Consider the following 52,014-nt stretch of genomic DNA (forward strand, 5'->3'; position numbering starts at 1 on the left):
TTGCCGCACGAATACATCAATATAGAAAAGGCTTCAGCAGCACCCAGATTCTAAGCACAAAATTGATTCAAGCCCCAGTACTTTCTTATTCCCCAGACAGCTTTAATGCAGCAAATGCTAGGCCTAGCTGTCTTTTGCTAGGTAATGTATGAAATAAAGAAGCGTACACAGCACGTTAATTAGAGACATTGTTACTTATTACAGTTGGATCTTCATTGTATATTTATGGCTTTCTAAAAAAGGAACTTTCACAAGAAAATAAAGTAACATACATCAGAGACAGCTATAATTACGGCTTCCCTCAGTAGCGATTAGACTAGTATTTCTAATCAGACGCTTTCCCTATTTCCGGGTCCACGATAGTTGAGCAGGGACGCAGAGAACGGAACTCTCGGGCAGCGCAGTAGACACCTCTTTAAACGCAAGGGTCCTTCTAAGGGAGGAAGTGCTCGCACTGCGCATGCTCCTTCCTTTCCAGCGTTCGAGCCTCTTGCCGCCGCCACGGTAAGGCCTTGCTCTGGCCGCCCCATCTTCCCCGCATCGCCCCCATCCTGCGCCTGGCCGGCCCGGCTCCTCACTTTGCTACGCCTGGGCGCCTTGCTCTTCCTCCCTGCCAGGCTCGTTTTGGCCGGAGGGGAGTCGGAGATGGAAAACGGGGCATGGATGCGGGGCGGGGATTGGGTGCCCGGCTGGAAGGCGGCAGTTTGTTAAGCCAGGCCGCGGCTCCTCTAGAGTTGAAGTAGGAGTGCGTGTGGGCTTGGGAGACTTAACACTAGCTTAGCCCTCGCGCCCGTCTCCCTCGAGGAGCACGTGCATGGTATATAATAAGCCGATGGTAAAATGGAAGTTGTGTGTCCGTGGACGTGTTCTGCAAAGAAGCAAAGCAGGGAGTGGTGAGAGGTCGTTTTAGGGCTTTAAATGAAGACAGAGTTAGGCTAATGATAAAAATGGGGACTTTGCTAGGGAAACTTTTATGTGAAACTATCTTAATAGCCTGATACTATAGGTATAGTTATTTGGAAGAAAGTCTCATTGAGTTGAATGGGGTAAATAAGTATACAGTATCCAAGATTACAGCTTTCAAGTCAAAAGTTCTCAATATCATCAAACTTTACTCTTGCTGTAATGGTTAGTGGAGGCTGCATAGAGCACCTGGTTTATATGGAACTTGCTTTTCTGAGTATTCTGCATGGATGTTGCCAGAGAAAGTGTAGGTCAGTGCAAAGGGTCCCATGTTCAATTCATATCAATATTTTAAAGAATCGGGTGGTAGATAATGAATAGAGAGAATACTTTCTGATTAATAGGGTTACTTCCTGATACACTTAAGAGATGATGCTACAGGGCTAAATGGACAAAGTCTGATTTGGTATAAGGCAGTTTGCTATGACAGGTCTTGTCTAGCGTTGCTTAAATTGAGGTATACAACATTTTAATGTAAGCTTAGTATGCACCATTTCTTTCATACTCTTCAGCTTCCAACAGAGCAGTAAAATAATTGCTGGGTTACTTTGTACCATTTTCTTGAGAATGTGTGTGTGTGTGTGTTAACTTTGAAGTAAAAAAGGGTGGCTCTTTAAAATTGAATCTATATTTTCCTACAGATGTTGATGCCTAAAAAAAACCGCATTGCCATCTACGAACTCCTTTTTAAGGAGGGAGTGATGGTAGCTAAGAAAGATGTTCATATGCCTAAACACCCAGAACTGGCAGACAAAAATGTGCCCAACCTCCACGTCATGAAAGCAATGCAGGTAAGGCACTGGCTTTCAACTGGTATGTTGCACCCTGACGTTAAGTGAGTTGCACCAGTGGTAGCATAACCAACATTTTCTGAATGTTGTTAATCTTTTAAAAAATAACTCTAACCAATCCAGGTCAAGGCTTCTGTGCTTCTAATAGTTGCATAGAAGAAGTGAGTGCAGGAAGTGCAACTTTCACGTCCCTGAAAGATCTTTGCAGTAAATAATTTTAAATTGGGTCCTAAGTTGCCAATTGGAATTAAGAGTTGAGTTCTGGATCTGAAAAGGTTGAAAGCTAGGCTAGTTAGGTAGGGAAGCCTAAAATGCCTAACAGTTTTATTAACATAGTGGTAGGAAGAAAGGGAATACCAAATACTTGCAATATTTTACAGAACGCTTACATAAACATCTGCAATCTCATTATACAACATAATCCATCTTTTAAAACTGGCGATGATTTGTTCCCCTCTCCCCATCCCTAATGATGAGCTGCCTTTGCCACTAATGTTTGCATGTAGAGTTCAAGATGTAGAAAGTTGTTAGTGTTAATTAATGTTATTAAGAATTGCTGTGAACAAATAAGTATTAACGATAATTATAACTAGACTTAAATCTTCTTAGTCGCTGAAATCTCGTGGTTACGTGAAGGAGCAGTTTGCATGGAGGCATTTCTACTGGTATTTGACCAATGAGGGCATCCAGTACTTGAGGGACTATCTCCATCTGCCGCCTGAAATTGTGCCTGCCACCTTGCGTCGCAGTCGTCCTGAAACTGGACGACCCCGGCCAAAAGGTAAGCTTTTAATTTACATTACTTGCTTGGATTTGCTGTTGACGTGGTGTCCAGAATTGCTTTCCTTGGATGAAGCATTTTGGCAAAAGCACTTGGATTTGTGAACGTGATTCTCACAAAGTCCTCTAGATCTGAAGACTAGGACACAAACATTTAAGTATTTCTGCTGGGATGTGCCTTCAACTATGTGAATGCACCGTTACAGAAGGACAAGTGTCTGATAGGTTGCAGGTACTATGAGTTCAACTTGTACAAATTACTAGGCCATTGACTTTAGGAATCAGAATTGTTGAGGTGGAAGGGACCCCAAGGGCCATCTAATCCAATCCCCTGCAACGCAGGAACGGAACAGTTTATTGCATTCATTTGTATTTTGCTAACTAAGGCTCCTTACCACTATTCATTTCTACATCCAAGACAGCTATATTTTATTGGAGCTAAATTAAGGGAGCACAGTGTTAAGAAGCCTGACTTTGCCAAATATATTTCAGGGCTGGAAATGGAGGTGTTTCATTATCCTTGTAGGTGTGAATCTATTGGAGACATTGTATCTTAGAAAACTCTACATTTTAATGAAATGTTTCTAGCTTAATTTACCTTTAGGTTGTCCAGGTGAATCAGTCCTAAAAAGTCTCTTTGGTCATATAAGCACGGTCATAAGAATGATACTGGTCAGACTGCTAACTTTTGTTTTGCCTTGAAGAGAAAATAATTTAAACTTGCCACATCAAGGCCATGTACAGTTTTGAACTGTGACACATTCAGCAGAGTTCTGTTTGAATTTATTTCCTATGGTTTTTACACATGCTTTGCACTCTCATGTTGACATATTGAATAAGCTTACAGGCAGTTGTATGCAGTCATACCTTGGAAGTCGAACAGATTCTGTTCCGGAAGTCTGTTTGACTTCCAAAATGTTCAGAAACCAAAGCGCAGCTTATGATTGGCTGCAGGAAGCTCCTGCAGCCAATCAGAAACCGTGGAAGCCCTGTTTAACGTTTGGGTTCCAAAGAATGTTTGCAAACCGAACACTCACTTCTGGGTTTGCAGTGCTTGCGAGCCAAAACGTCTTAAGTACCAAGGCGTTCAGGATCCAAGGTATGACTTTACTTGATTAGGTGATTCTTACATATTTGATAGTGCATTCAGTTATTAGCGGAGTGTTGCTGCTATAGATTCGTCTGTCACAATAGCATAGGTCTCTTGGATCTGTTTTCAGGTTCATCCAGCTGTAAGCCCAACCATGTACAGAATTTTGACCATGACCGATACCCAATAGATGAAAATCTAGTCTGGTTTTAAATGTACAAGGGAGGCAGCTGCTTGGGATACAACAGCCATGTACTGCCTGCTTTATGACAAGTGGTTTTGTGTGTATCAACTTACCTTGCCAATAGAGAATTCACTGTAAGTTTAGCATTCAACACTACCAGGAATTCAGGCCCATGGGTTGAAGGCAGTGACGGTTGCTCATGCCTCAAATAATGCTTAGATCATAGTGAAGGTGATTGTTCTGTTTTTATCCACCTTCTTTCTAGTACATATCATTTCATTCTCAGTTGTAGCCTTAAAGTAGTGCATTGAGTTGCCAAATTGTGTTGCTCAAGTTTACCTGGTGAGTTGTATGTTTTGGTAGTTTGAAGCATAGACCTCCATTGAATTGAAAGACGATTTTTTTTTTCAAAATGGTTAAGAGTGGTCCAAATGGTTTAGCCTTCAGCTGAACTGTTAGAAAAATAGCACTTTTCAAGGGAGAAATGTATTTGGTATTTTTGAAGTCCTTTACCTTGTAATAAAAATGTTTTATCAACACACTGGTACACAATGTGGTTAATAAATACTACTGACTTAATTTTAAATAATATATACGTTTTTGAAGAACAGCTTAAAACTCTATGACTGTTAAGCTGAAAGCTTCTTGATTGATGTGCCCTGTTTTTGCCTTTTCAGGTTTGGAGGGTGAGCGTCCTGCTCGCCTTACACGGGGAGAGGCTGACAGGGACACCTACAGACGCAGTGCTGCTCCTCGTAAGTGTTTAAAACAAGAGGTTAACCGGCCTCTGCCATTGTTTTCTTGTACATTTACCTAGCTTTTCATTTATTTAAAATGAGATAGTATTGAAGTTTGGAGGAAATTAGCACGTATTGGCTAGCCTTGGGAACCAGCCAAAACGTGGTTGCTGGTACCTAGGAACCTTCCCCTATTAGGAGTTGGACAGTCTCTGAATATGAGCGCATGAGCAGGGTAGGGCAGCACAGCCCTAATCCTGGGCTTTTGCGATAATCCTTCCAGTTGTGCTTTGGACTTGCGCTAAGATAAAAAGTGAAGTGTGACATAATGGTACAATTCCCCTCTGCTTATATTCTAAACTGGTGGGAAGGTTGGCTGGGCTTGTCAAGCTTCCCAGAGTAGGAAAGGGATGCTGCCAGGGCAAAAGCATTTGTAGGGCAGGAATATTGTATTTATGCAATCAACTTGCATAAGTAACGTATGCCTAAATAATATCTTGACTGTTAGCATTCTGAGACTTTAAAAACACTTTCAAAGATTATAGATACGTCTCTACGTGGTACTCCTTGCCTTGAATAATGTGGAGTGTTTTTTCTTCTCAGCTGGTGCTGACAAGAAGGCAGAGGCTGGAGCTGGGTCAGCTACTGAATTTCAGTTTGTAAGTATATATAGAATATTTAATTTTATGCAAATGCTTAAAAGAACATGTAAGTGCCTCTGACCAAAAACAGACACTTTCATATCTTCCTTGTTGAGTTGGCAACAGTATTGCAGGCATAATTACATGTATTTCAGGCTTCTGTTTATATTGCTGGGGTAATAATATGGATGGCACATGCTAATCAAGCTATCTTCCAATATGAATCCAATATGAATTCTAAAACAGCATAGGGTGATGATGATTAGGCAGCACAGACTCCATGCAAACTGTAGTCATGGGCAGCTAGTCCCACATAATAACCCAGAAGCAGGCACATGTCCCCATTCCATTGAAAAATGCATCTGGCTAGTTTGGGGTCACCAATGCAGATAGAAATGGGGAGCCAAATATTCATGGGCAGTAAGTGCAGGTGTCTTCCCATGTGAGAATCTCTCTTGCTAGAGTTGCTGGATTAGACAATGGGGACAGCTGCTATTTTTGCAAATAACATATTTAATGAATAATAAAAGATAGCAAAATGTTGCCAGTGTAAATCTGGGATTAATATTGAGCTACCTAACTTTCTCCCAAGGTTTTTCATTTGTTGGTTTTTTACATTGTCACGTTGCACCTTGTAAACTCTTTATTTCCTGACCTAACACAATTTTATTTATGGCAAATTGATCCCTATGCAGTATGCATGCCCTGCCAGATAAATGCTGGTGTTTTTCAACTACTTGATAGCTTAAATGCATTGCTATGCAGTGTATTCACTTGTCCAATTTGGTGTAGAAATTTTGATAACACTTGACCTAGGCTCTCATTGACTAGAATAATTGAACTTGTGTCTGAGCTACAGCTTGCCTGCTTTTCACCTGTATGCTCTCCAGGCCTTCTTTATAGATAAGTGCCTTTGAATGGCCTTCTTGTTCATATAAATGATGTTTTGTTGCACTTTGGCCCCCATTTTGCCTATCTTAGAATTCAGGTAACTTCTGTTATTGTTAGCAGTGAGAAGAGGCAGTGATGAATCATGCCAATGAATGAAATGTGTTGTAGTTGTGGGTGCACTGATAATGTTTTCTTTTTCTTTTTTTGATTTACAGAGAGGTGGCTTTGGGCGTGGACGTGGTCAACCACCTCAGTAGAAATCTATTGCTGTTTGGTTGCATCTTGTGTATAATAAATAGGTGAAAAATGCACTTTGTAGCTTTGAATCATTTAATTATGAAGCTTAATGGGTGAAATATTGCTTGTTTTAAAATGTGGAGGATAAACCCCAAAACATAATAGGAATGATGTGTAAGATGACATGTGGTATCTTGACCATTTACTTTAAAAGATAGATATCAAATCCTTGTGGCTCTTTCTAAGACTCCTAACTTGAAGAAAATGGGAAAGGATTTCTTGATGTCAGAGGGATGAAGCATTAATTGTTGGTATACTTATCTTCCTTATCTTATGGCCATTCTTCCCTGATTATGTTCCCCATCTAACTGGAGTCTCCATGTTATCCTCTTTGCCTCTAGATGCAATCATCATTATCTTGCCTCCTGAAATTTGATTAAGTTGTGCAGAATGAATTGAAATTTTATATGCAATTTGTTCTGGCCTTAAATTTCAGGCTTGCATAGTTCACAACTTAGTGGATTGATGTGCCACTAGCAGTCAATGTAATCATAGTTGGGCATCATTGTCCCACAAAAAGTAAAAGCAGTCATTAACACTATTTCTTGCTTGACCTTGGTCCTGTTAGGGGGGAAAATTAGAAAAAGTCAAACAATTTAATGGGACATACTTCTAGATATGTTTTGTGCATAGGATTGCTGTATTGGCTTTATAGTTTTTTTAAAAGCTTTGATTAACAGGACAGGCTGCTATATTTAGCAAGCTTGTGATTCAATCAACCGAGCATAAAAAGCTTTGCTACAGTATTGGGATGTATTTGTAATTGGGGATTGTTGGAAGTATAGTCTCTCCTGTCCCTGAGGCTTGGTTCCATCCATTAAACTCCACAAAAGCTCACAATCTCAACTTTACTGATGGAGAACTGAAACTGAGATAGTGGACCAAGCATTTGCCAGTAACAACCATTTGGAGAGAACTGGAAGAAAAAGTGAGCAGCGAATATATGAAACCTTTTCTATTTATGAATTAGAAGTGTAAGGTACTATAGAATGCAGTTCTTAAATAAGGTTGCCAAAGATCTAGGCAGCATATACAGTGGTGCCTCGCAAGACGAAATTAATCCGTTCCACGAGTCTCTTCGTCTTGCGGTTTTTTTGTCTTGCGAAGCACGGCTATTAGCGGCTTAGGGGCTTTAAGAAAAAGGAAAAGAACTCGCAAGACGTTTCGTCTTGCGAAGCAAGCCCATAGGGAAATTCGTCTTGCGGAACGACTAAAAAATGGAAAACTCTTTCGTCTTGCGCGTTTTTCGTCTTGCAAGGTACCACTGTAGTTTCACCAGTAGATGCTGAACAATGTGAAAGTAGGGTATGATTTTTTATATATAAAATAAGTATAGCTGAGTTATGGCGTTTAGCATGCCAACCATGTTTGCCTCTTACTATTTAATACCCATTTTACATAGAAGAGTGTTTGCTGTTGTAAAGCTGGAGGAAATTGGTCTAGTGTCCAATACAGTGGTACTTGTACTTGTGAACACGATCAGTTCTGGGGTGCCGTTCGTACCCGAGAAGTCCGCAATTAGAGCGGCGCTTCTGCACAAGCACATAGCGCGATAGTGCTTCTGTGTATGCATGCACAATGAAGGGTTTGCCGCGTTCGCAAGCCGAAAAGACAATATGAACGTAACACAACATGAAGTATGACTATACTGGGCAGTCCTTTACATGCTTCTTGCGTATATCTCGAGAACCATGATGCCATTGGTGCTAATGACCTGCTTCTTGCACAGTGTGGTGATGATATCCTGCTTATAGGTGCTACTTTGTTCTGGGCTCTTTAGAAGTCTGGAGACATTATTGGAAATCCCCAGCTTTCCTTTTTGGTGTGACTTCTTCTGATGTAAGGTGTTAATGCGGAATGAGATCTCTGAAGACCATGCTCTCAGCCCGTCTGTTATTTTAACATTTATATTTCACATTTCCTCCAAGAAATTCAATGTGGTGTACATGGTTCTCCTCCCTATTTTATTCTCATAGCAAACCCGTGAAGGATAGGTTAGGTTGAGAGGCAGTGTCAGGATCATATGCTTGTGAAGATAGGCTTAAGTATGTGAGTAATGACCAGGGTTTTAGGACAGTAACAAATTGACAGTTGTGCATTGAGTACAGAATTTGAAGAAATTTGCATTGTGATTTTAAAGGACTCGATAGAGGTTCCAGTGGTGAGGCAGGATTCTTCTGCTCTGCATAATTCCTGGTCCCTTCTCAAGACTTGCAAAAGCAGAATAAATCACACAATGCATACAGTATATACCAGGGTGGGAAATGTAAAGTCATGGGGCCATATGCAGCCCTCCAGGCCTCTATTCGGAATCTTCCCAGGTCACCCCCCACTCTCGCAGACCACATGTTAAGCTGCCTGATTAGAATGTGTCCTTAAACATGCCTCTTGCTTGTCTGGGTGAAGAATGAAAATATGCATATGTGTAGAAATCTGACTTGTGTTGCTGGAATATCTGCTTCTTTGACTCTCACACTTTTTCTGTTCACCCTGTCCACACTTGCATGTAGCCCCTAGAAGTTGCCCATGAAGGAATGTGGCTCTTGAAAAAGGTTTTCCATCTCTGATTCACACATACACCTACCTCCCAGAATTCAGCTCTTGACTCTCCCCAACTTGCACAGAGCATAATGGCTCTGCATGTTAACTTTTCTGTGGTTGGTAATGTTGTGCTCCAACTCAATAGATTTTATTCTTTTCCAGCATCATTACTGAAATGCAATTAAACACAATATTAACGAGGCTATAACAAGAAGTACAAATATATCAGCAGGCAAACATGGTTTAATGTTTTCTCTCTGCATTTTGTATTAGGGCTAGTCAAAATACACAGTGAGATGCAACTGTTTTCAGATTTGTGTTGCTAGTTTTAAAAATGTGCTCCCTGCTTAGATTGGGAAAGTTGGCATGCTTTCTAGTACTAGGTAATGAGATGGATGTCCAGAGGGCATTTCTTTTGCTGCTTTGTGAGTGACAGTCTGGTGGTTTTAAGATTTTTTTCTAAATCTCAAAACGGTTTGAGCTTTTTGTGCTCATGGAATTGTCTACTGAATCAATATTGGGCTAAATATATATTGTGTGGATTGCATACTGTGGCGTAATGCTCCATTAGGAAGTGTTTCCACCCATCTCAGGATGTCACTGAGTTGCACTAGATAAACCCACACCTAGCATGATCTGAGGCAAATGAAAACATCCCCCACTTCCCGCAACACAACATTGATCTCCAGTTATTTTCAGAACAAGATGAGGGCCCATCCTATGCACTGGGTCTGCTTTCCATTAGGAAATGCTTCTCCCCCAGCTGGTACCTGGGCTTGTGGCCCAAAAGCCAGCTGGAGATAGAATTCAGAGGCATCCTTATCCATTAATGGAATCATAATCTGGAAATTACTTTGTTGGTGACAGCAACAGTGAGTTTTCCACATTATTTACAAGAACAGTCACAGTACTAAATTGAAACCCTGTTGGTGGGTTCAATTTGTAGACTCAGTATTTTCACATCTCTTTTCCCCCAAAGGGACATGTGTTAGTGTGTTTCAAAAAGTTTTTGGTGCTTATTTCAAATTTAGGGGATATCTTGTACCTCCCAAGTTTTCTGCCCTGTCCTGGGTAACATAGGGCTTCATAGTATTTGACAGTCTTTCCTTTACTCTTGAATCCTCAAGGAGGTGGCCTTTAAGAAATTTTACGAGGACTTCAGTAGCTTTCATTTCCCCAGCAGTTCACACAAGAGATTTAATTTTTGGACATCTCATTTGCATTCCTTTACCAAGTAGAATACAGTGGTACCTCGAGTTAAGTACTTAATTCGTTCCGGAGGTCTGTTCTTCACCTGAAGCACCACTTTAGCTAATGAGGCCTCCTGCTGCCGCCGCGCCGTCAAAGCACAATTTCTGTTCTTATCCTGAAGCAAAGTTCTTAACCTGAAGCACTATTTCTGGGTTAGCAGAGTCTGTAACCTGAAGTGTATGTAACCTGAAGCGTATGTAACCTGAAGCATATGTAACCCGAGGTACCACTGTACACCACAGGATCCATTGGGCTACAATACAATCTCTACACTCCAGCTGCATTTATTTTTCTTTCCTGGACAAGGCCTTAAACTTGAACTCCTCCCACCCAAGTACTCTTAAAGCTACGCTGAATGAAATTCAGTGAAAATGAATTTCAATGAAATGAAGGAACAGACTGACAAAGCCAGATGAGCTGCCTGCAACAGAACAGTCCCGAAGAGAAGGTGACAGAACACCATTAATCACCTATAGCTTTCAGCTAAAAAGATTCTGACATCGGGAGCTCATTCTGTATAAATTACAGGTTTTGGGTAGTAGCATTCTCATACACTCCCTTAATATAAGGTCAGGGTGGGGAACCTTTTTCAGCTTGAAGCCGGCATTCTCTTCTACATAAACCCTTTTCTATCCTCAATCCAGGCAAGCAAGACATCAAAGTTAAAGGAGAAATTCAAGCAAGCCAAAAACTTGAGTGTGTGAAGCAGGGCTGTAGCTTGGGGAAGAGATACCGACAGAGACCTGGGCTGCATTTGCTGACCCCCACACCCAGTCTGAGGTTCCCTACTGATGTAGGAGCTGGGCATTTTTTGTTACTTAACTTACTTTTTAATTGTATACTGTTTTAAGCTATTCGTATGCTGCTCAGATATTTCATATGGGGGAAAGGCTGATAACAGTCTTGCAAAATAAATCCGTTAGTCATACCATCAGGGACTTGCCTTCCAGTGTGACATGCCACATCATCTACCAATAATGACCTTTTGCTTTCCTCACAAGTTACAAAACAGGTTAAGCTCTCTGAAAAAGAATGGACACAGTAGTAATGTTCAGCTACCAGGGGGACATATTTAGGGTGGCTAGGGCACACTCATGTCATGGGTGCTGTTTTAATTCAGTAATTCCTTCAATGGGAAGTTCTAGTATGAAATTATTGAATTAGGATTTCAGTAAATCTATTCAGTTTTATTCTGTTTTTAATGTTTTGTTGAAAGCTGCCCAGAGTGGCTGGGGAAACCCAGCCAGATGGGTTGGGTAGAAATAGTAAATTATTAACTATTATTATTCTTGCCCTATTGTAGATTACTGTTACTACCAGCTACTGTTGTTGTGACTGGATCACACTAGTCTTGTAGTATACATCTGGGTTTTGTGTAGAAATGCCACTTGATTGGGAGAAAGGCTCATAAATTGTGGAATTTTCTTCCAAGTAAATCCATGTATTAGTCTTTAAAGGTACACAAGCACACAATAGAAGTATTGTGGTATAACATACATAGGTGACCTGAAATAGTCTCGCTGTCATTCAAAGGCAGCACTGCCTTTACATTGTGGTAAGCTAAATATAATTCTTAGTGCAAAAGGCTATTCTTACTTTACATTTCCCCTTTTGGTTGCAGCGTATACATGTATCATCACTCTAGATATAGTCTAGGATTTTAGTCATCAGTTATAAGTGCAATTGTTTTGGCTGATGTTGTAGTTTATTCTTTAGAATTCTTTGAGTTTCCCTAACAAGGTTAGCTGCTGTTCAGATAACATAGGTATTATTAATGCTACTCATTTTGAACTTGTGCTTTATGAAGTCAACAAGAGGAACTGACACTTATAGGGCATAGGTAGTCAGCCCCTCTGGCATGCATGGACACGCAGTGCTATGCTTTTGACTGAAAAGTAAAAACAGGTTTAATGGCGAAATGGAGGGTATGCACAGGCTTCCCATTTAATATAACAGCATGATGCAATGTCAGCATATCATGAAGGCAGGAGGAAGAAACACAGCTTTTACCTCCTATGCTATGGGAATCCCTTCAGGTTTGGACATTGCATCCACAGTGGACTGGCAGAAGATCTCTTATTTCTGATTTATATGGATGCCTGCAACAAAGAAAGGCTGCAATCTCACATACACTGAACCTAGGAGTAAATCCCATTTTCTTTAAATAGGGCTTCAGGGTTGACACACATAGGATTTCACTATAAGCCATCAGTATGTTAATGACACTCAGTTCTATATCTCCATAACATCTGAATCAAGAGAACTTGTGTAGGTCCTGGACTAGTGCCTGAGTGCAGGGTGGGCTTGAATCCTGTCAGGATGAAGGTGCTATTCAGAAAGTGGCCAGCTGCTTGCCCTGGATGGAGTTGTATTTCCCCTGAAGTAACAGGTATGCAGCTTTGTCAATTGAGGCCCAGCTGGCCTTAGTGGCTAGGAATGCCTTCGGCTCGTATGACAATTGCACCAGTTGTGGGATAGCTTAACCACAGTAGTAGTAGACAGGAACTAGATTTACTGCACAATGCTGCAGCCCAATTACTGACAGGACTAAGTCCCCCTTACACACTTGCTTGGAGAGCTACCTTGAACGCAACAGCTTGGGACCAGTTTACGAAGGATTGCCTTACCACATAAGTGTCCATTTTGATCTGTGGAAGTGATACATTTTGATAAATGTATCTACCTGCTTTTAAAGTTCTGAGTTTGTTGGTATTAGGTATTTTTTGTATTGCTTCAAGTAAACAGCTTAAGAGGTTTTTGTTGATTAAGCGATATATAAACCGTGTTAAATAATAAATAATGAAATGTTTGCATGCTACAGTACATAAAATCTGTACTTTTAACATGAGGCCATTGTGTCCACTTAAGTTTGGGGGGGGGGGGCTTTTTAACCTATAAAGCCTTATGTGACTCAAGGACCACCTCTCACCAAAACCAGGCTGGACCTCAGAACCAACATGGACCTTGCAGTCATCATCTGGGCCCTTCCTCATGTGCTCCCTCCTCAGGAACTCCACAGGGTGGCAACATGAGAATAGGACTGTTCAGTGGTGGTAATCCACTTGTGGAATGCTCTCTCTGGGAGGCTTGCCTGGTGCCATTAATACATAGCTTTAAGTGCTAGGCAAAAGCATTTCTTTTCACCAGGCCTTTGGCTCTTATCCTGGCCCAACTGCACTGGCTACCAATTAGTTTCCGGGCCAAATTCAAAGTGCTGGTTTTGACCTATAAAGCCTTAAATGCTTCAGGACTGCAAAATCTCAAGGCCCACCTCTCTGCATATTAACTGACCTAGACCCTGCAATAATAATATGAGGCCCTTCTTCATGTGCCGCCTCTGTGAGAAGTCTGGAGGGTGGCAACACGAGAACGGGCCTTTTCTGTGGTGGCTCCCCATTTGTGCAATGCTCTCCCCAGGGTGGCTTGCCTGATGCCTTTGTTATACATCTTTAGGCGCCAGGTGAAAACATTCCTCTTCTTCCAGGCCTTTGGCTAATTAAACAATCTATGGCCTTTTAAATTGTGTGTAGGGTGGGATTTTTTTTGTTATAGTATGTTTGTATTTTAAACTGCCCTGTGGTTTTCACATAAAGGGTGGTATAGGTATTTAATTATCACCTGTAGCCTCCTTGAGTGGATGGGATGTTTTAATCCTGCCTTTTAAAAATAGGATTCTCTTTTAGATTTGTCTTTGGTTTTCTTTTATACCAGTTTTAATGTGTTTGTTTATATATTGAGTTACCTTGGTAAAAATTAACCAAAAAATTTAATAAATACTACTGATGATATAACTCATTATTATTAACTGAGGGTTTAAAATATCTTGCAGATATAATAGTAAAAACATTGTTAATGTTTTTAATTTTTATTTTATTACTGTTTTGTTTGCTGCCTTGGGCTCTTTTGGGAAGACAGATGGGATAAAAATGTACTAATGCAAGAAAACAATAATGACATCTGCACACCTTAAGAAAATAAACATAAACTGGTAATAATACCAAATCCCGTCTCAATTTTTTTTTTATATGTGAGGACCATCAACCTCTGATTTTAAAACAAATTCTACTTAAATGCCTAGGCCATGCTTGTAACCATCTGCAGGTTCTTTCTTCGTTATATGGCCTACACAGAAAGATTTAATAGTTTGTGTTGGAGATTTTCCAACTAGAGTGTTCTGTACAGTATTAAAGAAACTTTGCAAAGGAACCCCTTGCGAAGTTATCCTGTTTGCTACAGTGTGAACTTTTGGCTGTACACTCAGCTACTCCACACTAAATAGTGGTTTTCAGTATTGGAACAGAGAACTGAATTGTACTTCTATGTCCGCTCATGGCTTAGGGTAGCTTTTGCCTGAATGTTTAAGCAAATGAGAGGGTGGTTTGCCTGTGGCCTTGATGGATGCCAAAGAGGGAGGCACCTCAATTTGTTATGCTCTGTTGGGCTGCAAGAGTTTAAAACAAGCTGGCTTGGTGTAATTCAAAGTAAGTGCCATTTCTTCTAACTGTAGGAATGAATGGGAACCTGCAATGCAGCCTTAAGCATTTCATGACAACCTCTGATATCCCAATGCGTTCAGTGGGGCTTCCTTGCGTATAGGATTGTAGCTTTAAGATGTCAAAAGCAATACAGGGACTGAAATCACCCTTTAAAAAACACCACCATTCCCTACGGACAATGTAGAAACGATAGAGGTCTGGTTTGATTTTATGTCAGTAAGGAAGAACAGAGTTTGTCGCCATCCTTTCCTCCTAAGAACCAACCTGGACCTTGCGATCATCATCTGGGACCCTGCATATGTGCTCCATCCTCAGGACGTCTCTCATTCAATTTGAATGTAATTAAAGCTGCCCTAGATGATGGAAGGTAAAATGCCATGCATTCTCTTCTTAGGGTTAGAAAGGAGTCCGTGTCCTGCTGCTGTTGTAAAATGCAGGAGAGAGTTAACTTTGCTCTAAGGGGAAACGTTTTTGTCAGGCCTTAAAACTATTATTATTTGTAATTGCATCCTAGGTATGTCAGCTCGGAAGCAAGTTCTATTGAGTTCTGTGTGACTTACCGCCTGGTAAGTTGTACAGACGGTGGGGAAGACAGAAGAGAAAGACAACTTAAAAATAACATTTCACGCCGCTGCTCGCCCATAGACATCCCTGTATGACAGTCGCACAGCACACCTTGCAGACAGTACTCGCTATATGCCTGCTCGTTAGAGGAGGGCGGGGACACTATAACTGGGGCAAAATACTGCAGCCTGAGTGCTGGCAAAATTATACAGTATTTATTCGCAAAGGAGGCGGAAAATCCCTATAATTTTACCTACTATGCGCCCTGACTTCCAATTTTACCTACTATGCGCCCTGACTTAACGAAAAGGAGACTTTTATATTTTTTTTCCTCCACCACCACATAAAGAGGAGACACCCCTTTCTTCAGCCTCTCCCCCTTTCATTTCACGCTCCCAAGCCTGGCTTCAAGACTTCGCCGCCGTTACGTTTTTGGCGTGCTGCTTCTCCTCACACAAGATGGGCATTGTTTCAGTCGGGCTACGCGTTTTACGCAGGGCCGCTGTCAGCCCTTGTGCAAAAACGTTGCGCCAGACATCTGGCTCAGTGTAGTTTCGGCGCGCGGAGGCTGCGTAAGGCTGCGATGGCGGCGGAGGGAGAAAGGCGCCCCTCCCCCTTGCTCTCGACACCGTTCCGCTTAGTGTGGCGGCGCAACCCTTGCGCTGGGAGGCGACGCTCTGTAACGGGTGTCCGGAACCGAAGGGCGGGGGCGCGCGCGAGAGAGAGCGAGCGAGCGATTCCCAACCCTCGGCTACGCCGCTTGCGCAGCGGCTCGTCGGAGGCGAGAAGCTTCAGCCAGCGCCTTTCTCCTCCTGCTGCCACTGCGCCGTTGGCGTAGCATGTCCCAAGATGGCGTCGCGGTCGTCGTCGTTGGCGGCGGTGGCCGGAGCGCTGGCGGCAGCTGGGGTACCGACGTGGGAAGAGCTGAGAGGGGGAGCCAGGCGGCGGACGGCGGGTGGTAGCATTAGGAGCGAGTAGCGGCTGCGGAGAGGGTTTCCCCCTCCCTCTCGGCTGGTGTGTGAGGCAGAGACTCTCCGGGATAGCGGGTCCCCGCGCCTCTTTCCCCCACCCCCACCCCGCGGTTGGGAGATCCCGACCTTCTCCCGCGCGTAGCCGACACCCGTCCCTCGCCTGCCTCCCTAGTGGGTGCTCCCACCCCTTTTCCCGAGCGGAGGATGATGAAGCTCAAGTCCAACCAGACTCGCACCTACGACGGGGACGGATACAAGAAACGGGCGGCTTGCCTCTGCTTCCGCAACGAGAGCGAGGAAGAGGTGAGTGAGGGAAGCGGGCGGGCTGCGGCTGGAGGTGGGGGAGCACGAGCCGGGATGGGGGTGGTAGTGGTGGGGGGAACTGGGTGGCTATTCAGGGGGAGGGGCGCCAGAAGAAGAGGCTCCCTAAGTGTTGCAAGTGGGGGGGGCGGTTAGCAATGGCACACCCGACATGTAAGGGAGGCGGGGTATCAAACGGGAAGCTCCGAAGAAGCCGGGGGGAGATGGGGGAGGAGGCTAGATGGGGCTGCTGAAAGAGGGGCAGAGGATGAGGAGATGGGTGGAGCTTGTGTGGGGTGTCTATTCTTAAAGGATTCGTAGGGTGCGAACAACTCCCTTTCCCCAGACGGAGCTTCCCCAGACGGCATGCCGCAGTTTGAAGGAGGACGGAGGGGCTTCCTCCTTAGTGGCTAGTAGCGAGAGTAACATGCGGTTGTTACTAGGCAAGAAGTGACATGACGCCTCTCATTAGCGCCTGTCTCCTGTCTGTGAATCGTTTGGTGCTGGGAGGTGGCAAGACACTTCCGAGAAGCAAAGCTTTCCGTTGTTTAAAAGCTCTGGCTGCACACTTTGCGCCTCGGGCCCAGGGTGGCCAGATGTCCAGTTGCACGTTCGGTATCTGCACCTTTAAATAGTTATACAAGCTACACTTGATGAAATTCTCCTTCATAAAAGGTGAAAGAGGGCTGTTCTCTTTTGTATCTGGCCATCTTTCCCGGAGCTCAGGAATGTGTGCAATGTAGACAGCCTTAATCTCCTAGAGTAAGTTCCTGTGTAAATGAAGGGGGTCCTCATAGGAAGCGCTGAATTGTTACACGTCTGACCTTAAGTCTCCAGAGGCATCAGAATTAAACTCCCAAGACATAGACAGGCAGGTGGTGCAATAATTTATTTCTAGGGGCCAAAGCGAGGACAGTTGACCAGGGTTTCATACTTTTACCTCTACATCTTTTACGTGGGAAATGTGCAATCCCATGTATGTTTTGGTAACTTCCTCAGTGTTCAGGTTGGGCTAACTTCCAAGTAAAGTATGCATGCACATAGGATTGCAGCTTGAAGGGGAGTGGCACAAAGAATCTGAAGTGCTAGCCTCTAGAAATTATGGTTAAAAGATCAAAGGTTGTGTGCGCGCGCAATTGTCGAAACAAAAACTGTTGTGGCTCTTTTCATGTAAAGAATGCTATGCAACAAGTAAATGGTTTAGATTGCAAGTTTTTGGGAATATTGACCCACTTTCTGCTGCTAAAGTTCCATGTGAATTGATTGGGCTGTATATCTAATCTGTACTGTTAAAAAGAATGGCTACTAATCTTCTTGGTCTTTAAAAACCAGAAGCATGAGTAAGCAAAACATACTATGGTACAGGGTAAGTATATGATTTTTAGTAGGAAAGTAACAGGCAAAATCAAATTATCAAGAGCACCTCCTGATTTCTAGAGTCGCTTAAATGATGTGGATGAATGAAGGAATAGTTTTCTCAAGGCACAATTAAGAGGACAAGAGAGCTCAGTATTGTGATGGGATAGAAATGAGGAAAGCATGCAGAATGAAAGATTTAAAACAATGAACGGTGACATGAACTGGTGTGGCGTGGCATGGCATGGGATTTGGCAGTGATCTGCTACCACCATGCTCAGCTAAGCACATCATATGACATGGCAGAAAGAAATTTGATTCTGGATTTATAAAAAGAAACTGGGATAAAAGGAACTGGTTACTTGCCAGAAATTGCCATTAGAGGGGCTTGTGAGAGAAAAAACGGGATTGAGAGACTGGTTATCCAGACAAGTCCCACCCCCTCCCCACATATTGAAGGGGGTAAACTTGCATTTAAACAGTTTATTTCAGTATAAAATTTAACACATATTTTAGGTTAAACATCAATATATTCCTGTTAAACTACATCTTAGATGTACATTTTATTTAAATAATCTAAAATTTATATAGTGTTGAAGTGTTCAAAGTGCTTAACATGCAAGTAATATGTCATTAATCCTTTCAATAATTTTCTAAAGCAGGTTAAATTTGGTTATCATCATACTGCAGATAGGCAGCTGAGGTTAAACGAGAGAGCAGCTTCTCTTTACCTACATACTAACTTAATAACTGAGGTGAGATTAGAATTAAAGATTTATGGAAGTCCTAAGTAAATAGTGCAGTGTAGCAGCTTTCTTAGCTACCACTTAGAACTCCCTAAGTAAATTCTGTTGGATTGGGGTTGTCAATGCAGGTTTTTCAGTAGGCTCCAGTAGACTTCCAGGTAGTCTCTTGCAGTTTGGACTGAGGAATTGGGTTTAAATCAGCTATTATGGGACATTGTTGGCCTCCCCAGTCACCTGATCTTCTGGACTAAAGCTTGCAGTATTTCTGCTGACCATCTGCAGGAAGGCTCTGTAGAGCAACAGCTCATGGTCAGTAATTCCCTCTGCCTGCAAGCTGACTTGGTTGCACAGGGAATGTGGTGCCTGGGCCTAGTTGCTGGAAGCTGTTGGTGGATAACAAGGCACCAATATTATGTCAAGTTAGTTTTACTCAGTTTTCTGTTACTTAAGTTCATTGTGTTGGATCCAGATTGCTAAAATTTATTTTCATTGAAAACAATAGGATTTCATTTAGTCATAACTAATCAGGCCCTTTGATTTCATTGGGACCTACGTTAAACTAGAAGTTAGTTTGAATCCAATGTATTGTCATTCCCATTATATTTGTAACTAGAAAAAATTGCCACCAGGAAGAAAATGAATTATTATTTCTTGCACTTATTAGCTATTTTCTACTTTAGACGTTCCAAAGTGATCTGCATTAAAATCACAAAGCAAAATAACAATAAATTCAGTACAATAATATTAACATATCAAAATCTAGAATAAAAGTCAGATCAAACCACAGAATCAATAAAAACCATTATTTCTTATCTTACTTTATCTTTAATGAATTCAGTGTGACTTACAGAAAATTATTAAAATAATAAAACTTCAAATTACAAACCAACAGAAAGATAAGCAATAATAATAATTTATTAATTAATTATACCCTGCCCATCTGGCTGGGTTTCCCCAGCCATTCTGGGTGGCTTCCAACAGAATATTAAAATACAATAACCTAAATTATTATTAAATTGTCTATACCGCCTTTCACCTGCGGATCACAGGGTGGTTTACAATATAAAAACACAAAAATACATACCATAGTAATACCTGCCGACAGTTTAAAAGGTCATAGATAGTTTAATCAACCAAAGGCTAAATAACCCCAGCATAAAGAAAAGTGGAATGGCCTTTATTGTAGCAACTTAAAATCAGCAAATGTAAAATCAGTTTATTCAGAGCTTTTTTGAAAAGTTTTTGCTTGAGGCCAGAAGGTGAGCCTTCCTGGAGTGGTCATTCTATAAGGTTGACTTCATTTCAAGAAGGCACTCCTACACTTCAGTTGGCAGAGGCATACAGAAGTCAGTGTTAGAAACTGAGATATGAAAACTAGGAGCTAAATGGCACCTAGGTTATGGGCAGAACAATGAAATGTCTTTGCACACCTTTTAATAACAAGAATACAATGCTGAAAAGGAATGAACTGCAGCTAAAATATTATGTTTATTTTTCACATGGTCTAGTCCTTCCCCTACCCACCCCCTTAATATTCTTGAGATGGTCTCTTCTCCAGTCTTCAGAGAGTACCTGGAAGTGGGGAGGTAGAAACAGGTCCTACTTTCCTTCTACTTTGCAGTTTTAATCTGAAATCTTAGGCGCAGTACTGCACCCAGAGCTCAGAAACTGCTCACGCTAAGGAAATTCCCTGTTGCAAAATGTGCATAGAACAAGGGAAGTTTCGAACATTGACAGAAGTAGGACCTCAGATGTTGAATGGAGTACATGTTCATCCATGTACAAGTGGAGGTGATCCTGGAATCCCAAATTCAGGTAGGTAGCTGTGTTGGTCTGATGCAGTCAAAATAAATTTAAAAAAATAAAAATTGCCCAGTAGCATCTTAGAGACCAACTAAGTTTGTCCCAAGCCATACAGCAGCATAAAGTTAAGAACCAGTACTTTCAACTGAGCACAAAATAAACAGGCAACAATGAACCAGTCTGACTTTTTCAAGAAAAGGATAGTCATTTTAAAAGTACTAATAAGGCAACCAAATACAGGTCATAGCCAAACAGAAAAGGGTATTAGACAGTATTTCCACCATTTGGTGGAGAGGTGGGTTTCATATTTAACAAACACATACATATAATCAAAACTATTGTGACCATTATTCCTTTCTCTTGTTGGGTAATGCTACAATGATTTGGCAGTGAACAATATTCCTTCAAGTGTTTTCATGTCTTATGCATATAGGTCAGCCGTTCTCTAAGAAACCTGCCTATTGGTGTGCTATTCTACACAGGTTTAAACCAGTAAAGTTGTATTTCAGTGAGCCAGTAACATTTCTGGCTTCATAACTGTTTATGTGGCTGCAAACACGTACAGTTGGTTTTGCTGCTCCCTTACCTTTTTGCCCCTCAAATGCTGACATGGCTTGGAGATCCTGGTTTGTTTAAACCTGAGTTGCCTGTTGGGACACTGGTTTAATGTCCATTTACTGAACAGGATATTAAGTCAGGATTTCCGTTCTGAAGCTGGTGTGTGAGAGGAAGAGGGAGGAGTACTTAGGCTCTATGTTTGTTCTCAACTTTGTAAGCCATAGATTTATGACTGGGATGGAGAACCTTCAGCCTCCATGCCATGTGGTCCACAGCCTAATTTTATGGGTCCCACAGTATTTTAGGATTATCCTTAACCTTCCTTTCACCATTTTTGCCTCTCAGGAATGACCCTCTTCTGTGAGCTTCTTCTTCTGCTTGACTAAGTGTGTGAGATGGCTACACACACAACCCTAAGGGCTAAAGCAGGAATGGTGGTGGTGGAAGAAGGGCAAGTGAGCTCTCTTGGAAGGTGGCTCATTGTGGCAAAGAGCAGAACATTCCATTGACTTGTTTTTTATTGCTTTCTCTCCTTGTAAGATAAAGAGCTTTGCAGAGAATGAGACAAACCATGAGGGATGAAAAGTGGGAGTAGAAACTGCTCTGTGGGAGCGGGAAATAGAAGAAAATTGAATGGCCCAATGCAACAATTGAAGGAGGCTTGGGTCATGTTTAAGCAGATTATGAAGCATGGGCGTAGCCAGTGGGGCAGCTGCTCCCTCCATCAAGTAAAACAATAGAAATACTTAACTAACAGACCAATCACATCGGTTCTGCCACCCTAACAAAGTTCTGCCCCCCCCAAAAAAATAAATCCTGGCTATGCCCATCTTATGAATTTATGAATTTATGAGATTCAGAAAAGGACATACTACCATAGTTAGCTATCAACAGCTTTGGATAAGGGTCTGTCGGGTTCTTGTCTCAACTTGAAAATAGGGGCAGCTTTGAAAGGGTTTGACATAATGAAAGGAAAACAAAGAGGAGGTAAAGGAGGAAATGTGCCTTAGTAGAAACTGCATCTATGCACCACAGCAACAGGGTTGAGTTTTACATGATCAGCTTTAGGACTGGTCCAAGCTAGGTCAAATGATATTCCCCCCCCCCTTGATATAAATGGGTGGGTTTGAAGAGGTTCCCCGCTTCTAGTTTATGAAGCCAGGAATGTTATGCCTGAATTAGCTCGATGAAGGCACAATTCTTAGGCATTTGTGCCTGAAATGGGTAACTAATATCATAACTGAGAGGCTGGCAATGCCTTTGGGGTGGGTCCAAGGTCTGTGTTATCACATTGTGGGTGGGGGGATGTTGCCATTAAGTGTCATTGATACTTATATATTTTCAAATTGGATTGTTCCTGAGACAACTCAGCACATTACAAAAAAAGTGATAAATTCTAATACACCCTAATGCAATCTTATTTTGAGCATTGTAGTGTTGGGAAGAGGAAGTAATCTTCTTAGCACTTAATCGTATGGTGAGATGAAGAATCCTAACCAAACTGAACTCATTTAAAATGTGTTTTTAAAGTGTGGGATCTTGAGATAACTTTGTTTCCAAATATGCATTTTTCCATAAATAAGTTTAATATAGTTTATCAATAACACATTTTTGATGACTAACCATCACAATGTTGCTAACACTAACACAGCAATTTTAACAATCCTAACCAGTGGTGTCGGTGGACATGGGGTATTAGACTAGTCCCCCGGGAAGCTTCTGCCCAGTTTAGTGAGGAAGGTGTGATGCTTAGATGGGCCCAAGAGCCTTCCCACCACCTTCCCAAAGCCCACCGGGCTTTGAAGGAGTAAAATCCATTGAGTATAGTGGTGTTTACATGTGAAGAATTGTTCATAGAATTATGCTGTAAATATGCAGTTGTTGGATCAGGGTAGAAGGCATGCTGTTCAAAAGATAGTGAATTTGGAACTTTATTGAATTATGAAATGAAAAGTGCTTTTGCCAGGAAACCAATGAAAGTAAGTGTATTCCGAAAAATGCCAGGAGGATGAGAAGTTGATCAAGTTTCATGGGAACAATAATAGCATCCATCTTTTTTCCTCACAACGAATGAACTATTGTTATCTTATACTTCAAATAGTATTCTGCATTTTAATGTGTTATCTTTATAGCAATTTTAAATCTTATGATTGGAATCTACAAATTAAATCACATGTTACAATCAGCTTGAGTAGATACTAGAAAGCAGCAGTATCTACTGTAGAATTGGAGTACAAAATCCAAATGGAAACAGTCTAATTCATAATGCTTCTCATGTAACACATCCTGGACTTGTCAGCTGAAACTTCATTGGAATTTGTTCTTTGTTGTTTCAGTTCAGTCTCACACATGGTACTGGGGTGTAAGTATTCTTTTCTTGTCAAAAAGTATCCTTCCCTAATATAGACACTGGAAAACAAAAAGCTTTGGAAATCTCTAGTGAAATGTAAACATTACAAATTTACATTGTTGCAAACATAAGCTATGGTCCACTTTCAGTCTTTTCAAATTGGTCCTTGCAAATAAGTTCATGCAATCCTAACCATATCTCCTCAGAAACTTCACTGGGGCTTATTCCTAGGTAAGTGGGATTAGGATTGAAGCCTTAGGGCTGTACCCAATGCTACATGGACACCCTCTTCTCTCTCCATGTGGCCCCAAACATAGAATGCATAGATGATGGCCCTAGGTTTGGGGGGAAATTGCCAATCTGATTTTGAGACCCTTGAAAGTTGAAGGTTTGAGGCTTTTCCAGAAAGTGACATGTTCCCATTATTATATGATTTTTGAGAACCGAAGAACAATTGGAGCTTTTTTGCTTTTTAGCATATTCTGCGGTTTAAATATTACTTCAGAATGAAAAACATGACACAACTCAATTGCTCTTTTTTTTTAAAAAAAGAGGAAAGCAACTCCTTTACCCGCCCGCTTTTCCATTCTGTGTATATCGTTCATACAAAGACCTGCTTGTTAAGCTGAAGGGAGAGAATCAAACTGTATTTTCCTCACTTTCCCCCCTTCCTTTGTTCCTGACAGTTCTTCAGTTGCTTTTCATAATACCAGATACCTGAACTCACAATGGGTTTTAAGAAAAGAGAACAAAAAGAGTGGTGGTAGAATTGTTAATCAGTGTTATAAGAGAGATCCCAAAATAAATTGATTTCATGACCCTTTTTCTCAGAGTTTAGTAAAATTGTTGGGAGGGACTTGGCAGATTGCTTTTACCACTTTCTCAAATGTGCTCTCTTTCTTTCCTATTTCAGTAAGTAGTAGTACGAACTGCAAGAAACAAGCCGCCTTATTTCTGCTATACCTATGTCATTTGCTATTGAACTTTGCCAGAAGCTCCTCCCCCTCCTTCACTCTTTCTGCCATTTGATCACTTTGCTGACAGGTCATGGGAGTGAAGTGAGTATTAAGATCCAATTCCTGCTTGTGTTCTCACACAGTCAGTTGAACAGTCGGTTGTATACACAGTAGGATGCCTCTCACACTTCCCCTGAAGATTTAGAGAAGTGCTATTTGAATTTTTGTTCTGTGAAGTGTTTCAATTTAGCAGATTCCTCCAGGGAATGATCTATGCAAAATTAAAGTTTTTAAATAACTCCGGGTGAGATCCAACATCATGGCAGTGGAAGCAACCTGGGACTTCCTCATCCTCTTCTACCTTCTGCATCCGTAATCTGCTCTGGAGAAGGGGAAGCCCTGTTTGTGCAGGCGAAAGTGTGTTGCGCCAGTGGGACACCACTGTGGAATATCATCATTAACAGTATGCTGAGCACATACTTATTAATATGTATTGCATTTATTGCTTTATACAGAAAGATGGCTCAAAGCAACTTAAAAACCAAATAAATTACAAAAATAGCTAAAAATTGATTTCCAACTATATAACAAGCAACATAACGTACTTAACTGTCTGCAGTTCAAATCAGTGAGAAGTTAATGCTTAACTTAACTGGATCATGCCCTTGCTGTTTTCTGAATAATTACTTAATTAGAGCATTGCTTTCAGAATTTAACTGCTGAGTGGTTTTCACTGAGAAATAGCATATATGTTTAAACTTATATGGAAATTTGAAAATCAGTTTTGCAACAAGCTTTTCTCACCCCATTGATTTTACCAATTTCAGAACTCTGTTGCATGACCCTCATAGATGAAGAGACATCAGAGGTTTCCCCTTTCATAACCACACTATAGGTTAGGACACAGGATTGTGACAAACCACCTGGCTATAAAGCATTAAGCTTTGATATGTTGGTTAAGAGTTCCTCTGTAGCAGGCTTTTACTGTAGCCAACAAAATGAGAAAGGCTTCTTACTCCAGCAGGTTTTCTTATGGGCTGAAATCTTCTTTAGCAGTATATGCTCATGGGGGTGAGTAGGAATATACTAGTGGAAATATTGATGACAGGCCCCTAACAGTTATTGATTCACCATCTTCTGTAAATGGATCTAATTCTTTTTTTAAATTCTCTAACGATCAAGCTTTAGTTTAGAAATACTGCATGGTAGCATTTCCTGGATTATGTCAGTTCAGAATGCATATTTGAATGCTTCTGTAAGTAAAACATATGCTTGCTGCAAAGAGAACAAATAAGTCAATGAGAAGGCTAGGCTGGAGTCCTTCTCCCCATGACAGCCTTTTATGTGAAGCAAGTTTTAACATAGGAGAGAATTCAAACAAATGAGCTGCTATGCAACTTGGGACCTTTATATAATTCAATCTTTATACCTGCATGGTTGGCTTCTTCCTCATGCACCCCTGACCTCACATTAGTCAACATTTTTTAGAAGGGGGAATGCTATTAACTCTGGTTTTATTTTAGGGTAGGATAGTGGTAGTGTAGTGTAGTTTAGTGTAGTGTAGTGTACTAGTCCAAAATAGAATTTTTCTTTTACCAGTTGGATCTTAAATGTAGTTGGAAAATGTTGAAAAATGTTGTGGACAGCATTTTGAAAATCAACTGAGTAGGCCACGTAACATTTAACCATTATTTAGTAATTTGTGCATGAGCCTCTTTGAGCTCAAGTTCCCTTTCTTCTTCCTGCATGGGCAGGAAGACTTTTGCTGAGTTAATTTTCATTTTCAAAGAGTCTTGATTTAGTGTTGCATACCAACTGGGGATCCTCCTTTACAACAAGTAATGGCTAGTTGCAACCAGAGAACCAGACCATAGTTTTAACTGGATCATATGTGTCAGCATGCCCATTGATACACCAGAAACTGATACTCAAGAAGATTGATGAGGCAATTTATTTTGCTTTAGAAGTCATGCTGAGCATTCCATAGTAAGTCTTGTATGATAATTTGACGGCCTTACAGGCCTAAATGCTTTCTGTGAATTTACCTAGAACGAGATTTAGGTTGACAAATTTGTGATCTTTGTTTAAATAACACAATTTTCATATTTAACAACAACTCCCAAGTGAATACCATGAGGCTTAGTGAGTTGTTACTTCTGATTCTTTTTCATTAGTTTCAAAACTACATCCTGTGCACTACATTGAAAAAGAAGTTTGCTGTATGTATCATATGACCATTTCTGCAGGGATAATGATGCAATGAATTCATTCAGTTTTTCTTCTGTTCTATGCATTCTTCAGCATTCCTATTTTTTGGTCATTTAGTTGTTTAACTGCTTCTGACTGATTTCTGCTTCTGCTTTCCTTATACTGTGTTCTCACAAAAATGTGTACCAGACAGTTGTATATAGACTAGCTATTCTCTCATGCTACCCTTTTCTCTGCAGGATCCCATAGCAAAGTAATTAATTATACATAGGTGAACATCCTGTGCGCAATTTGTTTCATATAAATCAGTGTAGAATTGTATTGTATTTTGCCTTAGATAATGTTATTCAGTTACATAGTCTTACAAGTGATTTTTTAAGTGTTGGGAATCTTGGAGATCTTGGAGACACTTTGACTTAGTAAGGCTTGTACTCATTTCATAAAGTTATCCGTGATAATCCAATTATTTATTGACTTTGTGCTAGTGCGCATTCTGAAGAGGTGGTGACAGGCACTCTAGCTGAATGATAAGTCTGAAAATTTTTATCAAGCTTACCTAAAACCAAAACATAAATCATGAAGCAAGAGCTGACAACTGGGCAAGATAAATAACTCAAGAAAGAGAGGTAAAAGGTAAAGGTAAAGGGACCCCTGACCATTAGGTCCGGTTGCAGACGACACTGGGGTTGCAGCGCTCATCTCGCTTTACTGGCTGAGGGAGCCGGCGTTTGTCCACAGACAGCTTCCGGGTCATGTGGCCAGCATGACAAAAGCCACTTCTGGCGAACCAGAGCAGTGCACGGAAACGCCGTTTACCTTCCCACTATAGTAGACCTATTTATCTACTTGCACTTTGACGTGCTTTCAAACTGCTAGGTTGGGAGGAGCTGGGACCGAGCAACGGGAGCTCACCCCGTTGCGGGGACAAATGCAAGTGTCTATATTGTGGATTATGGACATGGCTATCAAATTGTGGTGGTGGGACGCGGGTGGCGCTGTGGGTTAAACCACAGAGCCTAGGACTTGTTGATCAGAAGGTTGGCAGTTCGAATCCCCGCAACAGGGTGAGCTCCCGTTGCTCGGTCCCTGCTCCTGCCAACCTAGCAGTTCAAAAGCATGTCAAAGTGCAAGTAGATAAATAGGTACCGCTGCAGCGGGAAGGTAAATGGCATTTCCATTTGCTGCTCTGGTTCGCCAGAAGCGGCTTAGTCATGCTGGCCACATGACCCGGAAGCTGTACACCGGCTCCCTCGGCCAATAAAGCGAGATGAGCGCCGCAACCCCAGAGTCGGTCATGACTGGACCTAATGGTCAGGGGTCCCTTTAGCTTTATCAAATTGTTGTAGACGTTGAGACTATCTTTTCTTTCGTAGGGTTGCTACTGAATTATCTCAATTGGAATTTGAAATAGATTGGGAGTTCTGTTGTTATGAGGGTTCAAATCAGTGTTGCCAAGAGGGTAGGGAATGGATAGAATTCTACAGGATGTGGTATTAGTGTGTAAAAACAGTCCAGATCCAATGATCCTCAGATGGTGGAGAAGTTAGGCCCAGGCATCTTCACTTGGTCGCAAGTGGTTGATAGCCAGGTGCAAAATGCGCCTGGCACCTAGCTAATTTCCAGTCCTGGATGGGAGCAGAATGAAATATGTGACAGATAAAAAATGAGATGGTTAGTATATATGATGCAAGCCTGATGTAAGCATATCAGCCTTGAGTACCTGAAGAATTCATAAGGCATTCTTATCTACTGCTTGGGGGAGCCAATATGTAGAAATACAGTGCTCCAGTAGTAAGAACTGAATCCTGTTGTGCTATATTTGGGACTTGTGCAGCTCTTTCTGAAGCTGGGAAATGGTGCTACAAGGGGGTGGTTCAAGTATGTGCTCTACTGGCATAACCCTTCATCCTGAAGTATGATGTTGGTTTGTAAACAGTTTAGATAGTAAGTGGGGCAGTGCTACATCACTGTGCTTAGTTTGAGATACTGCCTTAGGTAAAGTAGAACAACCCTAAACCAGGCTATGTGGCATACAGATGGTTTTGTTACAGATCCTGATTTATGGTCTAGAATGTGGAAAAATAACAAAATTTAAATGTTATCCCTTCAGGACTTGAAAATAATGCGAATTCATTGGTGCCAGCATAAAGTTGTTAGGGCTATCCTGCCCTTTTTGAGAATTTTCTTCACTCTAAGAACTTTCCAGCCCTGTTTGAACTCATTATAAGCCTTACATTTTGCGTTTTCACTTTTGTAATAGTCTGTGTTGTGACAGCTTGTTTTTACAGGATTCTGTTCAAAACATGCTTCCTCTTTAAGAAATAGTACCTCTTATGAATAGGCTGGAGGGTTGCAAAGAGATTTTCATTGTATCTTGCTACCTTCCTGGGGTTGCTTTTTTTCCTGGACTAGAATAGAACTCTTCTACCACACCAGAGGAAAACAAACCTATTTACAAGACCCTAGAAGAGGAATAACCAACTTGGTAGCCTCCAGATATTGTTGGACTAAACTCCCATCAGCCCCTACCGGAGGTCTAGGTGGGGGGGGGCATTTAAGGTTGGTCAGGGGGACGGATGGAGTTGTCTTAGTCTTCCATGCTTGCATCAGGCAAAGATTCACACTCATATAAATGCAATATTCAACTTGGAATGGACATTCAGTGATCAAATAGTTCCAAATCTCATAGGTAAAATTGCCTTATAGAAGAGTTACTAGCCAAATAAAGCATCCTATGGAATTGAATGGGAGGATTCAAACACACCTGTGCAAGGGCACTTGGATCAAGAGCTAGTGCTGGGACCCTTTCCTGGGGCTGGTGCAGTAGCATTTACTTAATACCACACTATTTATCTCATATGCCTTGCACCCCACAGCTCAATTTGAACTTTTCAGATTCCAAACAGTAGTTCTGATTTGCGGCTGAATTTCTGAATTATATGAGGCCTCTTTTCTCTTCAAATTTTTTGTTTTAACTTGAAAGAGTTTCATATACTTATTTCCTTTAGAAGCTCTCCTGGAGAGTGTGGGATACAAAACTGTTGACCATAAAAAGTGTGCCTGCTGTCAGAGAGAGGTAAAGGCACAATCCACCTGCAGGACAATTAGTCTACAGAAAGGGCAAAACACAACTTGTCAGTAAGACCAAACTTTTATGTAGCAAAACAAAAATGCAACAAGCCCGTGTTCTGCAGCATAAATTACTAAATTAATGTGCGTTCTTCCATTGAAGGATTTTGAGTCAAAGTGATAATACAACCAAATACAACCATATCTTTTGCTCAGGTGACATAAAGGCCTCATTCATAAAAATAATGCTAAAGCATGGTTTAGCGTTATGAGAATGTGCTTGTGCAAGCATCAGATTCTCACCCCTCCCCTTTTCAACGGCTGCAAGAATGAGTTTGGAAGGTTTCACTTATGCTTTTGACTAAATGTGAAAGGGGACGAAACTTCCAACATTATGTGGCTTCTTGCAAGTTCGTTCCAGATCTTCAGTGTGGATAAAGATATACAGTGGTACCCCGCAAGACGAACGCCTCGCAAGACGGAAAACCCGCTAGACGAAAGGGTTTTCCGTTTTGGAGGCGCTTCGCAAAACGAATTTCCCTATGGGCTTGTTTCGCAAGACGACAGCCCATAGGGAAATCTCCGGGATAGCGGGGAAGCGCAGCGCGTCTTCCCCACTGTCCTCGGACCTCCTCCCGCCGCCCAGCTTCGGAACGAAGCTCCGATGCCGGGCGGGGGGGGAACGCCTCCTCCCGCCGCCCGGCATCAGAACGAAGCTCCGATGCCGGGCCGGGGGGGGACGCCTCCTCCCGCCGCCCAGCATCGGAACGAAGCTCCGATGCCGGGCGGCGGGGCGGGAACGCCTCCTCCCGCCGCCCGGCATCGGAACGAAGCTCCGATGCCGGGCGGGGGGGGGACGCCTCCTCCCGCCGCCCGGCATCGGAACGAAGCTCCGATGCCGGGCGGGGGGGGGACGCCTCCTCCCGCCGCCCGGCATCGGAACGAAGCTCCGATGCCGGGCGGGGGGGGGGGAGATGCCTCCTCCCGCCGCCCGGCATCGGAACGAAGCTCCGATGCCGGGCGGGGGGGCGGGGACACCTTCTCCCGCCGCCCAGCTTCGGATGGCTTTCCTGAAGACTTGGGGTGGGAGGAGGGTTTTCCTTCCCACCGCCAACATTCAGAATGCTGTTCTGAATGTTGGCGGTGGGGAGGAAAAACCCTCCTCCCACGCAAGCCCCGGGAACAGAGGGAAAGCGCTGCGCGCCTTCCCCTCTGTTCCCATACCTGTCCTGAAGGCTTGCGGTGGGGAGAAAAGCCCTTCTCCGCACCGCCAGCCTGGCAAGCGGTTTCCCTAGGAACACATTAATTGATTTTCAATGCATTCCTATGGGAAACCGTGCTTCGCAAGACGAAAAACTTGCAAGAAGAAAAAACTTGCGGAACGAATTAATTTCGTCTTGCGAGGCACCACTGTATGTATGTGTGCAGGATAAATGCTATGGAACTGGCACATAGATTTACTTTTTCTGAAGTGGTTGTTCTGAAGTGGTTGTCTGAATCTATTGTAATCATATTGTCAATTTAATAATTTATGTTGAAATCCCCAGAGCAGCTATCTTCAATCCCTTTGATAATTGTTCTGATGGAGTTCAACATATTATAAGAGTCGTGGCAAGAGTTCGGAGTACCAAGTGCCAGCAGGAATTTCTAGTTGCAGGGAATGGCAGGATATTCCAACAATGCTTTTAGAGTCTCTAGTCAGGGTTAGGTTTACTGCCATATTTTACTGGGAGAATGTGGAGGTAAAAGTGACAGTAAGAGTATTAATGTTTAAAGAATACTGTCATAGAACACCTCTTGAAAAAGGAGGTATCTTCAAGTTCCTTGGTGTAGCATGTCTGTTAATAACATGGAATGCAGGAGGTGAAAACAAAACAGACTTGCTTTTCCTGTTCAGATTAGTTCTTCTGAAGAGCCTGATGCACCCCTTGAAGAATGTCTTGCCTTTTGTTAAGACAGCTGAGCCAGATGCTCAACCAGCTGGTGTCCTCACATAGAGGGCCATGATGGAAATGGTTGGACTCTTGGGCCTACCACCAGTGGAAAGGTGGATGCTGAAACCAGGTAGCCTGCCCAGGCACTGTTGATGAAAAATTCTCCCCCATTGCTCTTGGTAATCAGTAGGTCCATTCCCACTTGAGGAAGTCTGATACAGCCTGTCCCTCTGGAGTGGTGAGTCAGGTTGCACTTCCAGCATAGTGGTGGAGGAGGCGGTTGCCCTCCTCTACACACATTCCAGCTTGTCAAGATCCTTCTTAGACTGTGGTGCCCAGAACTGGACACAGTACTATAGAAGTGGCCTGACCAAGGCAGAATAGAGCAGTAGTGTTACTTCTCTTGATCAGGACACTGTACTTCTTTTGATGCAGCCTAGAATAGCATTAGCTTTTTGCTTTGCTGTCGCACCACATTGTTTGATCTACAAGCTCCTTTAGTACCCTTGGGTCAGCTAATTCATTTAAATTCATTGAATTCATTTAAAATAGCTAGGTGTTCCCTTAGCACCTCTTTTTTTTATCTTGGGCTTCAACTCCCTTCTTGCATTGTTTATTCTGGTATCACAAGGTTGGGCACGCTTTTCTTTGGGGTGAAGAAAGAGGCAAAGTAGGTGTTGAGCAGTTCTGCCATGTCTCTGTCACTGAGTAGCATTTTCCCTTCTTCTCCCCACAAGGAATATACCACTTGCTTATTTCTCCAAACATAGCTGAAGAAACTTTAACCTCTCTTGCAAGCCTGAGTTCATTCTGAGCTTTGGCCTGCCTGACCACCAGTCCCTGCAACTGTTGACTACTCATGTATACTCTTCTTTCATGATTTCTCCTTTCTTCCATAGAATTGTAGAGTTGGAAGGGACCACAAGAGTAATTTCTTATACATGCTCTTCTTACATCTCAGCTCATCTGTAAGCTTCATATGCAGCCACACAGTTTCTTCGGATGCTTACTTGTTGGGATTGTCTGCCTTTGTGCCTTCAGTATGTCGCCTTTAAGAAACTCCCATCCCACTTGGACTTGCTTTTCTTTGAGTATTTCTGACCATGGGACTTGACCCAGTACAGTGGTGCCCCGCAAGATGAAATTAATTCGTTCCGCAATTTTTGCTGTCTAGCGAATTTTTCTTCTTGCGAAGCACGGTTTAAACGGTTTAACAAAGTCGCAAGACGTTTTCGTCTTGCGAAGCAAGCCCATAGGGGAATTCGTCTTGCGAGGCAAATCGCGAATGAAAAAACCTTTCGTCTAGCGAGTTTTTTGTCTTGCGAGGCATTCGTCTTGCGGGGCACCACTGTAGTTCCTTAAGCTTTCTCCTTTGCCTGTGTATAATGAAGCTCAAGAGGACATGATGACTCCATAAGTATAGAGAGAAGATTAGCAAAAAAAAAGGAGAGATTTCTTATAGGAACTTAACCCCCCCCCCATCAACAGCATTCTTTTGTAGCAAGATTGTATTCTGAAGTTGGGCAACCATATAGTGAAATAATGTATATATGCAAGTACTCTGTTTCCCCCCATGTAGGTGCTGTTAGTGAGCAGTAGTCGTCATCCAGATAGATGGATTGTCCCAGGTGGTGGTATGGAGCCTGAAGAGGAGCCTAGTGTGGCTGCAGTGCGGGAAGTTTGTGAAGAGGTAAATCTCCAAAACTTGCTTCGGACCTAAGCTGTTCGTGCTGCTTATCAATTTCTTACTCTTTTTCCTTGGTCTTTTCAAAACAGTCCCTCTATTGAAACAAATCTCTAACCAATTAATAGTGTTATGGTTTTATTAACTTTTTATGAACAAAACTCATTGTTAGTTCCATCTGTGAGTTGAGATGGATACTGCTGTAGAATTTGCCCCAGTACTCATAACTATAATAGTTATTATGATGCAGGGCAGGGATTTTCGAATACTTCACTGAGTACCTCTTTCAACAGATTGTTAATAGTATTGCCAGTTGACTTCAGGCACTGGGGTCTAGAGTTTGTATATGTAGATATGTACTGTCTCTTGGCGATGTGCTTCCCTCCAATGTAGCTTTGAGAGGGTGTGGTGTGAAACACCAGATTTCATGCATACATATGTGCATTTAACCCCTCATTTTCTTGGCCCAAATTTTCTCTCACCCCTCCCCTCCCCTGCTGGTTTTAAACACTTCATGATGTCCCTTCTCAAAGCCGCTTAACTCACAAACACTGGGGGACGGATAGCAGCTTTGGGGGCAATTGTAATCATGAAAATTACATGAGGAAAGGATTAAACATCCTCTACCCTAGTGCTGCTATCAGAAGCCAATCCTCTCTCCCGACCCTCCCAGCTGTTTTTAAGCTTTGGATCTTCCATAAGCTTTTTCCGTCATAGACCTTCTACACCATGTGTAATTTGGCCCAGACTGAAATATTGAGCTGTAACTTAGAACATTAAATCTTTCTTTCTTGTCTTTGAATTTCTCACAGGCTGGAGTGAAAGGGACATTAGGAAGATTAGTAGGAATTTTTGAGGTAAGTATAAGCATTTTGAAGAGTTGATTAACACTTTTCTCAATGGCCCTGTTCACACATCCCTATAAGCTACAAACAGTGCTTGGAATGAACTCCTTTGGTTTGGCAAAGTTCACTGAAAGTAGTTCCTATAATTGCTAGGTGAAGTGAACATGAATTAAAAGTTGCTTTGCAAAGGAACTCTAGTTCAAGTTTGTTCTCTTATCTGTGTTTTTGACTCTTTAGACCAGGGATGCAAAACTACTTACAGAAGGATAAATTATAACAGGGTTCCTACCAATGCCAGTCAGCTGATGACTGCTGTCAGTGAGTCCCACTTACCAAGGGACAATCAGAAGCTGGCTATGTCTTTACCTGCCCCATAACCCAGTATCATATATGATGTTTGATGTCAGGTGTGGGACAAGTGGGTGTGATTTGAAGTCCTAGTGGGCTGGAGGTTCCCCTCCATCATCACTTATGCCTTACTTTCACTTGCAGATGCAGCCATTGTGGTATCATGCATGTTACATGATTGAATTTTGAAAACGTAGAGCATCCACTGAGCAGATTGTTCAATTTCCCTAAGTTTTGTAGGTTTCTCAAGACTGAGGAGCTAGAAAACAGTAACGTTTGGCAAGATGTCAGGGCAAAACTAGTAAAAATTATGTTGGAAATGTTTTGAATTGTTTTGTGTTGTAACTACTTTTGAATCTTCATCATTTATCTTGGTAGGGCTTTGCTGTTGGTGGAAATGTTTTAACAATATACCTATCCCCACTTTCCTTAAGAATAAACTTTTGCAGGTGTTATGAACCTTGGAACCTAACTTTAATGTTGCTCCTCCTTTTAGAACCAGGACAGAAAACACAGAACATATGTTTACGTACTTATTGTCACAGAAGTATTGGAAGACTGGGAGGACTCTGTGAATATTGGTGAGACACTTACATTCATCTGTATTCCTGATTCTCTGTAGGATTGTAATAGCAGAATCATCTTCTCTGTATTAGATTCGGCATTATATCAGGTGTGGAGACTGCAATCCTCTCACCCTTTCTTTTTGGCCCCCAGGCCACACTTTTCACTAGCCCTGCTTCACACCCTCCTTTACTGCTTTTGCCTGGCATCTTGAACTCTGGTAGATGTTGCTTAACCGGATGAATGTAGGGGTGTGGGTGGGTGTAGCAACCTCTGATTTTTGTGTGCCTGGAATGCAGCCAAAGAATCACATTTGATTCTCTGTCCACCTTTGTCTCTGGCTCCCCCCTCGCTGGCATGTGGCCCCTGGATGGTTGCGCATGAAGGAATGCAGCTCTCAGGCTGAAAATATTTTTCTCACTCCTGTTTTATATATATGTAGGTGATTGTGGCCGGGGGGGGGGGGGAGAAAGTGTAAGAATTAGAATTGTACTGTTTTTTTTAAAGTAGAAAAGGACAGCCATCAGCATACAGCTGCCAAAATACTCGTGACTTGTCAGCTCTTGTCAGACTCCTTAATTCCAGCTTCCTGTAAAAAAAGACAGATAAAGAATTCTAGTACTGATGATTTCAAAGAGAATTTGATTTAAAGAACTGAACAGTCACAAAGAGGGCTAAAAACCAGATTTTGGAAGTGGAAGAGTCTTAACTATCTGTTTCCATTATTATTATTATTTTGCGGTATCACTGATTTTTTAATTTTAGTTTTTCCATGTTTAGCATGTATTTTGAAAAGGAAATTTACTTTAAAAAAGGGGGGAAGGAAATTCACTAGTTGCCCCTCCTATATCAGTCTCAAATCGTTGCAAAATTCATATTAATGTATTATTCTTTTCATCCAGTGCTTCTTCATGCCCATGTTTTGATTCACTTTTCTGTATGACGTTATACATCCTGTAGAATAGCATATTACTTAGAAAATTGCTTCTTACCAAATTTATTTCCCAGCTTCAAACTAACCACAGTCCTAACCTTGTTTACTTAGATGCAAATCCTATTGAAATCAGTGGGGCTTATTCTCAGATAAGTGGAATTAGGATTGCTGCCTAAATTATTTACAGAATGAAAAGAGATGCATATATCTCTCAATGAACTTCACAGGCAACACAGTGATACACAGTTTTGTCTATAACTTTCCTTCTCCCATTGATTTTCTCTAAGAAAAGTGAGCAGCTGCATTCTGTTAGTCTCAGGAGCTTCCTTACTAAATGCACTATTTTCCAGCTCATTCTCCTTTAGAAGAAACAAGTGGAGATCTTGGGTTTTTTAAAAAATTTGGAAAATATTTGTTAAACTAAAGATTTGCTGTTGTAATGTACTTTAGGGCTGAAGAACCTTCCTCCTCCAAGCGCCACATTCCTTTGGAGAGCTGGTTATTGGGGACAGCATATTGGCATGACTGTGGCTAAAACCCTAAGTACACTACCAAAGGCTATACATCCCATTCTCTTACTTTGCTTTTGGGCTTCCCATAAGCATCTGGTTGCCACTGTGAAAACACAATGCTGGAGTAGATGGGCCATTGGCCTGAACTAGCAGACTCTTCTCGTGTTGCTCCCATACATGTGCTGATCTGCTGGTAGGAGGGAAAGCGCTCAAAGGTGGGGAAAGGAGAACCTGAAGAGGGTATGAGGTTCTAGGGAGAGGCTGGTGGGATGGTTGGGAAGGCCTAGCATGCAAAATTGAGCCCACAGGCTAGAGGTTGGTCCATGTCCTCCCCCCCCCCCCGTGTTGTATTGTGTGAAGTTAATTGTTACAATTGTATATTGAAGAAGTGAACATTCAGTGGGTCATCGTATCACAGGTGCCATTGAATTACTGTGTGCTGTTGCAGTGCATTTGCAGTAGGAATAGGCATACTATATGTCTGTGGTAGTTATCTATAGAAGGAACTATAAAATCATCAATTGCTTTGCTGTGTTACTAATTTCCCCCTCCCTCTATTTCTACAGGAAGGAAACGGAAATGGTTTCAGATAGATGACGCCATAAAAGTTCTGCAGTATCACAAACCTGTGCAGGCTTCATACTTTGAAACCTTGAGGCAAGGCTGTTTGGCTAACAATGGCACTCCTGTTGTGACCACATCATTCTCAAAGGAGAGTGAACTGTCCGACATCAGATGACTGAAGATGGTCTTTTGAGAGAAACAGATTTTGAAAAGTAGACTGAAACTTGGATTTCCTTTTTTCCCCTCTTCTTGCCTCTTTCACATGCTTCCTCTTGTCAGACATGACATCAGCGGCAGCCTTTGGCAGAGCAAATATTTGAGTGTTGCATTCTAGTGCAAAGTGGGGTTATCTTGCTTTTTCTTGGATATGTATTTTGTAAAACACATATTGTGCATGAAGTGCCCCTTCCCTATTAACACAGTTTTGACAACCTGAAAGTCAAGGCTACTAGCTTCACCTCTGCCTTGTCTTCTGAAATGCCCCTGTGTATGTTGTCCCAGCCATAGCTAGGCCTCTTTATCCTTTCAGTTAAAGAAGGCTGAAATGTGAGCTCAGTTCTTTTAAGTCTTAGATTTTGTACAGTAAGGTGCTGTTGAGATCTGTGTGGTGGTCACTTTCTCAGCGCATGCGTGTAACCTTTTTTTAGATGGAGAAACCTAACACTTTGATTTTGTGGGATTTTTTTTTTTAATGAGCTGCTTCTGTAAAGGAGAGCTTCATAATCTTGTTTGCCTTTTGTTTTTTTAAAGAAACTTATTTTGTGACAGTGCTAGTGGCTGGGCCGGTTTGACTCCCTGAACCCCACTCCCTTGCCCAAATTTAGAACAGTGACACTCAGAGGAGGCGGCCAAGTTACAATACCCTGCAAGGCATTCTTGGTGCTCCGTTCTTTCTACAGGTTCAGTCAATATGTTGATCATCTTAACAATGAACAGAAACACAAGGAATTGGTCACCACTCACTCAACAGCATATGGCCTCAGAAACTAAATGAATTCCAGCCTCAATAAATAGGAATCAGGGATTCAAAACGAGTTTAAAAACTAGTGAACTGAAGCATCGAGCCACCGATGCTGTCTGCTGGTGTGGAATTCTTTCTCTTCCTGCTGCATACTGCTGATATCTCTTCTTGTCCACATGCCTTACACCCTACTAAACTGGATGTTGTAATTTGTGCTACAACATTGGATTGTACTTTTGAGTGTCACTGCATGGTGGGACAGTTGCATTATGTCCCTGAAAAGAAGTCACAGGGAAAAGCTTCAGGTGTTCAATCTCCTTTGTAGCATTGCAGCACTTGTAAATGCACCACGGAGCATGCTCAAATGCAAACTTTATCCCTCAGTGGCAAAGGTACAACTGGCTCCCAAGCAGAAATGCTGATGTGGAGAACTGTGTCATTTAATAGGATACCTAACCTGATGCATTGGCACATGTCACATGTTTGTTTCTACTGATGTATGTTTCATGCTGTCTTGATTTGCCAACAGTGTTGTCTAGTTGGGAGATTTTGGAAAGGGTTGTGGGAGGGGGGTGGGCCTGGGGAAGGTTTGGGGAGGGGCATTAGTTAATCCCTGGCTTGGGACAGGACCTAGTTGCTGTATTTGGTGACTTCTTCTTTGTCAGATTATAGCCAAGATGTGAAATTAAACCTGCAGTACTCTTATTTAATTTATCATTATCTCTTCCCATTATATACTTAACAACATAAAAAATATATGAAATAGTCATGCAGCATGAAGTAAAAGTATACTTTCTACTTTGGAAAGTTGCTGTCAAATTTGAGATACAATTCTGTTTATTTGCTTGAGTTCCCTATTTTTAGTGAATGGGATAGCATTCCATAGTGTGGGATCACAATGGCAAAAGTGAAGCCAGTGATCACTAATGCCAAAAGTTTTTACACAGGAGAAGGCTGAGAGGCATTATTCAATGAGTGGCTTAAACGTGAATGTCTAGAAAAAATCTGAAATTATGCTGCGCCACTTCGCTGCCCTTCATCTTAAAAAACAAAACAATAAAAAATTAATTCAAAGGGCTTGAATAGTGTCTTGAAGTGTACAATATAATTTCTCGTACTACGCTATATGTGGCACTTTCCAATATAGCAAACTGTTGCCTTCAGCTAAGGCGTTTTGTGTCTCATTGAATAGATTAGGCATGAAAGATTGAAAGAGAACTGAGATGCCTGTAAGGGTGACTGCAGTTTTAATATCTACAGCATGCACACTTTTATAAATAAATAAAAAACACTCTAAAATGTTTTTATAGGGCTGTTAAACTGACAGTTTAGAATAGAATATCGTTAATGATTTGCTAACAGCATTTTTTTTGGGGGGGGGTGTCCAGGAAAAATAAATTGTGCCAAGAAAGTAGTTTAATGTGGGATGGATTTATGCTGTTAATTCAACTGCAGTGAGTGGCTGATGTTTGCCTTCTTAACTGGAAATGGAAGATGCAGCTCCTGAGGTTCAAATAGTCTGGAATTCTTCACCAGTTGTGTATTTTAACCCAGTCCTTGCTCCAGCTTATTAAGCCTCACCTTTTCACCTTCTATTAATGCACTATAGAGATAAGTCTACAGCTTTCCCAGTATCTCAGGGTATTCTGTAATTAACAATTCATGAAACTTCCTTAGCAAGATAAATGAAAATGTCACCACATCAACTCACCTTTTCAGAGCATTTCTAATTACACTGGAACATTCTGCATTGGCAAACAATGCATCTAACATAGGGTAAGTTATGGGGTGTTTAGATTCAAGCACAACAGTACTAAGAAGGTAGACTGATCCTCTGTTAATAGTTAAGAAGTCTTAATTTAGACTTCCTGCTGTGCTTTACCATAAAAATGCAGCTTTCTTTGGTCTCTAAATCCAAAAAGCTTTTAGATTTATATACTGTATTCAGGTACTGCTGAAAAGGGAGGTGAAAATGCTTAAGAATTATTTCCTTCCAATAAGCTTTAGATTTAAATTGAGGCTGAGCATCCAACATCCTGAAGACTGCATCTGCCCCTCCACCTAACCACCTGTGCATCCCATAGACCTTGGGAACCCCAGCTTTTATTTTATATGTAAATTTCTAGTCTTTAACAGTTGCAGAGAGGAGGTTAAATCTTTGATTGCAAAAATAATTGCTGAACTTCTGCACTTGAGTCAGACAAATGCTGGTACATCATGAGCAGTGTGATAGATCTGTTGATATATATTTACAAATAATTTGTTCTAAGTCCAGATTTAATGCCAGTGCTTAGTGTATTATTCCTCATTTAGGTGAGGTCTATGTTGGTTTTTGCATTGAAGCAGCCCTACTTAAATCAGGGTTGTCTTGCTGCTTAAAAGTAGTTTTGGCAGCAAGTTTGCAAGTAACTGCTGGGTAATCTTCATGAAGCTGAAGCACGGTAGCATTGTGAGTGAATGTACAACCTCTGCTGTTTTTCCAGTATGGAGAGAGATGGATTTTCTTTGCTGGGAGGACAAAACCAGCTTCAGGCTCTCTGCAGTTTTATCTGTCATCCTGTTGCGAAAAACGCAATAGTGATTTTCTAATGACATCCCTTCTGTGTTTCAGTGTCATAGATTAGAAAGTGTGTGATGTAGAGTAAATAGAATATGCTGGAGTGTTTTGATGTATCTAATTAATATTTTTGGGTTTAACCTTGAATTAGCTCCCATTAGATCCTCTTGAAAATAGGAAGAAAAAAATCTTTGTATGAAAGTTTGACCTGAAATTACCGTCATTATTTTAGATGCAGCATAGCTCTTATTTCCCGAAAAACTTTATACTTGTTGTTAGCCATATTCTTGTAATCACACCCCTCTGTCGCCAACTCTCCTTTTTTCTAAGAAGCCCTCATTTTGTTAACTAGTTAAAAATTTTGCCAATAAAGAAATGGAGTGCCATTCTATCCTAGTTAGTGGTTATACTAAAACTTACAAAATAAGAGATTGTTGAGCTGCTTGTGTTCTGGGGGGAAAAACAGCTTAGTTAATTCCGAGGCAATTAAAATTTGGCTTACCCAGCCCTCTGAATACCCAGACTTACTTCTCAGCTACCACCTACCCAGCCCCTTCCCTTAACCATCGGTCCCTCAGCCTGACTTGCTTTGCAAGTATGGCAGGTAGCAGCAGTGGGCTGTGGAGTTAGGCAGGGAAGAGATTTTGTCATGTCCCCTTTCTGGCCTATGGTGCACTGCACAGCCACAAATAGCTCTGGGGTACAGAGTTTTCCCAAGGGCTGCTGGAAGGGTGGAATGCTTACCTCCCTTCCTTTCCTTAAAGCTGTAGCTAGCTGCTGCCACCTATATCAACACCATAAAAAGGGCTGAAGGGGAAGAGGGATGTTGGGGTGCGCATGTCTGTGGGCAGGTTCAAAAGACAGGAGTTGAGAGAAATTTGAATTAAAATTTGATCCAGAGAAGAAGTTGGGGGTTGCAATCCTTTTTGTAAATGAGCATTACACAATTTGGAGGATGAGACTCCTAAACCTTGTTCTTCCGAGCCAAGAAGTACAAGCTCAGTAAACATAACTTCTTCCAACTTTGGTGTCGTTTTTCATGAAAGTAAGATAATTGATGAAATTTGATTCAAATTCCTGCTGATTCTGAAATCAGATTCCTTAAAATGAGTTACTCTTTAAGAATTATAATTGGAGTATGTATTAGTGAAAAATTCCAGGAATCTTGTGTGGTGGTGACTGAATTCACCTGTTTTCTAACATTAAAAGTGCAACTTGCCTGAAACAGGAAAATAACCATTTAAATCAACATTGCGCATATTTCATAATGCTTTGTCTGGTTTTATTCATCTGTCAATATGGTTGTATCCAGACACTGGGCGTTGTACTCTTTTGGTGGTGGGGTGGGGGTAGCGTGTGTGCGTGAGAGAGAGAGATGGCAGTGTTGTGGGCCTGTTTTACACTGGAGTGGTATGTAGGTATGTATGCTTTAATCTCTGTAATAAAGAAGCTGCTTTTGAGTACTATTTGCCACTTCTCATGACAACAGATTTTATTAGAACCATTAATACATTTTTTCAGTATGATCGTTTGCTAAGAATGAATGTTGAACTGTCCATGTAGTTTGATTGGCATTTTAGTCTTTCACATGTATGTTTGGTAAATAATGCAAGTGAGCATTCAACGAATCTTGGTGTAATATCACAGCTACTTGCAAAAGCAAATAACCACCTTGAAGGGGTATACCTTTAAAAAACAAAACAAAACCCAGACACACCTCCTACCATCAAAACGGTTTCTCCATGGTAGAATTGTGGAGAAATTTCTGTACAGTTCAAGCATGGTTCTCTAATTGTAAATGTAGGCAGGGTTTCCCAAACTTGGGTCTTCTACTGTTTTTGAACTACAACTCCCATCATCCTTAGCTAGCAGGACCAGTGCTCATGAATGATGGGAATTGTAGTCTGAAAACAGCTGGAGACCTAAATATGGGAAACCCTGATTTAGAGGATACCAGTGCTGCTTAAGGCTTGTTAACTTAATGTCTCACATGACCATCAACAGTGGGGAATGCTTACTTTTGTTTGGCACTCTTTAAGAGGGAGGGGTAGGATCATTTATTTTGGCCTTGTTTGCTATAGTTAAATAGGAAGAGCAGCATGCTGGTGCACGTTGTTCAAAAGTTACAGTGATGCCAGTTCCCCTGCTTTGAAAAACAAGCCTGAGCCTGGCTTGTTGTGTTGTCAGAACCTGGGCTTGTAGTTTTGGTTCTCCTCAAATATACCATGAGCGGTAAGTCAGGAACAAACCTTGGTTCCACTTGTGTGTTTGGGGGAATCAATCTGCAGGCACAGGCTTGGATGACATGGCAAGCCAGACTGGCTTGTTTTGTCAAGTGGGGGAGGAGCTCACTCACATTAAACCATAGGCAAATTGGGCCATTGTCTCAAATTTCCGAATGTTTGTGGATCTGTTGAAGAAAAGTTTATTTCCGAACCCTTACATCCTGTGTTTTATCTATTGTCTTTAATTGCTTCCTGTGATGTAGGATGCGATAAAGTACCTGAGAACCATTCTGCCAAATGTCACCTGTGTCCCCTTTGACATGGCAAGAGGTAGCCTTTTATATTCTCAGTGCTCCACAAAACTCAACTTTACTGAGCAGTATAAAAAGAGGGTTTGTACAGTCTGACAATGTTTTTCATGTTTTAATTTGTACTTGCTGGTTCCCCTTTATTTTTGTTAAATGCATAGTAGGAGAGATGGCTTCTTGAATAGTGACAGACTGCAGCTGAACTTGCAGCTGAATTCTGCCAAGCACTTGTCTCATGTTTGGATATTATATTTTAGTGTGCCCTCTGAGAAATGAAACTGTCAAAATGGGCAGCTAATTTGAGTATAGCAGGGTGCTGCTATTTTGGGACATGAAGTTCAATAACATATATGTCAAATGGCCCCAAGATGAACTCTTGCCCCATCCTTAATGTTACTGTCCTCAGCGAGGCACATCGGCTATGAGGCCATTGAGCTCTATGGACCATGTGATGTGTGAATAGAAAGAAATGAAACTGAACCTTTAACGGAAGGTTTTTTAAATCATTGTTAATAATTGGAATTTTCCTATCATTAAATTAAAAGAAAGGAATGAATAACTCCTTTGCTGGAGGTGAGGAAAGTAAACAACATATCTGCTCTGTTTTTGTGCCTGCAAATGTGCATGGCTGCCCAACTGCTCAAGTTTGAGATAGGAATAGCTTCTGTTTTCAGCATAGATTTCAGGAGGCTAGGGTTCTACTCCTAGTCCCAGATTTACATTAATTGTGATACTGGGTAGTTCACAACTATGGGCAGGATCCATAGTTACATTATCAAGGATATGCATTGTATGCAGAAAGTCCCAGATATAATAGAGACATCTAGTTAAAGGAACTCAAGCCGTGAGACCTCTACCTGAGATCTGTTGCCAGAATAGAAAATACTGGGCTAGATGAACCAGTGGTCTGACTCTGTATAATGTATCTTTGTATTTGCTCTAACTCAAAATTTCATATGTATACTTAGCTATCTATGAAGTTTGTTCAGTTGATAAAAAGTTGCTAAGTGGGTTTTTTTAGCACATATGTTTGTAAGTACAAGTATTATATTACAAAAACAAGAGCACTTTCTAGTTTAACACTGGAAGGAATATGGCTTAATACCATCTTTTGTAATAACTTGTGAACACATAAATGCACTTGTTTCCTCTTAAATTACAATTCCTTTTATATGCTCAGCCTCTCTAACCTCCTTCCCCAATTCAGTGTAAAGGGCAATGTGTATACAATGCATTTATTGGAAATTATAGCAAATAATTCATTAAAACAACTAGTGTAATATTTACTGGGTGCTAAGGTAATCTTAATTGATCCCTTGAGACCATGGCCCATTTTAATGACCATCGTTGAGGTTGAATAAAGGCTGTGACTGCTGCTGCTTCAAGCAATGCAATTATTGTTTGTCAAAAATATTTCAGGTTCCTAGCCTGGAGACTGTGGGACCATGGATTTCATTGCTACTATCAGTGGTGAAAAAAATACTAAAATGTGGGCTGAAATTGGTATGTAGTTAAGTTTTGTAGAGGGATTACCTCTATTACATGCTAATGTATATTACACAGTGTCGTGTATTTAATGTCACAAACAGTGCACAACGAACACAGTATCAGAATTAACTCGGAATCTTTAAAGATGGAGAATTTTTAAGATTTTAAAATTAAAAATGAAGATATTAATGAAAATGCATAATGAATCCTACTGTCATAAGCATTGCCTAAAAGCCTAGGATCTGTAACCTGTTTTGTTTTTATTTACCACATAATCTCTAAAAGACCATGCACTTCTCTTAAGTGCCCAGCACAGAATGGGAAATGGCATCTGGAATATTTAATAAAATCTTCCCCATCCCTTTCTGTTCTGCAGCTCTTTCTTATTACAGGTAAATCCTTTTGGGTATTCAGTGTCAATTGTAATTTGGGAAATAAGTTGATTCTCAACGAAGGTGGTTCAAGAATGATAGCTTTTAATACAAATGCGGTATACAATTGGTGGTTAGAGTGTGGCAAAAGAAGGTTTGTGCCTTTCACGTAGCACATTTAGGACCTTTAAGAGTTGGTCAGTGCTTTTGCCAACCACATTTCAACCTGTGCATGACACTCACACAAGTACTGTAGATTGGGAACTGTACAGCTGCTTCCCCCTGGTTTACAAAAGAACATATTTTTGCTGGGATAAGGAAATTTGTCTTGATGCTTTTGCTACACTAAAGAAAACAGCAACATGGTTAGATGAGGGTACTGGCACTGAAGCTGAATTGCTCCAAGTGTTAAAATGTTTAAATGGTCACAAAATGGTGCAGCAAGAGGAAACATCTCACTCGTTCCATCACAGGTCATTCCCAGAAGGTGCTTGTAACACTTGTGTATCCATGACTAACAGTGCTCTTTCTCAGGGAAGAATTGCATGTATCCAAAATATTGTAATGTGCCGATTGAGAAATGAAATGAAAAATCCCTTTACAGAAACAACATCTTGAGAAAAGGCATGAGAGTTGGGTATGGCAATACAGTTGATTGCACAGAGAGGCCTTTCGTGGTCCCATGCCAATCAAGGTGGAGGGTGACACCAGAGTCAAAAGTGGGTAGAGCAATGGATGGGACTCTAATCTTGTACCATAAACTACATTGCAGTCATGCATGGAAGTCAGATTTCTGTGCAGACACACACACACGCACATAAACCTAAGCGGGCAAACGTCACATTTCAAAAACACATTCCAGCCAGGCAAAGTACAAAGGAGGGCATGGAACTGGGCTGGTGGGAAGTGTGGCATGGGCAGAGGTTTCCCCCAGGTTTCTTCATCTCTGATCTGTGTGTAGGAAAGCCATCACCTCATTTGGTGTCTTAAAACTGCACTGCATTAGTGCTTTCAACAGTTAGAATTTGTACCGATAAAACCTCAAAATAGTTTTGGGTTTAGTTCTTTGTGGTTGTACCTCAGTCACAATGCTTTGTGCTATCTTAAGGACATTTCACTTCATGGAAGTAACTCCCATGAATTCATTGGGACACTGCCAAGTAAATGGTCATAGTTTGTGGTGTGTGCATGCACTTGCTGTAAGACTTGGCTTGGAGTTGTATGTACCCTTTCCACTGTCCATATGGCCATGAGTTATATTTGGCTCCGGCTCCCAGGGGTGTCTGTATACATGCATGCTTATGATGAAATCGATGTGTGCTGCTGCTGCTTCCAACATTGCAGTGTGTGTAGCACTTCGTAATTTATGAAGCAGTTCTTGCTGAATTCATTACCTTGTGTGCTGTGCTTGAAAAAACAGTCTCCAAGCTCAAACAAAGAGTCCGAGAGAAAGGTTAAGGATAAAGGCAAATACAATATGAGGGGAAGCAACTGCACATTGTCAGTAGTTCCTGCCTGAGACACACAAATAATTTACATGTGTAGGACTAGCACACTGCATTACTGTTGGAATCATGCTGCCTGCCCTGAGGAATATATTGGCTTCAGTATTAGCATTCCAGTGATTGGTTTTCAGTAATGGAGATAGGAGTGCCTGGTAAATACCAATGCATATCAGAATAGGAACATGTTAGATGATACTGCTAATACACCAGTTAGCCTTGGGCTGCATGGGACCCACAGCCGTTTTATTTTTAGCCATCCTGGCTAATAATAATTGATAGGTCTCTTTCCCATTAATTACTTCTCTCCATCATAAGTTAGGAGGGGGTGAAACTTGGGACATACAAACTGTGTGTATGTGTGAACTGGGAGAGGTTTTTAAAAAGTCAAAATCCTCTTGGTGATGCTGGTCCTATTTGAAAGCCAGGTTTTTCGGAGGCAGCACCTTAATAGAACTCTCCCCGTAGGCAAGTGCAAATATTTTCAGTGCCACCAGAGGGCTGACACCTAGTACATAAGCTTTCCAGGGAGCATTCCTTGAAATTGATTGCCTTTATTTTTAGCTGTGATTAAATGGGAGGGAAAACCTCAGCTGTAGTTTTCTTCTATATGATGATAAATTGTTGATCTCATCCTCCTAGACTTGTTGGGTACTTGGCTGCAGTCCTCACCACCTCTGACTATTGGCCATGCTGACTGGGACTACTGGCAGCTGGGGGCCAACATCTGCAAAGCCACAAGTCATCCCTCCTCCCTCCCAGCCTTAACGATGGACATCTTCCCTGCTTTTCTTTAAGGGCGCATTTCCTCTGCAAACCTTCCTCTCCCTGCCCCCCTTTGCAGGTCTATTGACACGCCTTCTGTTGCCCCTTCATGCCATATGCCTTAGGAATGGGGGCAGTCTCCGACCAGGGCACACGCCCTCTAGGGAGCCTTTTCAGGATCACCAGGAAGGGATGCCTGGCATGTTCCTCCAAACTTGGCTTCGGCTTCCAGCTGGAGAGCAAAGCCGGGGGAGGCCATCGAGAGGACCGGTGTGGGGAGGAGTTCCTTTGGAGAGAATAGTTAACTGCAAGCTGTGGAACCAGAGTGGGGCGCATCAAGGGAGATCTGATTCCACTTAGGAGGTTGGCAAACTGTGTATATGGGCCGGGCGGGCTGAATAATACCTTTTCAGACAGAGCTGCAGCTTCCGCGCCAAGACTTGTTGGCTCTTGCCTACTTTGTTGCCTGGATGGAGAGCAGAGGCTCTCTGCTGCCCAAACACTGGAGTTGAGAATTGGGTAGAGACTGCAGTGCTGGATTTACGTATAAGCTAAACAAGCTATAGCTTAGGGCCCCACTCTCTTGGGGGCCCCAAAAAAATTTAAAGGAAAAAAACCTGGATGTACATTTCCAAAATATAAGATAAGTTCAACAATTACTTTGATAAAATACATATTATGTTAAGTGCAAATGGCTTTAGATACCTGTTAGGTCCATAAATTATAGCATATATTCAACACAAACAACAGTGACACTTTGTTGTTGACAAAGGACAGCTGGGCATATAAAGGGCCCCATTACCTTCAGTAGCTTAGGGCCTTATCAAACCTAAATCCAGTCCTGGTAGAGAGGCCGCTTACAACTTTAAAGCTGGGCGCAGTGGATCTGGTTTTGATCTGAGCAACGGTGCTACGGGGTGGTTAGTCTTTCCCTTATGTTTTCTGTTTCCTCGTCTGCCAAGCTATTAGTTACCCCGCTGCACTGGGGCGGGTAGGGGAAGGAGAGAAAGGAAAGAAAAAGATGCAGGCAGCAATGCCATGCAGCTGTCAGGGCCACCATTGTTGGGGTTTGTGTGTCTGTCCAGCTTGCTAATCTATCACCACGTGCACGTTTATGTGTCTGTCAACACCGCAACGTAGAGAAATGATCAAACCTTGCATCACTTCCACGAGGTCTTTGTGGTTTACAGCCTGACTTCTCAGTCAAACGATTAATGGATCTGTGCCCCAAGGTAATTTTCAGTTTAGGCGGGTTTCCCCACGTATCCAGCACACAGGCACGTATAAATCAAGCGAGGTGGAGGAGGAGAGTGGGAGGGAAACTACTGTAATGTCTACATTGATCATTGCTACTTTGGAGTGGAACGGGATTACTTCAGGTAGCTCAGCCAAAGATGTTAGGACACCAACCCCTTTCTCCAGAATTCTCTCTCTCTTCCTCAAAAGACTCTGTGCTGATGTGGGTAGTCCTCTGCACCAGGTTTTCAGGGGCTGTGGCTATTTCCTTAGTGTATCACATTTGTACTAGTGTTAAATATATCATGCAACCAGGACACCCCACTAAATGACCCTTGGGGTCCCTTCCAACTCCATGGTTTCCTTATATATGAGCCAGCCTTAGCCACATGGATCATGGGTAGGGAACCTCGGGCCCAGAGTCCAAATGCAGCCCTCCAAGCTTCCTGTAGGTCACATAACTCACCCACCCTGCTCCATATTCCTAGGTGCTTTTGCCTGACTGGAATGCAACCTTAAACTGTGACAATGCCTCATGCTTGCCCGAATGGAGAGATTTGTGTTTTGGGGAGGGGGTTGTGACAAACAAGCAAGCAACTAAAATGGACTGGAACGGAAAGGAGGGGGAGATGAGGAGGTCATGACTCAAATGTTGTCTACTTTATTGATGTAGAATTAATAGAATCATAGAACTGAAGAGTTGGAAAGAGGATCATCTAGTATAACCCTCTGTGATCAGCAGCTGAGGTGGGGTGTTCTCCACCGCTGGGTGTGAGGCGCCTCATAGCCAGAGAGGGTGGGCGGCAGCATTGCCACCGACTCTCCTGCTCCTCTGCCCTGGGTCATGCCTGTTTGTGCCCCCTCTCAAAATTGCGGCGCCACGGCACCCCCGACGCTACGCCTCTGCCTGCAATGCAGGAATCTCAGCTAGATCATACAAGACAGGTGGCCATCCAAGCTTTGCTTAAAAACCTCCAATGAAGGAGAGTCCACCAAGTTATGAGGAAGTCCGTTCCACTGCCTTAATAGCTTCCTGTCCGAAAGTTCTTCTTGGTCAGAATCTCCTTCCTTATCACTTGAAACCATTGGTTCAGGTCCTACTTTCCAGAGCAGGAGAAAACAAGCTTGCTGCATCTTCCATGTGACAACCCACTTGTGTCTGTTTCCCCACTCATAATTGGCACCGACTCTGTAAACCAGTGGCATGATGTGTCTTCTGGAAAGTTGCCCATAAAGAAATAAGGCCCTTGAGCTAAAAAAATTTTTTTCCTACCCGTTTGTAGACAAAGGATCTCTACACAAATTTTCTGGGACACACAGCAGGACCTCCTCCAACTGAGTCAATACTCCTCTGAATAGCAATTGCTGGGAATCACAGGTGGCCAGTGTGCTGTGTGCGCAGGTCCTGCTTGTGTTGCTTTTCACAGGTATCTGGTTGGTCACTCTGAGAACAGAATGTTGCACTAGATGGGCCCCTGGCCTGATCCAGCTGGCTTTTTTTAATGTTCTTTTGACCAGCATGTTCAAACAGAAGGAGATGGCTCTTCATGCATGGTGGTCCTAAACCGTTTAATAAATGCAAGTAATTTGTAACTGAGCAAGCAGGATCCATGGTTGCCAAGTTAGCATGAACAAGCCCTTTGCGTGTTAACTCCACACTTGACAAATTTTGACTTTCAGCCGCCAAGGAATCTCAGGCTCTTTCACAAGGCAGAGAACTTCCAAAAGTCCTTTGCTGTGCTGTAGCCTAGAAATCATTAGGGGGTTCACAAATTCACTGGATTTCAGCAAAACTGTTGACTGATTTTACAGATAACAACAGCAACACTTTGTTTTCTGCTTTTATAAATGGAAAAATCTCTGTGCATTCTGTAAGTTTGGGCTTGAAGGACAAATGATAAATTTGGGATGATTTCTTTGGTGAATTGCCAATGGCTGCAGAAAAGTGAAGTCATTCTTTTGGCAGCAGAACCCTATTTGGGTATCCAAAGTGCTTCTGTCCTCTTGCTACATCTATCTTTATTGTCCTGTTGCCATGTACTAGCAATAAAGGCACAGTACTGTAAAATGCTTGTTTTTCCTGAGGATTTCTAAGGAGTTGTATAGAAAACACTGAAGGAAAGAAAACCCTATGAGGAAATGTTAGATCTGTGCTAAAAGCATTAGCTGTATGCTCCGAAACAATTGCCAATGAAGTTTTATTCTCCAACGCCATTGAGGTCATTGAAAAGATTAGATCTGTTTCCAGTTCCCATGAATGCCTGTTGGAGGTGAGGAATCAACCCTGGTAAACAAAAAGCCAGTGACTGGGCTAGCACGAATTAGCCTGTGATGTTATATAAACAAGAGGCAGCTCATTTGCCTCCAAAGAAACCATGAGGTATGTTGGGAAGTATTTCCCCCATGTTGCTCTTTTGGACTATGAACACCAGATGATGTAGCTTCTATCCATGGACATAGGGGGCTGACTATGAACTTCCTGGTTGAATAACAGCAGCCAGTCTTGCCAGCCCATAGAATTAACTTATTTTAAAAATGGGAAAGCAAGATGTGTTTCCATTTTAGTTTTGCCCTAGGGGTTGTATACTTCCCTTGTTTCCCTCCTCTTTCAATTCTTCCTGTCAAGTACTAATTGCATTTACAATGTCAATTCTTATTATGATTCAATAGTTTTAACATTCTCCCACAGGAGCTGACAGCCTCCGCAACACGCTGCTGATTGGTGAGCTCACTTGATCCCTCAGCTTGGGCAAGGGAAAAACTTCACTTGGTCTTAAGGGTGTGGGGAGAAAGCCTTTATCACATTAACCTGGTTGGCAACTGTGCCTGAGATAAGCCACTGAAGTTATTCAAGGTGAATGCAGTTGGCGCTCAAGGAACTGAATGCTGCAACTGGCTAGAAATGTTAGCCAAGGACAGAATCTGCAGCCTTGTAAGGAGCTTAGATTTATGTTTTTACTGATAATACTTTGATATGACAGTGATAATAACACTGCAAGAAGTACCTGTGGCAAAGTAGTTGCAGCAGTGTTTGGGTAATGAGAGACACAACTTTTGGGGCTGTTTCTCGGCTCTGTCCAAATGCCGCAACGCTGCAGCTTTGCATTCATAATGCTTTGATATGGTGATAGTAATTACGCTGTAAGATGTACTTGTGGCAATGCAGCTGCAGCAAGCTGGGTTATGACAAAGATCACCACAGAAGAAGTGCAATGGTCTTGGGCCATTTCTCTTCTCTGTTCCTCTGCTGCAATTCTGCAGCTTCATCATACCTTTCTTTTTCTCCTGGGCTCTGCTCTATTCTCTCTAGTAAGGGAATTGCTGCTCCATTTCCTCTTTTCATTCTGCTGACACAACATGGGTTTAGTGCCTATGAATGTCACTTCTATGTTTATCAGGCAAGTAGCCATTATGACCATGTTGAGGAAAGGTGAAGTGGGTTGTTAGAGAGAGAATGTTGTGGCAATGATTTTTAGGTGTTTAGTGCCATCAGTTCTAAAATGCCATGCTACAACCTTATGAAACCCCCGGAAGATTCTTTAAGAATTTGCTTGCACAGCTCCTGCCTGCCTTTTTTGTTTTTTCGTTGGCAGCACTAGGATACTTGACTGCTCAGGGAAGTTTAATGGATGGTATTCACCTAAGCTTTACTCAGTTTAGACCTATCAAAATT

General features: G+C 41.9%; 2 protein-coding genes and 1 long non-coding RNA gene across 3 annotated transcripts; 2 read left to right on the forward strand and 1 right to left on the reverse strand.

The window, feature by feature from the left end:
• The first annotated feature begins 347 nt into the window (after positions 1-347).
• Positions 348-6,388, forward strand: LOC310709524 (small ribosomal subunit protein eS10). Its single transcript, XM_083509315.1, has 6 exons — positions 348-504; positions 1,605-1,754; positions 2,364-2,535; positions 4,486-4,563; positions 5,149-5,204; positions 6,293-6,388. The coding sequence occupies exons 2-6, from the start codon at positions 1,605-1,607 to the stop codon at positions 6,332-6,334; spliced, it is 498 nt and encodes a 165-aa protein (XP_083365441.1). The 5' UTR covers positions 348-504; the 3' UTR covers positions 6,335-6,388.
• Positions 6,389-12,246: 5,858 nt separating this feature from the next.
• On the reverse strand, positions 12,247-23,486 carry LOC310709538. Its single transcript, XR_014527566.1, has 2 exons — positions 20,069-23,486; positions 12,247-19,991 (listed from the first exon to the last, which is right to left on the reverse strand). It is a non-coding gene; the product is annotated as an uncharacterized lncRNA (long non-coding RNA).
• NUDT3 (nudix hydrolase 3) lies at positions 15,777-44,833 on the forward strand. The gene is made up of 5 exons (XM_083509314.1): positions 15,777-16,500; positions 33,057-33,167; positions 33,974-34,018; positions 34,851-34,935; positions 36,931-44,833. Exons 1-5 carry the CDS (start codon positions 16,402-16,404, stop codon positions 37,101-37,103), a joined length of 513 nt encoding a protein of 170 aa, XP_083365440.1. The 5' UTR covers positions 15,777-16,401; the 3' UTR covers positions 37,104-44,833.
• The last annotated feature ends 7,181 nt before the right edge of the window (positions 44,834-52,014 follow it).

This window comes from Podarcis liolepis, assembly GCF_965112155.1.
Source record: "Podarcis liolepis genome assembly, chromosome: 6".
Taxonomy (NCBI): Eukaryota; Metazoa; Chordata; class Lepidosauria; order Squamata; family Lacertidae; genus Podarcis; species Podarcis liolepis.

What these genes read in the sequence shown, in the direction of transcription:
- LOC310709524 (XM_083509315.1), top strand. Translation starts at nt 1,605, where the DNA reads ATGTTGATGCCTAAAAAAAACCGCATTGCCATCTACGAACTCCTTTTT. An exon ending in ACGTCATGAAAGCAATGCAG is followed by an intron (nt 1,755 to 2,363) that starts GTAAGGCACTGG and finishes AAATCTTCTTAG; the next exon opens with TCGCTGAAATCTCGTGGTTA. An exon ending in TGGACGACCCCGGCCAAAAG is followed by an intron (nt 2,536 to 4,485) that starts GTAAGCTTTTAA and finishes TTGCCTTTTCAG; the next exon opens with GTTTGGAGGGTGAGCGTCCT.
- NUDT3 (XM_083509314.1), top strand. Translation starts at nt 16,402, where the DNA reads ATGATGAAGCTCAAGTCCAACCAGACTCGCACCTACGACGGGGACGGA. An exon ending in GCAACGAGAGCGAGGAAGAG is followed by an intron (nt 16,501 to 33,056) that starts GTGAGTGAGGGA and finishes CCCCCCATGTAG; the next exon opens with GTGCTGTTAGTGAGCAGTAG. An exon ending in GATTAGTAGGAATTTTTGAG is followed by an intron (nt 34,019 to 34,850) that starts GTAAGTATAAGC and finishes TCCTCCTTTTAG; the next exon opens with AACCAGGACAGAAAACACAG.